Source organism: Astatotilapia calliptera, chromosome 12, assembly GCF_964374335.1.
Source record: "Astatotilapia calliptera chromosome 12, fAstCal68.1, whole genome shotgun sequence".
NCBI classification, from domain to species: Eukaryota; Metazoa; Chordata; class Actinopteri; order Cichliformes; family Cichlidae; genus Astatotilapia; species Astatotilapia calliptera.
This window is the reverse complement of record NC_137433.1, coordinates 848,003-904,320: the sequence shown is the minus strand read 5'-3', so window position 1 is coordinate 904,320 and position 56,318 is coordinate 848,003. Positions and strand designations below refer to the sequence as shown.

Sequence of the window (56,318 nt, the reverse complement as noted above, 5' to 3'; positions counted from 1 at the left end):
TTACACCCTTTTTGCGCTGATTCAGAAGCTGCAGGTTTTATTTCTCTCCAAACGGTATTGACTGAACCAGCAGCAAAAGAAGATCCAAACTACAGATAAACATCGTCATGAATTCACTCTGACTTTTGCTGTTTTGCTTCCACCAGGATAAAATCACACTTTGTGCACAGCTCTCTCTCTCTCTCTCTCTCTCTCTCTCTCTCTGTACTTCAAGAACAGTTTCTTAAAAATCTGTTTTCTGCATTATTCGCTTGCTTGTTACGCACCAGTCTACCGTTGTTTACAGGCTGTCGGACGCTGTTTTTTTTTCCTTTTACTTACGTCCGAAAAGAAAGCCTCATTTCTGCTGTTCAATACTGAACAAATTTAAAGTTTTTAAAATTATGCAAAATTGCAAAACTCTCAGCTGTGTCTCTAAAACCTCTGTAACTCTGCTCTTCTTCACCTCAGCAACATCAGGTAATGTTCAGATGTTGATTAATGGTTTTCTTTCGTTTCTTTCCAGGCCAGGAAAGTCACCTTCATGTTTTTCTGTGTTTTATCCTCAGTTACTTTGACACAAAGGCCTCTGCTGTGATGCTCACACCTTTGAAAGTCTGGAAAGTGTCAGCTTCCTTTTTATAGATATATAAATATGGAAATGTACTGATGCATGATCTGAATTATAATATTTCTGACTGTCTGAGGCAAAATTTCCCCGAATCGAATCGAATCGTGGATCAAATTGATTCGGGACCTTGTGAATCGGAATCGAATCGATTCTAGAAGTCAGTGACGATACCCAGCCCTACTAGAAAAACCATCAAATATTTACAAGAAGCCTACGTGTCAAGATCAGGAAATACTGAACAAAACACGCAAAACAAAACTAGAATTAAATGAAATCATTAATAAAAAAAACAGTTCTTAGTACAAAGACTTCACTTGCAGAATTTTGAACATGGTAATAAATCCGGTCGATTTCTGGCTAACCAGCTAAAAATAAAGAAAGAAAAAACAAGTATATGTGCTGTTAAAGATTTATCTGGGAACACAATATATGACCCTGAAAGAATAAGCAACACACTGTATATCCCTCAAGCTATCGTCCAATATCCCTTATTAATGTAGACCTCAAAATAATCTGCAAAGTTCTCTCAAAGAGATTAAAGAAGATACCTCCTGATGAAACTGGTTTCATAAAAGGCAGACACTCATCAAAAAACAGACGTAGATTACTTAATTTAATAGACTACTCATGCAGTAAAAACCACAATATTGTCTCTAGATGCAGAAAAAGCGTTTGACAGAGTTAACTGAAAATTTGTATTTGCAACTTTACACAAATTTGGTTTTGGATCCTCTTTCATTAATTGGTTAAAAATATAACAACAGCTCGTGTCAGAACAAACGACCAGACATCCTCCAGCTTCTGTCTCCTGAGGGGCTCCAGGCAGGGATGCCCACTCTCCCCTTCACTGTTTGCAGTTTTTATCCAACCACTAGCAGCAGCAGTTAGACAGGCTGCAGTAATGAAAGGCATCAGATGCAAGAATGTAGAACATAAAGTCAGTCTCTGTGCAGATAATGTGTTGCTTTTTCTCCAAAACTCACAAACCAATCTCTCTGAGATAATTGTATTAATAAATTGTTTTTCAAGAGTTTCAGATTATTCAATAAACTGGTTAAAATCTGCAGTTCTTCTGATTAATTTCTCCTTCCATAATTCTTCTTCTACCCCACTGCAATCTGGAAATATTAAATATTAATTATTTAATGTCTCTCCTAAGCTTGCAGATTTAACTAAATTAAACCACATCCCACTTTTAGAGAAAGAAAAAGACGATCTGGCCACATGGAAATCTCTACCCAAAGGACCAAGGACAAAGGACTAGATCTGCCTAACTTTCAACAACACTTCTTAGCCCACAGGCTTCATCTCAGGATGGTTTAAACACACCCTCTTAGATGAGCCCTGGGCAGATGTAAAACTTTGCACTAATCCAGAGATTTCAGACCATTTATCAGCTCAAACATCAAACGACATGATGCTTTAAAAGCATCAACATCAGCTCTTCTCTGACAGCATGGTGGGAGTTTGTAACAATGACGGAGTCTTCATGCAAACGCCTATCTGGAACAACCCTGACATACTACAGAACAATGATATGGTTACAGCAGGGCCTTGGGGTGCAGGGGAGGCACCATGCCCTGCTGTGTTTTAAACACACTTTAAAACAGCACACAGCAACAACACATATGAGTGGGCTGAGAGGTCTTCACACCTTACTTATCACACTTTATTAGTTACTGAAACTTATACTTATCTCGGTTGTTGCTGTGGTCTCCCTGCTGTGTTGTTCTCTTTTTGTGTGTTTCTTCTTTTTTCTTCCAGCAGCTGATCCAGTGGATAAACTGTTTATGCTGAGTCTGAGTCTGCAGGGGGTCCCAATGACATCATGCCTCGTCCCTGTACCGAAGACGCCACGTCCCGGTGGCCCCCAGGATTACAGACCTGTGCCCCTGACCTCCCACATCATGAAGACCCTGGAAAAACTCATCCTGGACCAGCTCTGACCCATTGGCAGACCACATCAGGATCCCCTTAAATTCCCTTACCCGCCCCACCTCAGAGCTGAGGACGCCATCATCTATTGCTCAATCGTGCCTACACCCACCTGGACCAGCCGACGAGCACTGTGAGGGTCGTGTTTTTTGACTTTTCCAGTGCTTTTAACACCATCAGGCCGATCCTCCTGGGTGATGAGTTAACAGCGATGCAGGTGGATGCTTCTCCCGTGTCCTGGATTGTTAATTACCTGACAGGAAGACCACATGTACACATCCTGGACAGGGAGGAACGCTGGTTTGAGTGCGGAGTCAAGGAGGCCATTTACGTGAAAAGGGAAAGACCATCTCTGAATGGAGGAGGGGCCTAAGGGTCCATCTGTCACCATCTTACAATGCTGTGATTGCAGCCATTCCCCAACTCTCTGTGAATGGGACTCATGACCATTGATCAGTGGTTGTTGATCAGTGGTCATGAGAATTTGCGTAATTATGATGAAGGAACTGCCCTCCCAGCCCATTGTTCCTTCACGGCTGGTTTCAGTCAAATGCAAATGTGCTGTTTATAAGATTGAAACCTGCAGTCAGCTGAGACTGAAGACGTCACCTGATGATGACGAAACGTTTCTCCCACAAAACGCTACGTCCAGGTGAACAGAATCAGCTTTTGGAGACACAGGAAGTTATTTCATCGAAATGCCATTCTTATATATCTCTGTAATATTCTTGATATTTATAATTGAACTATTTGTATGTATTAGAGCTATTTCTTATATTTTGTAACTATGTAATATATTGTATCATTTAATGTTCAGTCTGTTACAGTTACTGTCTGGAGCAACTGTAACCACGTACTTTCCCAGGGATTAATAAAGCATGCTGATTCAGATACAGGCTGCGTCCACACTAATACATTTTTGTTTGAAAACGCATCGTTTTCTCTCCGTTTTGGCCTCCCGTCCACACTGAGACGGTGTTTTCCCCGAAAACGCAGCGTTTGGAAAACGCTCTCGAAAACGAATACATTTGAAGACGGTGCTTTCGTGTTGCAGTGTGGACAGTGAAAACGGAGACAGACGGAGACGCATGTTAGTCATGTGATGCAGTCATGTGACCAATTAAACAAAGATAGCGGAGGGCATTATACAGCAGTTGTTTTGTCTGACAGCCCTATTAAAGATTAATATCAGTCTGCTCCAGAGAGCTTTTCTTCTAATTCTTTAACTCTCACTCGCTTTTGCAACTTTGTACTTTTGTGTTACTCGCAGCAACAACTCCACCTCATTGTGAGTCCATTTAAAAAACTCAGGAAAGTAAATAAGCGGCAGACAGAAATGAGGCCGGTCGAATCTTCTTGCGTTTCACGCATGCGTAAGACTGGAACATAAGCGTTTTCTGGCCGTTTCAATGTGGACGCACAACTCTGTGAAAACAACTGAAAACACTAGTGTGGACGCGGAGCGCTTTCAGACGAAAATGCAGTTTTCGTATGTATCCAGGCCAGTGTGGACGTAGCCACTGTGATGGTACTATTTCCCCCTGTAGGTGTATATCCCAGCAGTTTGGTCTCAGAGCACAGGCTGAGGCTCAGGCTGTGGGAGACTTCCCATGATGCACTGAGCATTTTTCCCCCACTAACCTCATTTCAGTACCATTGCCTTTATATGCCAGTGCTGCACGTCGTGTCTACTTTTGTCTACTCTCTCCCAGTTAAAAAGGAATTCCTCCAACCCGTCATTGTGAAGTGGGATTGTCTGATCCTTGGAGTTCTCTCTCTGCCAAAGTACACCCACCACCAATGCAGGCACATCGAGTACATATGAAACTCCACACAGAAAAACCAACTGGCTTGAACTAAAGGCCTTCTGTGAGGCAACAGTGTGAAGCAGTGCATCTCTGAACACTGAATTTAAATGTTACAGTAAATCAAATTGGCTGCATTTTCAGTGTCCAGGTGTAAGACCAGCAGAGGGGAGTAAAATCACACACTTCTGTGTGTGAGATACTGTTGCTTCAGTACATCAGTGCTATGACAGCATGTGAAAAACACGGGAAAGCAAGCTTTAGTTGTTTTAATCTATTTATCTTAAAGACATTTATGGCCAGACTAATGAAGCAGACCGCTGAGGTCAGGCTGTGTAACTGTGCAATGGATCACTGGCAAAATGTCATCTATATACTGTATTTTGATGCCTTTAACTAATAGTAAATATAACATAAAACATATAAAACAATTAGAATGTGTATCACATGAAATCATTTCAGGAACATCACGTGAGCAATTAGGACTTGGCCACAACTGATTTTCATGTTCATCCTGAAGGTGTTGGATATTCTTGAATCAGTGCTCTGAGTCAGTGCAGTCATGCTTATCAACGCACAGCCGTGGAAATCTAATTGGCCGTTTTCTTGCACAATGCACACAGCACTCAGTACTGCATCTGTATATTTCTGATGTCAGAAATGATCAACAACAAAAAGAGCAGAGGCACAGCTGAGCCTGCAGGTTCAGCAGGATGTCTGCTCAGACTGCCTTCTCAAAATAAACATGAATCCAGACGTAAAAGATGAGATTGCATGTGTGCTGAGCTGAGCCTAATGACCATAATTTCATAATTTTTCTAGGCAGTGGTCTAATTGGTATAATTTGTACAATAAATAAAGATGTGCAGAATTATTCTTTACATTCTGTATAATGCTTTTCACATCATTTTCCATGTAATGATTTTAAATGTTGCAAAATCTGTGGAAAGCATCAGCACTAACGTCAGCAGACTGCAGTCTGAATGCCAGCAAACAAAAGGTGTCTTTAGACAGCGTCAGCGGGCGGGTCATTAGTGACACGTTAATGAGCCATGATAAGTGCAGAGGTTATAAGCTGAAGCTTTTTGGTTTGCTTTGTTCATTCATTCACAGGAGTCGCTCACTCTGTTCGCTTGGATCTCTCTGCTGTTACTACAGGCCGTGAACTCCATCACTGTGCACACACTTGTTCTACCTGTCTACTATTTTATTTACAATTTATCTGTTTCATACGGCTTCACCACTACAATGGAAAATGGCAAATCATTGTGGGGATGGCTGCAGTCATTCTTCAACACAGACTGAACTCTCTCTGGCAGCTTTCTTGTAATTTCTCCAAGTCGTCTCCAGGAATAGTTTTCGAGGCTTCTTGAAGGACGTTCAAAGCTTTTCTGTCAAGATGATCGCACACTGATTCAATGATTTTGAGATCTGGACCAGGCCAGTCTATTACTGATAATGTTCTGTTGTGTGTTTTCTACCTTGATATGCTGTTACTGCATTGATAGCATCTTTGGGATCACTGTCCAATCAGAGGCTTTGAAACCCAGCCCCAAACCACGACTGAGCCTCCACTGTTTTCCACAGATGACTGTAGACCCTCACTGTGGTAGCTCCATCCTGAGCTCCTCTGAACATACTGATGGCGATTTGGATCCAAAAAGGCTAATCTGGATTCACCACTCCATGCGGCCTTCCAGTGATTTTTTAAAATGTGTTTTTATTTGATTAGCATTCAAATAGATCAATGAATACAGAATTAAGATCTACCACAAAGCAAGAAAGCACGAGGCAAGGCTAATCAAAAGATGCTTATTACGCCAAGCCTTTTAACAAAAGCTCATTTAGCGTGCAGCTCATATACACAGGGCTCGAAGCAAAAGAGTAAAACAAACAAAAATCAAAACAAAAACCTTCCACCTTAGATAATAAATCACATTTCAATAATCAAAGCAAAACAAAAAAGAGTTTCAGTATTATTATGGCTCTATTTTTAAACATGTTTTTAAACAAGGAAAATGAACTAGATCTTTTGAAATCACTGTCATAACTCTTCCACACATTAACCCCTCTGACAGAAACACATCTCTGCTTTATGTTTGTCCTTATCTTGTTTTTTCTTGCTCTGGAGTAATTTGGCACACCTCAGCCTTTCCTCCCTGTATCATTAAGAATGGCTTCTTGACAACCACACTTTGACTGGGACCATTTCTGATGAGGCCTCGGTGACGTTAGATGGATCCACTGGAGGGTCGGATGCATCTCTCAGATCTTTGCTGGGTTTCTTCCTGTTTCTCACAGACATGACTTGTAATATGTCGTTTATACTGTTGTTTACGGTGTTTTTGCCAGAGGCTTGTCGGCAGTGTCAGCATGCACTGCTGAGATTAAAATGATTTCTTTGCCAGTTCACTCCCAAGGTTTAAAAAAATAAAGAACTTAGGGCTTCATTTAAATCGTTTGTATACCATCAACATCACAATTTTAATTTTTGGTCACATTTTTCCACCAGTCTTTCGACTTATTTGCTACTAATGCTGAAAATGTCTATACAGAGATCTTGGTTACTGCAGAGTCCATGCACACCTGCAGTTTGATGGCTTGTGTTGTTGTTAATTAAACCCTGTCTAAATAAATGATCTATAGCTGTGTTACAGATGGTTAGAGCTCGATCAACAAAAAGTAAAGAGCGTCAGCTGCATTAACTGGAGCGCATTAAGTCACGCTACGTTGAAGTGGCTCATTGTGCGCTCGGGAGCGGTGTAGCTTTAAGAAGGAGGTGGGCAGCACTCCGATGACGCATGAATAATCCTGAAAAGACGCTTCTAAACTCCAGGCCGGAGCCAGCGTGTATGATGGCTGTTGACTGAGCTGGAAGAATTTCCGAGCCTGGCACGATCAACTGTTGAGAAAATAGTTTGAACAGGTTCAGGAGCTTGGGAAGCGACTCTAAATGCAGAATAAAACACACCCATTCTGGTAGATTGGCTTCTCCAAAAGACAAATACAGTTATTTACTATTAAGGCATTTACTAACGACAGAGGGCTTTCTGTTTGCAGCTCTATGTGCGCTGCCGAGAGCCAACTTGAGGGAAGGAACATTGGAAGAATATTTCTCTAAAAGTCTTTGGCTGTCTGTCTTGAAGAGGAAGTGCTACCATGCCACATTTGAGAACACTATGTGTCTATTTCTTGGTAGCCCTGAGCCCAGTTATGACAAACACCATGACCGAGGACTTAGATGTTTTGGTATTTTTGCCACAAAATAATTCTTATCTTTTTTCATATGAACGAGTCGCACCGGCGATCCGTTACGCACAAAAGAGGCTGAAGGCAGACGGGGGTCAGTACTCCGGGTTCAACTTCAACATCCAGTTTGAAAACTCCGACTGCCTCTATGATGCTTTCTTCACATTGGCGGACAGGTCTTGCGGACAGAAGCCCGACCTGATCCTGGGTCCTGTGTGCGAGTACGAGGCTGCGGCAGTGGTAAGGCTGGCGTCCCACTGGAACATCCCGGTGATCTCGGCAGGTGCCCTGGCCACAGGTTTCGCGAACAAGAACAAAGAATACTCCCACCTGACTCGCATCGCCCCGCCATACGTGAAAATGGCAGAGACTTTCACGGCGATGTTTGAACACTTCTCCTGGAGGAGCGCTCTGCTGGTCTTCGAGGACGACCGGGAGCAGCGGAACTGCTACTTCACGTTAGAAGGAGTATACCATCTGATGAGTAACTATAACATTGAAAGCTATGTGTTAACTGATGACAAACCCCTGGACACTGACGAGCTGCTGCGAAGCATCAGTGACATGGAAGGTAAAGCAGCTTTCCTTACTCTTTAATTAGACGGTGTCTACAGTGTGCTTAATGACAGCTGAAATAAGTCTTGACTTTAGCTCATCGTCACTGGATTTGGCTGACAGCTAACCATCATTCATAGCTCGGTGTAGACTATATATGGTTTGTGTTCTGTATGAAAGCCAGCGAGTTTCAGTTGATGAAACCAATGAGCCCTACACTGACGTGCCCTTCACAAGCCTGCATTTATCTGACATATCAGTTTGTACATGCACTCATAGTCCTCCTCTACAGCAGATTTCAGTGAATGCAACAATCGTAATGGGCTAAATTAGCCACTGCCAGCAAATGTAAGTACAAGTATATACCTGCACTGTCACACTAGTATTCACAGTCTGTACATTAACAACTATCCAAGTTTCACGTTTCAGCCCATTTCAGCTTCAGCAGTCTGAACTCGGTCAGTGTTGTGGCTCTTTTAATCTCCTCCTCCACAGCAGCCTCTCAGTACACGCAATAAATGGCATTATTACCAAAAGCAGCACGATCTGCTCATGCACAGGGATTAACTGACAGCTCACTGAATCAACTAAATGTTTTATCAGACACAATAAGCAACCTGAAGCTGTGAGAGATGTTTTCTCTTATTCACTGTTCTGTCCTGTTCTCTTACTACACTATTCACATAACAAAAGGCAGTGCTTCAGAAATGATACTAGACAATACAATGAAAAGCATTTTCACTTTTTTGCACATTTCTCAAACTTCCATGTTTCAGATCATCAAACAAATTTAATATTAGACAAATTTAAAATGCAGTTTTTAAATGATGATTTAAAAAACCCACCTGGTCCTGTGTATTAAAAAAAGTAATTGCCCCAATAGGGCTGTGCGATATGACCAAAATCTCATATCCCGCTGTAAAACATCTATCGTCCGATAACGATATAAATCACAAAAATGTAACATTTTCTGTAAATTCTGTGAATCTCGGGCAGCTGAAGTGTTTCCAGCTGGGCGTCGTGTATCTGGATCTCGAGTATCTATCATACCGATGCATGAAACGACACATTTTAGACATAAGTTGTAACTGCTGCGTGAGTATTTATTACACGGCGTGCTGCGGGGAGAAGCCTGTTCTAACGTTTGAGTCTAAGGTTTATTTTTTAGCACCTGGTGGCTCTTTTTTGCTTCTCATCCGTAAACTCTCTGCATATTCTTTCACGTGATTCAGTTTATTTTGAAAAGTCTCAACAGGATCTTGAGCTTTATTGTGAAAGGTTTATGTGGAAAACAAGCGGACAGGCGATGGTGTTACTGTCGTTGTTGCTAACGACAACGCATAAAAACAGGCGCTTGTCCATCGTAGTGTGGTTATATTAAATATAAGAGAAAGAGAGAACTTTAAGAAACTAATAATAACAACAGCGACATCAGAACCATGAACAAATATTGCAGTAAACAGTTTATTTTGCGACACCACGAAACAAACGATAGGGTAAAATGAAACGATAGACGTTTTTATATCGTCATCCGATATATATCGTTATATCAAACAGCCCTAAGCCCCAATTTGATAAATCATGAGTCATGTGATCAACCACATCATTTTTTAAGACCTGGGTTTGGGGCGACCGTGGCTCAGGGGGTTGGGAAGCGCATCTGTAACCGGAAGGTCGCAGGTTCGATTTTCGGGCTCTCTGTCCTGGTTGTTGTGTCCGTGGGCAAGACAATTTACCCTACCGCCTACTGGTGTTGGCCAGAGGGGCCGATGGCGCGATATGGCAGCCTCGCTTCTGTCAGTCTGCCCCAGGGCAGCTGTGGCTACAACTGTAGCTGCCTCCACCAGTGTGTGAATGTGAGAGTGAATGAATAGTGGAATTGTAAAGCGCTTTGGGTGCCTTGAAAAACGCTATATAAATCCAATCCATTATTATTATTAATTTCCTTAGCCACACCCCTTTAATGTCAAAGCCTGTGATTCAACAATAAGAAAGAGACAGCGAAACGGCATCGACGGGCGATTTCCAGGAGAAACGCCGGCTCATCTCACGATGATGTTTGATTATTTTTGGAGGAAATAGTCTGTGGACATCACTGCTGATGTAAAACTAAGACAGCATTTCATAACAGGAACATCACACCAACAGTCCAACATGGTGGTGGTGGTGTGATGGTCGGGGGTTGCTTTCATGCTTCAGGATCTGGATGTAATTAGTGGAACCATGAATTCTAGGACAATGTCAGTTTGCTCACTCATGTCCTGCAGCAGCACACACAGAGTGTCTTCCTCTGAATAGTTTTTAAGAAACAGGTTTTTTAGTGGCCTATTCAAAGTCCATCTGATATGTTTAATCTTACAGTGAAATCATTATTAAAAACCAACAATGTTATCTTATTAAAATTTGTTTCATCTGAATCATGTGTGATAAATATGCAACAAACTAAGGAATCAGAAAGAGGTCGAATACTTTTGCATGGCACTATCTACAGTAAATAATGTAACATCTATAATAATGTATCCAATCATAATCCCAGATTTTTAAAGATCTCTGGTGTTTTTAGAAAATTAAGATGAATACAGAAGGAAGCTGTCCTGTAACTGAGAGAAACCCTGTCAGATATAGCTCTGCTGCTTCTGCAGTGATTCCTCACAGCTCTGAAAACATGTGCGATTTTTCAGCCTGTTCCTTTTCAGATCCAAGCAAACATCCCTCGTGTAGCACAAGCTATCGGTGGTGATAGGCATGTGTGTGTTTGTTTGTCCTCACCCCGCCCACTGCCTCCACTGCTTAGACAGACTTACATAACATCCTGCATGCTGTCTGCATGGTCCATCATCTCGTGTCTAATGGTTTTGTTGCTTCTCACTTGACAATCTGGACTCCTTCTTCTCTCCAGGAACATTTCCAACTCACCTTGAACCACACCAGCCAACTAGCATCGTGTATGCTGTCATTTCTACACGATTGCTCTGTTTGCTGCTGTATCACTGTGTTTCACTGCTCATCACTGTGTCACACAGCTTCTTCTCTGCGAGTGTGTCCAGAGGTGTTTTTGCATGGAGCCATTAAAAACTGCCAATGGAAAGTAAAGTAAGCCAAAACCATTTAAACCAGTGGGATTACTGTTGGTAAATAAAGCATGGTAATGAAGCGCAGCAAATCATAGGGCCACCCAGTAATCAATCCAGGGACTCACTCAACACATTTGAACCCATGTGATATGTGCTTAAAGCGCGAGGCTAAAATACTGATAAGCAGGTTGTTGGCACCGCTGCTGTGGTCATGACAGCCCTGAGGAGGTGGAACCATATCAGAGTAGCTGCGCCGGTGTCATACAGAGTTGCCTGTGATAAACTTTAAATGGTGACGAGAGGCTAAGGGTACTTGATAGCAAGACATGAGTTTGAGATATTTTATGGGATTCAACAGCCGAGCAGTGGGCAGAGCTGAACGCTCCTCCATGTTTCATGTGTGGCTACACAAAAAGCAGGCTTTTCTAAGAAATGTAAATCTTTCCTAACTAGCTTCCAGTGAGAGGCATCATGTCTGATGATGCTGTGACAGCTCTCAGCTTTTCCCCGTGCTGGCACTCAGTTGCTACTCTCATCTGTTATGATGTCATAGTCATGTTTGTAGGAAATGATCAGTTTTTACACAAAACTCTGTATGGAGAGTTCAGAAGAACAGAAATGCCCACAAACATGGACTGTTGCATATTATACAACTTGTTCAAGATGAACAACTACTTCAGTGTAAAACAACTGCCAACATGATCTTATAAATGGTGTTGTTGGCCTGTCACAGTGCAGCGTTACAGCCTGCAAAGCAACTATTGTACTGCGAAATATCACCAGGGCTCAGGATGGGCCCAAACAAACCAGAGTGGTGTCCTGGCACCAACAGGAATAGGTCAACTTGATAATAATTACATATTATTCGTTATTTTTCGCTGTATGGTGTTGCTTTCACCTGACAGCACAGAGGTGCTTGATCAGCAATAAGAAAATGATGACGTCTGTGGTAAATAGTGAGTTATTACTGCTAAAACACTAATAATGTCCAAATATCTTGTATAAACAGTAGGGATGAGACTCAGTTTTGCAGAGCTGAGTCGCAGTAGTTCAGTTCGGGTTAACAGTTAGTCTGCTTATCAGTGTGACATGCACTCGAGCTACAATCAGCTGGTTTCAGTCTGTTGCAGTCTACAGCATGGATATGGACGTTATTTTACTACATAAAAGGACGAGAACGCGACGGTAAAGTGCAAGCTGCATCTATCTGCACAGACGCCATGCTAATGCTAAGCTAGCCAAGTGATGTTAGAGTGGGCGAATGCTGACCCTACCCCAGCAGCCAGAGCCTGAACTTCAACAGGTGACAAACAGGTGAGCAGTTGGACTGCAGCCTCTGTTTCGACCTGTTCTTCTTTCTAAGTTAGAGTCACTGTGGTGATAAAGTTTGTTCTGATTTTCATCTTTGCTTTGTGTTTGTTCATACCTAAATACTGAGAGAAAAATCATGTGTGTGTCCTCATTAGGGCAGGGCTTGTAACAGCCACTATGGTGTGGTGTCCCTTTAAGACACCCAAGTCGAGGATTGATGGTGTCATCAGTGTGTGCCACTGGTCTCTCTCTCTCGCTCCGGGATTATGAGGACACGTGCCTTCACGCTTGTGCTTAACGAGGGACAGATTTATGTTTTCTTCTCCAGACCTTTTTTTGTTTTATTTGCAACGCTTGGGTTGTATGAATGCTGGGCGTTATGTTGTTGAGCCGCAGCCGTTCAGCCGGGCTTTTATATGGTTGTCGAAGAACGCGTATTAAAGAACCACCGTGGATTATCGATACCAGCGTGAGTGTGTGTTCTTCCGATTAGCCTGCTAGGTGTTTTGCCGCCTCCGCTCCACCACGCAACACAACTCAACGTTACAGGCTGTTGTGTAGGACTGTAGCCTTGGATTTAAATGTGTTTCAGGTCATCTTATGGAGAAATGCAACACTATTATAACAAGTAGCATAATGAATTATTTTCTCCTGGTAGTAATTAAGTAACACACTGCGTTACTTTGAAGAACAGTGTTGTGTAATGTGTGTAACACATGACGACCCCAGCACTGATCACAACAGACAGGGGAGATACAACAAACACAGACATTTGACCACATTGTATCCAATTAATGTGCACAAATGTAGCATCATTAATATGCTGCTTAGTAGTGACTCTCAGAGTGAAGCCAATGACAATCTTTAATAGGATCATTCAGTAATAGAAACTCCTTAATAATAATAATGTTGTCATGGTCCGTGGTCCTGTGTCTGTGGAATGCATGATGCTCGGGTAGCCACACCCCCGGGCTGGGCCATCACTGGCGCACCTGCTCTCCATCACGGTGACTACACGAAAATCTACTTAACCCGGCGCTGACGGATGTTCCACGCCAGTCCGTTAGTCACCCCCACAGTGGTTTCTACTCGGCGTCTGCCACCTGCCTGTCCTCCGGCTCAACTGGATCACTCGGTGCATCATCTGGCCTATTCGCTATCCCCACGGACTTCCTGCTCACGGACTGCCACACTTCCCTCCCACGGTCCCGTTCTATCCCTCCCATGGTCCCGATCCCGGCTTCCTCGTGTCATTGTTTCCCTGGGTTTTTAGTTTCTTGTTTTGCTCCCTAGTTTTCCCGGGTCGCCTTTCATTATTACAATAACGTGTCTTTTCTGTTAGCGCGGTGTCTGCGTCTGGATCCTTTTTGTGCACGCGCGCCGCGGCGCATGACAAATGTAGTATTGGTTGCCATTTTCTAATAGCAGAGCAGGCAGAATATTAACAGGAACTAAAAAGAGAGCTCATATTTCTCCCATATGAGCTCTCTTTACTGACTTACTCTCAAATTAAATTTAAAATCCTTCTCCATCCAGTATCAAGTCCTGAATGATCAGGTCAGTTATGTCTTAAAGACCTCATACTGTCCTGCATTTCTCGCAGTTTCCAAAAATAAAATGGGATTCAAAGCCTTTAGGTGTCCAGGAGATAGTCATCTACTTTAAAAATCGAGCTTCAGTCTTTCCTTTTGAGTGATGGTGACTTTGAGCTTAGTTATTCTGATATAAGCTCCGGCTGCTGGGGGACTTCCCATCATTACTGAAAAGCATTTTGTGAAAACACCACGTCCAGTTTTGGGATATCCTTACCTGGATGATCGATGCATTAAGACCTCAGCTAGTACAGACTTTTGTGTGTGCTTTGTGCTGTTAGTGGTTAGACTCTCTGTGCTTATCTCTCTGCTTTCTCGTTTGATGCTGCAACTTTTCAAATGTCAAATACCTGCCCTCACTGAGGCTTGTTTTGACAGAGAGCTCCGGTTAAAAGGTGCTCTTTCTCCCAGTGCAAAGTTCTTACTCAAAGGGATTTGCCGAGTCATTAGCTTCTTATCTGTAGTACTGGTAAATGGTAAATGGCTGGTTCTGAGCACTCAAAACACTTTATACAACATATCTCTTTCACACATTCATGAGGTTTTTCTATGGTTAAGGGTTTACTTTCCAACATCCCTCTCTGGATGGACTGGAGAGAAACTTGGGGATAGGATCTTGCTCAAAGACATTGGGTATCAGAATCAGAATCAGAATACTTTATTGATCCCTGGGGGAAATTGCTGACTGTAGCAGCCAGGGATTAAATCACCAATGTTCTAATTCAGCGGTCCCCAACCTTTTTTGCGCCACGGACCAGTTTATGCCCGACAATATTTTCACGGACACGTGAGGTGTCGCGGATAAATATAACAAAATAAAACTAGTACCGGTACTGAAAAAAAGAAGATTTATTCATAGCACACGTGAAAAGACCCAGGAAAACAGAGTAAACGATAAAAACGATAACAAAATAACGCCGAAAACCGATAAAAACCCTGAAAACCAGACATTTCACACCTGAGCCTCAACTCTCACGGCCCGGTACCAAACGACTAACGGACCGGTACCGGTCCGAGGCCCGGGGGTTGGGGACCGCTGTTCTAATTTATAGATGATCTGTTCTACCTCCTAAGCTACAACCACCTCACATCCATGTCTCTACTTGGAAAAGCCACAGAATCAGATTCTTGTGTTGTGGTATTTTGAGTTTTGTGTTCTTTTACTATATTTATAAAGACCCATATTTATAAAGGTCGGTTTATCCTTTAATAACCTTTAATCTGCTTTTGTTGTGAATTTACCTTAACTTTTAATGGAGAACAGCATAAACATACCAACGCTTGATGTGCTTTTCAGAACAGACCGTTCTTATTTTGATAGCATCAGAATACAGTCTGCATATATTCCAACAGTACGGCTCAGCAGTAAGAGTCAAGGTGTAAAGCTGTCTCACAGGTAATCCCATTTTATTATTCATGAAAGCCAATTAGTACATTTTGATGAAATCACTCAAAATAGAGTTAGTGTTATTTTCAGATGTTACCTGTCCCCCACATCAGGTAATAAGATGACAGGTGCTTCCATTAGCTAGAAGACTTCCGTTAGATGACCGAAGAAATATTGTCTGGTCTCAAATTCTGTTGCAACATATGAAAGCATGCATCCATGCTGCCTTGGCTCAGCTGGTGGAGGTAGCTCATGACCTCAGCCCGTTCTCACTCACGACACGTAATATACCGACAATTTGTCACGTCCCGAGGCATTCAATGGGAACGCGAAAGGTGACCTTCCACGTTCCTATGCTACCTGCCGGATTGTGGATGAAATGGATTAGGATGACACTCCCGCGGTAACACATGTTCCAGCCGTATATTCCACACCTAACCATAACCTCAGGCTCTTGTAGAATGTATGAGATTCAGGCTGTAGATATTGATATTTCACAATATCTTGTGATGTGCTTGCACTAAGGTTGGGTGATTGGGCGAATATATCGACGATAGGCCGCCCTATCGTTGATAGTTTTTACAAGAGCCATTTATTTATTTATTTGTCCATGAGTAAGTTTGTGGTTGAAGCTAACAGAAGCAGTCAACAGAAGTAAATAAACGCACTGTTTTAACAGCCTCCTCCTCAGAGTGTGCCCAAATGCAGAGATTCATTTACTCAGACTCATAACAGAAAGAAAGAACAGCAGCAGCCTATGTTCAGAAAAAAAGCATTATATATAAATAAAAACCACAATAATGGAAACAAAGAGAAACTGTCAGGGTCCCTGTGTCTACCCTGGGGTCGGCACCCCTGGGCACACGTGCCACAGTCGGCACACGAAGGGTTAACAAATGGCACGACCACAGCTGGACTGGCCATCGGGATACCGGGCATTTGCTCGGTGGGCCGATGGTGATTTTTCGATTTTATGGGCTGATGATTTTTTTTGTAATGGAATAAACAATGAGAGGTGGTGGATTGGCCAGATGCTGGCCGGTGTGTAAAAAAAACTCTTCCACAGAGGCCAGCTGGTGGATGAGAGAAAGGGGAGGCAGGAGGAGGAGAGACGCGAGGCGGCCGCCGGTCCGAGTGTCAGGTGAACTGAACTTCAGGTAAGAAGTTATGACCTGCAGTCTATCTGGGTCAGATATGAACCAAGTTTAGGTGGAGTTTATTTTCGTTGTGCTGACTTTTTCGTACTGCGTGCTAGCTAGCATGATGGAGTTTCTACAGATGGGTGGTGCTATGAAGTTACTGATAGTGAACTTTATTCATAATGTTAGTTAGTAGAGTTGGTTTACCTTTTAGGTGACATGAAAGAGTTGAAGTTATAAACTGTTTCTGAGAGACAAATAACACCAGGATCCTTTTCTGTGTAGCTGACAGCTGGTAACTGTGCAGGGGCGGATCAAGCAAAGTTTTGCCAGGGGGGCAGGTAGGGCATTAACAGGGAGAGGGGGGCACAAAGATATACTTTCTTATTCTCATTTAAAATGTCTCGCTGTTATTAAATATTTATGTGATGTTTTGTCCCAGTCCAGCCCTGCGCACGACATGCAGTGAGTTAATCTGAGAAGGAGCATTAGAAAATAAATGGCCACGCCAGCGGTGCACATCGCAAATCAGCTCGCATAGACACATTAGTTGTGCTGCTTCTTAATGACGGTATCTTAGCTAACAACCCCAACTACCAGATTCAACTTGTAATTGGGTTAAAATAACTTAGCTACTGGTGAGAGAGACGTTGTTAGCTTTCTACATTCCGACACTTCAAAAGCTTCAGGAGCTTTCCGCTCGGCGCAGCATCAGCACCGCGGAGATACACGGATACATCCGTAGACTCGAGACAGAATTCACTATGTGTTTTTGGGACTTTCAGGTGTTTGGACCAATGTTTTCTTTTCTGATCAAACCAGAAGCTTTAATGAGCAGCTGGATTTGTCTCGCATTAACTGTCTGAGTTAATATGACATCAAAATGCAGCTGATTGAAATAAAAACCTCGACTCTGTGGTGTCAAAGTTTGCAGAACTACAGATGCAGCTGGAATCCACAGCTGTGTGTGTTCATGGAGCTGCATGTTCACCTGCTGGACGTCACTATCTGACAAGTTTAACTGTCTTCAGAACATTGCAGAGGCCTTATTGACAGTATTTGGCTCTACATGTCTGTGTGAGCAGATTGTCTCTCACACGACTCCTCAGGTAGCCTCTGAATGCTGGACACTGGGAGACCTGTGTCTCTGAGTGGGAGAGGAGAGATCACATGGTCTCCCACTCAGAGATAACAAACATGCCATATTGGCCCAGTTTATTTTTCTTATCATTGTTGTGAGGAGACCATAAATAGCATTTGTATTTTCTGTTGTACAGTTCATTTGCTGTTATGGTTAAAAAGTCTTTTTTGTTTCCAAATAGCTGATAGCTATTCGCTGACAGCTGCCAACATCTGCGGACAAATATGATTCTATAAAGTGGTTCTATATAGTGCGTAACTGTTAATATAGAGCATTATTAAATGTATTGCTAATGCAACCATATGGCACACTGACCTCTGAGGAGATTTTAGATGCGCTCGTCATCAGAAAGGTTGCCGACCCCTGGTCTACCTGGTTGGCTCATCGTGGCTACATGTGTGTTTGTTTAGATTTTGTTCCTGCTCTCTCCCTCCCTCTCTTTCCTCCGCCTGGGTGGAGCTCACCTGTGGGCTCCTGCCTTTGGCTCACGCACCTGGTCGCAATCACACACCTGTGGCTCATCACCCGACAGTGTTCCAGTCCCTTTATAAGATGGCAGCACCGTGCTTCTCGTCGCTGGACCGTTGCCGACTCTCGTCAGTGTAAACCCAGCTCAGCTTACTCTCGTGTTTTCTTAGCGATCTACCCGTAGTGATCCTTCCGTGTCTCTGTGAATAGACTTCCCTGGACCAACCCCTGTGTTACCTGAGCGAAGTTCAGGTAACACAGTGAAGTGAGTGAAGTTTGGAGTGAGCTTTTGTGTTTTCTGTGGAGTGTGAAGAGGAGCGTGAGGCGTGGAGCGTGGACGGAGTGTGGAGTTAGGAGTGTGTGTGGACTTCCAGCGTCTTGTCCCCCGTTCGTGTGCGGATCCCCGGAGCCCGTCTTTCCCCAGTTTGTAAATAGATCACCTGGTGTTGCTGTAAATAAAGACTCTTGTGTTCTCTATTCAGAGCCTGCGCGTGAGTCTGTTCAGTCCCGCTGTGACAGAAACTGGCTTCTTTTTTCCACTAACGTGTTTACAGGTCGTTCCAGTGTTTGTATGACACACTCGACCAAACAACAAATAAATAAAAAATCAAAATGTCTCTTGCAGCGATCATAAAAAGAAATCTCTGACGTAAAGCTACGTTTTTTGTGCGATTCGGCGTGTCTCAAATAAATAAATAAATACATACATACATAATCCAAAAAGTATCTATATTAATACTGAAACAAACAAGAAAAGAAGGTAAAATATTCCCCCTAAACAAAATTCTGTGACAGGCAAACGAGCATGTTTACTTCATCAGGTTTCAGCAGCGTGCACAGGTGGTTAACAATATTAGCAGCGGTGATGAAGACGTGTTCTGAAGGTGTGTTTGTGGCTGGTGTACACAGCCTGTGCCATGTGTGACATCAACGTTTTTCATGTACTTTCCATCAAACAAGTGGATCGTCTTCTCCGTCTACAACCTCCTCGCTGAGGTAACAGTCCATTTCTATCTGCGCCTTCTCCTCCAGTGTGCAATTTGGCAATTAGTTCGTCCATGTTTGGACTTTTTCTATGTTCTAAACGCGCAAATCAGTCCGTGCATGATTACATTGCTCCGCCCATCAAAAAGTCTGCGCATGTGCAACTGATGATTTTCTGTTGGAACATGTTTACGTATCGCCCAAAGTTAGCTTGCACTTCATGCAACATGAAGTGCAAGCTAACTTTTTTAAACATTTTTAAACTGCAACAGTTTAAAAATGATCCATCCATCCAGGAAGCAATACCTGCTCTACAGGTGTTGCTTCCTATAGCCTTACGTTTGCCTTACCCTATACCTGATGAAGCCTCAATAGACTGAAAATTTGTAAACCAATAAATGTGGCAAGCAAACCTGTCTGCAGGAGTTTCATTTATGTGAAACTGGTTAGGAGAGCACATATTACAGTTTTTTTCAATCGCTAACAAGCGCCTACCCATACTTCAGATACTTTTCTAAACTCTTAACACAGACCCACACCTACAAAACACAATTGGCCAAATGGATAATTTCCTTCTCAAAAATACACTTTGTTAAATATATACTAACTCCTCATTTCAAAATTAGAACACATCTTTCTCTGCACACACTAACTGTACAAAAACACTATGAATCTGACTCAAAATGAAATTAGTCTGTCAAAGAATAACACTTGTTTTCACTTCACAAGGTACATGCAGTCAATCAAAGTACACCAGGTTTCAAAATACTGGCTATTATTGACATTACAAAAACTGCATAGACTTTTATGTTTCAGTTTTACAGGTATTTGCATGCGAAACATGCAATCCACCATTTTGACACCAGAAATGTCTTGGTTGGTAACTGTATGTCCACATGTACAGTAATGTTCACATTCAAAAGCATTCCAGTAAAAAGCAAACAAGTGTTTGTTTCTTTACTGTTTACCACAGGAGGTACAGTAGAAACACGGTATGATAGGACAGAGAAAGTTTTACAGTATTGCTTACAGTGAACAAAATATCCATGAAACACACAAGAGCATTCTGAACAAAAAAACAACAGCAAAAAGCCAAGATAAAAAGGGGGGGAGGGGGGCTAAAAAAAGGCAAAAAATTTGCATCTAATCTCTGCGATCTTCAGGGTTAGGCCACATGTTTTCATCAACATCACATCTGATGTTATCCAAGTCGATGCACCTGGGATAGAACCGCCTGGTATGTCGGATCCACCCTTGGCAATCGTCAACTGTGATGTCCCTGGAGCCAGCATCCATGGCTTCAAGGAGGGACATCTGGTCATGTGGCTGATGGTCATAAACCTTCCACGTCCATGCAGAAAAAAACTCCTCTATGGGGTTGAGGAAAGGTGAATAGGGTGGAAGGAAGAGACTTACCAGTCTTGGGTGGACTTCAAACCATGTTGTTATTGCTTGCGAGTGATGGAAAGCCACATTGTCCCAGGTAATTACAAAGGTCCTCATGTTTTCACCCTCCGGACCCTGCTCTGGAACCAGGCGCTGGTGGAGATCATTGAGAAAGGCAAGCAAGCGCTCTGTATTATAGGGTCCAACCTGACATCTGTGAAGGAGTAATCCTGCATTTGCAATTGCTGCACACATGGTAATGTTTGCCCCTCTCTGTCCTGGCACATCAACTGTGGCCCTTTTTCCAATTACATTTCGTCCACGTCGACGCCTTTTGGCCAGATTGAATCCTGCCTCATCGATGTATATGAATTCATGAGGGGCCTGGTTGGCCTCCAATTCCATAACTCTCTGAAACAAAGTTTATGTAAGTCATGTTATTACTGTATACCATACTGTACTGTAACCTAGTATTGTGTAGGTTACCTACTTGCAAAGTGCAAAGCTTATAGAACTGGACATTGGATTGAATATACACTATACCTGGACATATTGTCGTTGTAGCTCCTTGACCCTCTCACTGTTCCTCTCAAAGGGAACAGTGTAGAGCTGCTTCATCCGCACTCTATGTTTGGACAATGTCCGCGTAGTGGTTGTGAGGCTGATTCTATCGATATTGTCAAATATCTCATGGTCCGCCACAATTCTAGTTTGAATTTCACGCAGTTTTATTGCATTATTTGCAGTAACCATTTCTACAATGGCAAGCTCCTGATCATTACTGAGGAGCTTTCCTCTTCCCCCAGAGGGTGGAAGATGTTGTATTCTTTAGAAAGACAAAAAATTCAACATATGCATTACTGTATGACAATATTGACATGTCAAGTGAGAATAGAAACAATCCATGTAAAATGCAATACTTACCTGTTGGTTTGTTGAAAGATGCGTATAATGGAGGCAACCGTTGACCGCCTCAAATTGGGCTGCACTCTTTCACCAGCCTCTCTTAGTGAAAGACCATGGTTGATTACATGGTCAATGATAGTGGCACGGATTTCATCACTGACTACTGTTCTTGCAGCCCTTGGAATGCCACCACCACGCATTCTCACACCTCTACCTTGCCCTCTCCTTGGGCCTGCTCTTCTCCCTGGGCCCCTTGCTCTTACTCTTCCTCGACCAGACATTACAGTGTTTGTCTTTTTTTTGTTTCCAAAAACATCACTCCTCAAGGTCTTGCCTTATAAACCCCACTGAGTCTAAGCCAGAATGGAAGAAGCTGTGGTTGGCCCAATTTACCCAACATAAATCAGCTGTGTGTCAATTATTCAATTGTTTGTTTATTATCAGCTGAGATATGTTTTTGATATTGATATTGTTTTTGTACTGATATCATTGCAGAGGCAGAGGTTTTTATACTGTATCTAAGGTTTGGGATATTGTTTTTGCGATTGTGGGATGTTGTGTGTTAACATTCGTAGATACTACAAAAACAGTCCATAATTCTGTTGGGAGGTATAGCTTGTCTGTTAAGAAAATGTAAGCATTGTGGAAATGTGTTCACTGACTGCATATTGGGTGAACACGACATGAAATGTGTGAATGGTATGGCCACAACAGACCGATGCTGTGCTAATTGTGTTTAGAGTTTTGCAAATGTGACAACTGTTTGGACAAACGCTTGTTAGCGACTGGAAAAAACTGTAACCAATAACATTAATTATCAGTGTTAAATTATGTGATTAACATATGCTAATGTTATCCTAAATGCTAAACGCTGCCTCCTCTCTGGGTGTCTCCTGTTGTTCTTGTTGCTAATAGGAATTACGCCATGGTTAGATATTTTATCACGTGAGACTGAACAGGTGTTTTCTAAAACAAAGCTTGCAAACCTGGTTCTACATTGTTTCTTGTGTTTTTCTAAAAATGTTAACTATGTATTTTTATCCATCTACACAGTAAGGAAATAATGTTTCTTTACTGTTAGAGTAAAAAGGTTTATACACTGTTACAGCTTAACTACAGTCTCAGCTCATCAGTCCAAGCTCATCAGTTCCTCTAGGAATGGTGGTGAGAAGTACAAAAACTGAAACACTACCATGACATTAATACTCCTCCTGGGCACCATCTGCTCCTCTTTACATGTTCAGGTTACCGTAGGCAACTAATAATATGTCATCAGCCATCAGTTTCTCTCCACCAGGTCTGGAAAAAGCAGTGCCTGTGTGTTTGTAATTGCATTATGGATAGAGCTGTGGCTGTGGTATACAACACTAGATTCAGACCCACTTCAGGTAAACGTTGACATATGCAGTTTCCTTCATACTCTTCCAGCTTTCTCAGATGTGTTGCCATTGAAAAATAAGACACAGATGAGATTTTCATCAAATGTAAAAGTTTAAAGATTTGATATGTTTCCTCTGTTTGACTGAGAGCCACATGTTGGGTTATTACTTTAGACCGTGTCCCAAATTCCCAGAGCTGATATTGTACAATAAAACCTTAAGTCAAGCTGGGTGTCATGTTTCTATGTTGAATGAAGCGTGAAGCACAGATTTGAAGAGTAATATTATTTTTCTAAAGGCTTCATTTATGCTTTTAAACCATGAATATTAAAGGCAGTGAATCACATGTTTATCAGCTTCAGTTTCAGGCTGTCGTCAGCTTTGCCCGTTATAATCTGACGATCCAGCTTCTCAGATTTGATTGGTTTTTTGAGGTGATGTCATTTGGAATTTGATCCTTTAGTTTGATTTTCCTGATAACTGAAAAAATTTATTGTTTCATACTCAGTTTGAAATGCAAATAAAATTACAATGTAAGATGTAGGGTTAGGGTCAGGGGTTAGTTTTAGCTTAGTTTTAGTATATAAAGGCAAATGGCTTAGCCCTCTCATGCTCAAATTAAACCTTTTGTTGCTAATGCACAACCAAGTCCTCCAGTGGTACTTCTGAGTAAAAAAAACTCATAAAATATGTATGTGGGGTAATCAGGTTGTTAGTTTTTAACTGTTGTAAATTGGCAACACCTGCCTTGAGAGGGTTAATCAAGAATTGAGCTGCGGTTGTTCGAAGTCCTCGATAGGGACTGGCGGCAGCTCCCGGGCCTGGCAGATCCCCCCGTGTACTAATGAGAGAACACGGGGGGATCAACGCGAACGAACAGCTTGTAGAACTGGGCCGGGGGTGCGGGTCATATATAGAAAATACACGGAAGGGCCGTGTTTGGAGGCGTGATCCGCCCCTGAAATTTTCATAATTTATCTCCAATAATTCAAAACTATGTGCTTCTCCCAACATATGCAAACAAAAAACCCAAACTATTTGTTATAGATGATTTTGTAACATCACATCATAAAGATTCTAACACAAACTGAAAATAAAGCACCTTTCTTGTGATTGGTTCATTTCCACTGTTAGTCCATGTGAGACCTGCACTCTGATCCTGAATCTGTATGAAGGACAGAACTCCTCCAGGGCTCCGGTAGGACTCGAGATCCACTTTGACTCTGCGACCACAAGTGACTTGATAATCAGGCTGCAAGGTTCAGACAGTGATATGTACCCCAGGACTATAATAATAAGGAGAAACAGTTAGTCAGGAAATAAATATTGATTTCTGTATCTTAAGGACTCTGTTTAACTGACCTACATATACATATTTAATTTCCACCCTCCTTTCTTTTCCTTATCCCGTTCACCTGTCTGACAAGCACATCCAACATCACTGCTTGTTGTTTTATGGAAATGGCATTGCAATTTGCCTCTGCCCATTTTCACTATGTTATATTTCGAAAGCTAACAGGCGAAACAGGGCATCTGAAATACAGTGTGGGCACTCAGTAAGTGCTCCATGTGCTGGCCCATTCCTGAGTTCATTTGTAACGAGCATCAGCGCTCCAGCAAAAAGGAAAATCCAGAAGTTTTGAAATATTGCTGGCTGCAAGCGCTGCCCCGTGGAATGGCTTGCAGAGCATATACAGGGCCAGTAGTGTGTAGAGCCCAGTGTAATTAAAGGGTGCTACAGTGCTGGCAGTACTGAGGTGAAGTTTGTCCCACTGACTCAAGGGATATTTCAGGAGGTGTGTTTAAGTGACAGAGTTGTGAGGAATGTTCCAGCGAGACTCTGAATCTTCCTTATTAGACGGGGCGCTGGGGTTACTGTTTTTCAATTGCAAGCCTTGTTTGTGCAGCCATGTGTTTGTTGGTTTATTTATTTTTAATCACTGGGACACCAGAGGGGAAAAAAACCCTTTTATACAACCCAGCAAAATCCTTCGTTACATTTGACTTTTTCCTCCTCGGCTCACTTCACTCATTTTGATCATTAAATATTTAAAGTAAACAGAAAAGGCTCTGCGGTCTACAGAGCAGTGAGGAGTCTCTTTACTAACATGGATTTCTTAAATTCTTCAGATGATTATCTTTAAATTCCTGCAATTAATATGCAAATCAGGGTGCTTTATATGAACTCTATTAATTTGATTAATTTTTTTTCCTAGTTTTCGAGGACTTTGCATTGTTGAATTGAATAATAATAATAAAAATTTTACAATTACAATTTGAAAAGTGGTCAGTTTTTACTTCAAAGGCATTCGAGAAACACCGACTCCCAGCGTGTTGGAGTGTGAAGACCAGTCAAATGTAAAATAATTTAATTTTATATTAAATCAGTATTCCACAAGTGTGACTAAAGTGTGCACACTTGCTCACAAAGTGCTGTTGCTGTTTCACTCATAGTTTAGTGACTTTTTCTGCACTTTAACTTTAACTCCAGAGTTCTTTTTGGAGCTTGAACAAATGCACTGGACAGCGTGGACAGATGAGAAGAAGCTGCATCTGTATTTGTTCATCTATTCGCTGAGATTAAGTTACACATGAAAGTGCATCCAAAGAGAACCAGCATCTCCTGAGCATGTCTCAGTTCAGTTTGTACAGCACCAAATCACAACAGGATCAAGACATTTTATATTTGAAGTTAAAGATGCTACAATAATGTCTCCACACTGTATGTGTGTAAAGCTTTCTTCTTTTGAGAAAAATACAAATCCAGCACTGATCCTGACTTGCAGTGAATCAAACTGTAAAAAACGTAGTGTGGTCCATTTCTAGCACTGACATATACGACTCCCATTTCAGCACCAGTCTACCAAAGCATGTGCTTACCCGTGCCACGGACATCACAGCTTTTCCAAAGAGCAAAAGGGAAAAAGACACAGTTGTGTTGTGTTTAAACTTAAACGTCCTCTAATCAGCTTGTTATGGTTTACTGCTTACACACATGTCTCTTTTTTCTCAGGGCATATTAGTGTGTCAGGCCACCAAGCAGCTGGTACTTCTTATAACAAGTGAAACAATGTAGGACTCATATAAACTCTGCATTGTAATGGTCTGCACAATGCAACTACTTTGGTTGTGAAAGAAGGATCGCTGGCTCCTCCGAGACAAGATGCTGAAGTTGCCTTCAAGAGATAAGTTGCCTCCAGTGCAGCTGTTTTAGTTTTAGACTAAAGTCCTGGTATGAAAGCGTGTGAGACTGGACGAATAAGACTTTTACTAGAAAGTGCTTTGGAGAAAAGCACCAGTACCAGTTTCAATTTTATAGAAGTCCACTACTCAACAGAACTTGAAACATCCAATAATAATTATAATAATAATCCAATAATGTTGATCAAATGACAATGAGTGGCAGTGGATACAGTTACATACAGTAAAAGCAAGTGAGGTGTGTCCCTAAGTGCAGGAGTCTTGGAGTGTTGTTCCTGAGAAAGACACAGTGAACAGTGAACCTGCACCTAGCTTTGACTGTGTTTCATCGGTACACAGCTTCTTAATGCTCCGAGTGCTCAGCAAGAGTAGAAAAGCACTATTTAAATGTGTAGTTGATGTGTTGCGTGTTTTCCTGGTTGTTCTACAGTCCAAGCCCCTGGCAGTGATTGAGGTAGTAAACCAACACATTATATTAAGTATATAAAGGTTACGAAATATAGGTTTCATCTATGTAGTGTATTAACTCCATCTTAGAAACAGGAGCTTGTACATCTGGAGACAACTTGGTTGTTTGTGTTGATATGAGTCAGCTGTGCAGTTCAGTATCTGATCAACATACCTCTTGAGCACCTTCCTCTTTAGGATGTGTTCTCAGGCATGCTCAGCTGGTACCATGCTGGCCCCTGTCCACATCTCCATATGAACACCAAATACTGAGAAATGGAAGAAGCTGGGCTGCTGTAATGAATCTTTTCCTTACAGTTCATTAGTGTGTACCTAAATGCTTAGTCTGTTGTGCAGCGACATCAAGCAGCCCAGCAGGATCAGTAAGTTCTTAATCTTGAAGATCGAATCACATTTTGAAATGAAATATGAGTCATGATGCACTCTGTACAGACAGCTTGATTAAGTTAAAAGCTTATCTGCTCCATCAGATGTGAGGACGGTGTCTGACTAACATGACTGATTAAACTGAAAATATACAGTTTAAGTAACAGCACTGATTGTGCCAATGTGGCCCAAAAGCAGCACACTGCATGGAGTCCATCAGCTGATTAGCTTTAGCCAGCTGTCTCTGACGGCAGCTGGTCCAGTATCTGCTCCATCTGCAGGCTCTAATCAGAGTGACGTGCATCCAGGATTACACACCACACATCCACTGGTTACATTTTGTGTTGGAAATAGTCCACAGAGCGCTCTGTGTATACGTGCACATCAGGCCTGATGCTTACAGTAATAATTATCAGCAGCTGTGCTGGAGATAGGCTTGTAGTAAATTTCTTACTGTTTTCACTTTGATGGTTCTTTTCATCATTTGAAGCTATGTGAGGTATGTGTGTTAGAATTTGATTAACATGATATGCTCCTCAAAAAAGAATTACATCTGGGACATGTGGTGTTCGATGCTATTGTGGAGCACTAACCTGCACATCGAGAAAGATTGTAACTGGCTACACAGTAAATTACATGCATTAAATATCTGATGTGCTTGGAATGAAAATCTGTCAGGAACTACGATTATTTGATGACTGTGTGAAAAATGTATACAAGTGTGGCAAAACCACACCACCCACCCGACTGTGAATCCGACTGAATTGTTATTATTTTCACTATTATTTGTGGAGCTTATCTTTTAACGTAAATTACACTAAAGCTTACCTAAATTAATTTTCCCTTTTCATAACTTATTGTGTCCAAATAAACTGATGAGCCTATTAAATGACTTTTTGTCTCTGTCTGATTTTCTCTGCAGTGGTGATTATGTGCATGGGAGCAGAAAAAATAAGAGAGATCATGCTGGCTGCACACAAACGACAGATGACAACTGGCAAATGCATATTCTTTAATGTTGAACTCTTTAATGCCTCTTCTTATGGTAAGTTAACATCCATTACCTTAAATGTGTCTAACATACATATTTAAGGTAAATAATTATTAGAAAGCACTGGCATTGTCTGTCAAGGTTTGTTAAAGTGTGTACCAGTTAAGTAAGGTGGTTGGTGCCTGCGTGGTGGTAATCGCCAAACCAGGTGGACAAAGGTGAAGGGAGCCATTGGGCCGAAGGAGGAGTCCTATCGGGCTTGGTTAGCCTGTGGGACTTCAGAGGCAGGTACTGACAGGCCAAGAGGAACACAGCTCGGGCAATGACTGAACCAAAAACTCAGGTGTGGGAAGAGTTTGGAGAGGCAATGGAAAAAGACTTGTGGACTGCCTTGAAGAGTTTCTGGCAAACTCAGGCGACTCAGGAGGGGTACAAGTGCTGGTGGAGCACTGCTGACTTCAACTGGACGTTGTAAAGCTGTCTTGGTTGACACACCTCTACGATGGCGATCAGGAGTGGTACCTTTGGACTGGCAGACCAGGGTGGTGGTTCCCATCTTTTAGAAGACGGACTGGAGGGTGTGCTGAAACTATACGTTGATCACACTCTTCAGCCTCTCCGGGAAAGTCTATGTCACGGTGCTGGAAAGGAGATTACGTCTGTTAGTCGAACCTCGGATACAGGAGAAACAATGCAGTTTTCTTTCCCGTCAGAGAATACTGGTCCAGCTCTTTATCCTCTCGTGGATACGTGAGGGAATGAGAATCAGCACCTCCAATCTGAGGCCATGGTCCTCAGACGGAAAATGATGGAGTGCCCACTCAAGTCAAGTCAAGTGGCTTTATTGTCAGTAAAACCATGTGTACACAGTGAAGCGTTCCTCCGAAGCCATGGTGCTACATACAACAGACAATCAACACAGGACTACATAAAGACGGAGCATTGTGCAAAAAGTAACTTGATGTGTAAATGTGTGTGTGATAAAAAGCACAAAAACAACATCATTTAGTCCGAAGTGGTCGTTGCGTTCATGAGGCTCCGGGTCAGGGACGAGTTACCTCTCCCTTAGAGATAGGGTGAGGAGCCGCTGCTACTCCACATCAAAAAGAACTAGTTGAGGTGGTTTGGAAATTTGACAAGGATGCCTCCTGGGTGCCTTCTGTTTGAGGTGGTCCAGGCATGTCTCACAGGAGGAAGCCCTGTGGGGGATCCAAGACAGGCTGGAGAGATTGTATCTCTTGGCTGGCCTGGGAATGCCTTGTTGTTCCCTCGGACGAGCTGGAGGTGGCCAGGAAGAGGGAGGTCTGGGCTTCTCTGCTTAGGCCGCTGACCAAGCGACCCAGCCTTGGATTAGTGGAAGAAAATGGATAGATGGATGGATATTAGTGACATTACCCATTTAATTCATTCAAATTAGAATAATTGCAGACTACTTTAGTTCACTTTAATTCAATTTTATTGATCTAGCACAAGTTCTCTTCTTTGTGAGGCATCAGTAGATGTGAAACGATTAAAGAAAGACTCAGTAGTTCTTAGTTCTACTTCACAGGTTTAATTTGATGGGGTTTGTGTGTAAATGTATGCTCTATGTAACAAGCAAAGCATTACATTTGTAAATTATTTGGTAAATGTAGTTTTTTTTTGTCCCTGGAAACTTAAATTCTAGGCAATGGCTCATGGAAGAGAGGTGATGAATACGACAACGATGCAAGGCAAGCCTACGCTGCTCTGAACACTGTGACTCTTCTGAGAACTGTCAAGCCTGAGTTTGAGAACTTCTCCATAGAAATGAAAATGCCTTTTGAAAAAGTAGGGCTTCATGACTGCAACGACTGTGAAAATGTAAGTATGTCTATCAATATCAGACTAAAATAAAGAAGTGTACGGCATAAGAAAACTGAGCGTAAATGCTGATATGTTTGCCTCATGGTTTAGGTAGTGATTTTGGAGGGTCAAGTGAACAGAACTAAAAAAATATGTGTGATAACTGGAACCTTACAGGACTTTTCCAGGGTTAGAATAATATATGACTAGTGTTAAAAATAGCAGTTTAGCATATTAGCTCACACTAAAACTGCTGTTAAGATTATTCCAATTCAGTTTGATTTATATAGTGTCAAACCACAACAATAAAACCCGTCTAGGTAAAGATCCTACAATAATACAGATAACCCCAACAATTAGACGACCCCCTCAGAGCAAGTACAACGTCAAACTGGTGAGTAAAACCCCAAGCATTATTTCCATATATGTCAGAGGTTTTAGGGAAGTTCAAATTGGGAAAAAGTAAAAAAAACAACAAATTGTGCCAAAAATGACAACAAAAAAAAAAGCCACATGAAGAATATACAACATGAACAGTACAGACAGGCTGCAGTGGACTCTCACTTCAACCTTTGTATGTTATAACTTTGTTCTTTTCTGCAGCTGATTGTCGGGCCATCAGCAACACTGGAGACTGGAACACAGAGATGAGACAGACTGGACACAAAAGAGGAACTAAAATAAAGCAGCAAAAATCAAGAACTATAAATAACAAACACATGCAGTAAAAATAACATATTTAGGAATTAGAACCTTCATTATCTAATAACTTTCTAAGACATAAGTCCAGAATAAAACTAAAGATACTTGGACAAAGACCAAGGACCATGATATCATGGGAGTCTGTGGGAATTAACTCACTTATGGAGCCTGTCAGAATCCCAGTTTTAGCCCCAGGGGCAGCAAGATTTCATACAATGGTGTGTACCACTTCTTTCAGAGACTAGCAGAAGCAAATGTGTTTTACATCGCAGTGCTATTTAAACTACAGAAAATTCCTAAAATGGGATACTTTGTAGAGGTTCTAAAAGTAGATTAAGACTACATAATAAAACCACCAAGAGAAATAATTGGATGTTTTCAGTGGGAAAAACGTTTCAACACTCATGCAGGTGACTTCTTTAGTCTCAGCTGACTGCAGGTTTCCAACCTTATAAACAGGACATTTGCACAACGAATGAAACTAGTCCACTGTTCATTCAGTGGGCTGGTTTCAGTCACTGGAGAAGTCACTTGGATGAGTGATGGAACGTTTTTCCCACTGAAAACAGATGCAGATGAACAGAATCAACTTTTTGGGATGTACTTACCTGGATGATTGTGCACGCATCAAGAAACTTACACTTAGTCTCTTTGTCTGGCTGTATCTCAGAAGGTAGATTCTGATCAGAAGGTTCGTGGTTCGATCCCTGGCTCCCCCTAGTCTGCATGTCAACTATCCTTGGGCAAGACATTAAGTTTCTCTCCGATGTGTCCATCGGAGTATGAATGTTAGTTTAGTAAGCACTTAAAATCAAAGAAGAAAGTGCTGTGTGAATGTTGTGTGTTGTATTAAGCTTTGAGTACTGTGGGAGAGAAGCTCTATATAAGAATCAGTCCATTTACCATTTGCATATTGAGTAAATTGATAATATATTCTGTCAGTTCTTCAAAAGATAAATGTATGCAAAGCATCGTGACATCTGTCCTAAAAAGCCATCGTGATTATGTGAACAGCACAGTCACTTCATGAATTTGTTTCATGTCAGGTCAACATGTTTGTGGAGGGGTTCCATGATGCCCTGTTACTGTATACCATCGCCTTGCATGAAGCCATGAAAAATGGGTACAGCAAGAAGAATGGAACAGAGATCACCTCACGTATGTGGAACAGAACGTTCGAAGGTAAACACACGAGATGGTGTTATGTGACCATCATTTAGTCTGATGTTATTTTGTATATGATCAAATATAAACTTGCAGACTTCATATTTGCTTAACTCTAAAGCAACATCTGCACATCGACAAAACAAGAGCAATGAAGAATGAACTTTTAAATGCCACTGATGCAAAGGAGTAAAAAAACATCAGGCTGACGTGGAATTAACACTGACATTAATATACCATTGTACAGAAAATACAGTGACTGATGACTCTGCAGGTACTGTGCAAAATGATAATGATCGCTCTGAAATCATTTGCTCTCTAGAAAACTAACAAATCTGAGAAGCAGTTTTTGAACCAACTTTATGTTAGACTACTTTTAATTAACTGCTTTAGCCCACTTACAAAAAAAATCTTGTTCATGACCTGCAGCATGTTAACACTATTGGAAGGAAAAATAACTTGAACTCCAATTTTGAAAACACAACCTTCTTTTTTATTTTTTTTGCTCTGACTTGTATTATGAGTCTGTGGTCTGGGAGAGAGTCTGTAACTCTCTGTCTGCAAAATACAGTAAATAATGACCAATGTTGGGCAATTAATTATATAGTTACTTCTTCAAAAAAGTAACTGAGTTTTGCAAACAGAGTTTTTTGCAGCTTTTACCTAAAAATGCAGCCAAAGCGTTTTTTAAACAAACATTTCAAACTATTTACAGAACAATCAGCTGTTCTGCATCAAATCTGATGCCACACAAATTATTTGTGCCGCTCCAAAAAATAATTTCTGTCCACTATGAGATGAAGGAGAACAACAGCCTGATACCTGCAGGCCTGACAGCAGCAGATGTATCACTGCTGTAACACCTGTAACACTCAGCAGTCGCCTCATTGTTCTGACACACAGGCTGGGGGAGGGGTTTGGTGTTGTCTTTGCTCACAGGCTTTCGAGCGTTTTCCTTATAAAACGCCGTTTTTACCGTTTCTTCCTGCAGTAAATATAAACAACGACAGTATTCAGGAAGAAAATCAAACATTGCAGATATTTTTATCATAACTCTGGTTTTACGTGGTCGATCAACACGATTTAAAAACTGGTATAAAGTCCACACTTTGTCCGTCAGTTGTTCGTCTGTCCTGCTCACATCTCCAATGGTTGTACACGTTGTCATTAACGTGGCTTCACTCCACATCAGCCGCTTTGCTAAAACACCGGTGTCGGCACATAAGGACGCTGTCATAGCCTGTCAGCCACGTTGATTAGAATGTGAATCGCATCATTGGCTGGACTGTGGGATAAGGTGGCATCGTTCTGATCCCATACGGGAGCAGCCAGTCACTGACTAACATGCAGAACAGAATTGTTAAAGTTTTAATCTTAATTTCAGTTCAGGTTAGATTTTTTTTTGTGCGCAACACAGAGACGTGCCAGCAGAGGGAACATTGGTTGTCAGTCCACATAGTATTTTCCCAAACGTGTTGGGGATCATCAGGATACTTGTTGGTGAGATGAGCCTTTGTGTTGTTTTTGGTTTCTCCTTGGAACTCTCCCATGGATGCCATTTTTGCTCTGCGTCTTGTTGAATAATGAACTCTGACCTTAAGTGAGGCAATGAAGGCCTGCAGTTCCTTAGATGTTGTTCTAGGTTCTTTTGTGACCTCCTGGAGGAGATGTCGATGCACTTTTGGAATAATTTTGGTAGGTTAGTCACTCCTGGGAAGATTATTTAAAATCTTTGTTTAGTACTACAATTTATTTTGTGATCTGAAAGATGTAAACGTGACAAATATGCCAAAAAGGAAAACAAAACAAAAACCTTTTCATGCACTATGAGGTAGTGAGGTATCTTTCCCTCTACATTTCTGGGATTGTAGTCAAATAATGCTGCTTCATAATGGGTTGCAGGAATTGCTGGCCAAGTGTCTATAGATGCCAATGGTGATAGAAATGGAGATTTCTCTTTGATGACCATGATAAATGTTGAAGCAGGAACCTATGAGGTAAGAAGAAGCTCTAAGATCTCTAACAGGCTTCGTATTGGGAATGTGTTGTGCAGCTTAATAACAACAACAATCTGACTCATTTACAGGTGGTGGCCAATTACTTTGGTGTAAATGGGACTTTTCAGCTGTTGCCAGCATTCAACACTGAGCATTTCACTCTGAAAGGAGGGGATAAAGACCACCCTGAGAAAACCGATAAATCAGACACACCCTGTAAATGTATGTTAATGACACGTGTGACATTGATGAACAATATTTTGGTGCAGTGTTTGTTTTCACTAATGAGTGCTCGTCCAAACAGGTGGACTAGGAGTGTCAGCTTTGACTGGAGTCATAGTCGGAGCTGTTCTGGGGGCTGTGATCCTCGTAGCGTTCTACTTTTTCAGGTAAAAAACTATGTAGTCAGCTCTTCTGGACAGTGGCATGTTCTGGTGTAATTTTGCCTTGGATAAAAACTATGTACACTTCAGGAATTATATCTCAAATGAAACCTTACTGACTCAAAACTGGTTTACTTACTGAAATTAAGAAGAAATGAAAACTTCAGAGTTAATCAGCAGTCACATCATCAAACATTCAAGTGAAGGACTTTCATATTAGATTTTCCTGATTTATTTTGCATGTTATAGCGTTTTAACTTTAGCCCCTGCTTTCAGAGGTCTCCATGACTTTGCTGAGTATGATTTAATGGTGAAAGAGAGGAATTAAAGTAAAAATTGTAGAGGAAAAACAAACATATTGAAAGACATCGTTTTCTACTTTATTTTGAATCCTTCTTGTGCAGAAAAAACTACAGAATTACCATTGAGCGTCGCACACACGGCGAAGAATGTGACTCTGGGAAGCATCGTCAGCTACGAGAAGACTCCATTAGGTCAAACTTCTCAGCAGCATAATGAGAGGCTGACACAGTCCATGGAGAATCACACATGTGACCAAAGACTTTGCAGTGGCTGTCAGTAGACCCACAGTGTTAATCATGAGACACTCGTTTTTGTGTCCTTTGATGTTTTGACTTATAACTCAGGACAGCTGTAACAGTCACAAAGCACCACTCACTTGGATTTTCCCCACACAAAGGTAAATGATTGTATTGGTGTTTCATGATATTTGGCCACAATGTTCTTTGAGGTTTTTCTAGGCATCTGTTATTATTATTATTATTATTATTATTATTATTATTATTATTATTATTATTATTATTATTATTATTATTATTATTATTATTATTCACACCATTCTAACTAATAACTGTGAATAATTCAAAACAGACGGCATATTTAACACTATATTGGCATGCACTACTAGCAGAGTTGTTGAGATCTATTTTTACCTTGCAGTTTTAAAAACAGTGTATACATGTAGTAAACCTAAATGTCATCTTAACACTTTAAGGATATAACAGAGCTACAGGGGTATAGACTCGATCTATATCAATAGGTGATAAGCTACTGATCTTAAGCTACAGATACTGTAAGGTTTTCAGTCCATTACAACATTGCTGCAGTCTGGTAGCCTCCATACAAATCATGCTCCATCAGTTTTCTAATCATGCTGATTTCTAATGATTGTTTTCTTTTAAATAATTTTATTTGAAAAATTCCTCATATAATTAATTCACCACCTGAAAAGATACTAAAGATATTTTTACTGATAATGTGTACTTTACGTTGCATTTTTATTACTGGTTCTTTATGAAACTTTAATATAGCAGTAAACAATATTTTCTGTGTAAAGATGTGTATAAAAGCATAATTGCAGAGAATCACTTCACACTTCCTGTCTGTGTCTTGCAATACAAGCGTCTCATACATGACATTTCACGAGTCCTTACCTTTGAAACACTGTTCTGGTTCATAAAGAGACACGTGAAAGTGAAAGTGAGATGACAGAGTACACTCAGCCCCAAAACCCAAAGTAGTAAAAACAATACTTTATTCATATTTACTTACTTTCAGCATCCCTGCTGTTCTCCTCTGTGCTCTCTTTCATTCTGTGTGTCTACATCGCCTTTGAGGCTGTAAATAAATTGCAAAGAGAAGAGAAAGGCGACCTGATATTTTTGACACTTGTCTCACTTTCAATGAACTGATGTCCGTAAACACAAATCTGGACAGGAGCCCAACAGCACATGATCACCAAGGCCAAGTTTTTTGCCAAACAAGAATAAGTTATTAGAAGTAAGTTATTGTTATTAAGGGCGTATTGTTGAGACATTCATTAATTAGTTAGTGGTTTATTTATATTAGTACAGTCGTGGTTTTTAGTAACATAAATAAGCTCTTTTCTACAGGCTGTTTAATAAAGAGATCTATAGATAAGGTTGCTAGCTTACTTGTTGAGGTTGTACGCAGGGGAAAATCATTTCAGCAAGAACTGATTTATTGTTTATCATTTCGTTAAAAAAGCAAACAAAAACAATTTTATTCTTAAGCACTGGGTTATTTTTTTTAATCTGTGTGTAATATTATTATAATGACTCCTGGCATGTTGTTGTTTAGGATGACTGAACATTGAACGCGGTGTGTTTAATTTATTTCTTGTAAATTATAACATCTATTATGTTACATATTTCTCTCAATTTTGAATTTATAATAAGTTTGTATTTTCTTGTTATGATTATTTCTAAAGCATACTTTTACTACAATAATAGTTCAGTTGTACCCTACAAATACTTCTCACGTATCACTTATAATACAAATATAGGGAATTCTTTATAAGCCAGTGTTAATGTTGATATTATTTTAATTAGAGTATACGTTGTGATAGGAATACAGTTTATCCTACGTCATTAAACTTTTGGTTTGTCTGAAATGTCATCAACATTGTTTTGTTTAATAACATGCAAATAATGAATAATGAGAATAAAAAGTGATATTGAATTCTTTATGAGCATTCAAAGGCCAAATAATACAAGACAATGATGGAGCAGGTTTATCACATTTCATAGTAAATTTAAAGTTATAAAACTATTTGATATCATACCGACTGACAATATGTTTCTTTGACAAAGAAGAGGACAAGAAGTGACTTACTGTTGTTTAGTGAAACGAGATAAGCAGCAAACGGAAGTAAATTCCAGTGATGTAACAGAACTTATCATTAGGCAGGTTTTATGGCAAATGCATATGAACACATGGGAAATAATATTCTATGGGACCTACAACATACAATGCAAAAAGAAAGAAATTGAACGTTTTCTGCTAAAAGGTGATTAAAAAACAAGTTGAGTGCTTTGTGTTTAATGATATTTTTAAGAGATCTTATTTCTTTTCCTTTTCTTTCCCTCTACTTTTTGATTCAGTTTAGACCAGTGTTTCCCAACCTTTTGGAGACACGACACATATTTCACATTAGGAAAATCACACAGCACACCAGCAAACAAAAATGTCACAAAAAGCATGTTGATAATTTTTCCCCGCACACCAGGTTCAGCAGAGTTGGCTCAGTTTGTCCGCAGTATATCTTTTTTGCCTTCTTTTGACCACTACTCATGCTAGGGCCTTCATCCTGTTTGGAATAGTGGTGCGTCGGTCGCGAACGAAACGGCTCTTAGAGCCAACTTTTTGAAGTGAACGACGTGAGCCGTGGGTTTTTTTTTCTCTTTCTCTCACACTTTTTTTCCACTCCACTCCGCACGTCAGCCTTGTGCTTAGCACTGGGAAAGCACAAGGCTCGCAGTAGCACAGGAACAGAGCGGGAGACAGAGAGAGAGAAAGAGAGCCGGGGACAACAACGTCACATTAGAAAGGTATAGTAATCATCCACAACTATTTTCAGATGCGGATGATAAAGGATTCAGAAAGTTTATTCATGCAGGTCCATATGACAGAGAATGTGCATCTTCTTTTTGTTTTATATTTTTTCATATTTATATTTAATTGTGTTGTGGTTTGTAGTGTTTTGTGTTGTTTCACTTTAAATTTGTTTTCAAAGGAAAAAGCTGAAAATGTAAATAGTTAAAAGTTGAAATGTAAATAGTTGGTTTTTGTATTATATGATTTATTTATTACATTTTATGTGGAGTGAATAAATAAAAGTATATTTACGGTGGCCCCTAGAGACAAAGCACATACAAACTCCAAAACACGTAAAAACTTCAAAACACGTAAAAACTCAGAAGCACATAAAAACTCAAAACACATACAAAACACAACAGAAGTCCTCCAGGATGCTAGGGGGCAGTGTTGAGCTTTTGTTACCTAGTGGCTACACAAGCCAGAAAGTACCAACGACCAGATTTGGTGTGTGGTAGTAACAGGTAAACATTTTTTTTAATTATTTGAATATATATGAGTGCCTGTGTATAAATACACAAACAATACACGCATGCTTTCGATTGTGTAATTTAATGATCTAGGTAGCTCTGTTGTGGAAGTTCAGTTAACGCTAGAAATGTGTTTTGGAGTTTGTACGTGCTTTGTCTCTAGGGGCCACCGCATATTTTTATATATAAACATATATAAATACATTAGTAATTCCTTTCGTGCATAATGTTATATTATTGTTAATAATTAATTAATTAAAGCAACAAAATAACTTGAAGAGCCGGTTCGGAGCCGAAAGAGCCAGCTCTTTTTAATGAGCCGAACCAAAAGAGCCGGTTCTCCAAAAAGAGCCGGAAATCCCATCACTAGTTTGGAATTTTCTCCAGGACCCAGGTCAGATTGACTACTTGTTCTTTTCAAATATCTACTGCTAATAAGCACTGCGTTGTCTCACTCACAGGATGACTTTTATGCAATTTCTTCTTTGTCTTCTGTTTTACTGGCAGTTGGCAACCTATTTAATTGGAGCAAGAAGTTGTACTTCCCTCTAGTGGAAGAGAATGTAATTGTTCTGCCTGTTCGCTTGGAGCAGGGTTGTCCAACTCCAGGCCTCGCGGGACGGTGTCCTGCAGGTTTTAGATGTGTTCTTGATCCAACACAGCTAATTTAAATGGCTAAGTGACCTCCTCAACATTTCCTGAAGTTCTCCAGAGACCTGGTAATGAACTAATCATTTGATTCAGGGGTGTTTTACATCACTGTAAAAGAGCAACTCTGCAGCAGAGACATTGAGCTGTTAGCCGTTAGCATGCGTCCGTACTACCTGCCCCGGGAGTTCTCGCATGTTATCGCGATAACAGCGTATGTCCCCCCCTCGGCCAACGCGGATGCAGCCTGTGACTCTCTCCACTCTGTGGTCAGCAGACTGCAAACACAATCACCGAGAGCCCTTCTCATAATATCAGGGGACTTCAATCATGCCTCACTGGACTCCACACTGCCCACCTTCACCCAGTATGTGACCTGCTCAACCAGAGACAATAAAACACTGGACTTACTGTATGCCAATGCAGAAGAGGCATACAGTTCATCACCTCTCCCTCCCCTGGGCAGATCTGATCACAACCTGGTGCACCTTGTCCCTGTGTATGAGCCCTTAGTGCGCAGGGTGCCACCAGCCACCCGCACAGTACAGAGATGGTCAGAGGAGAGCGAGGAGGCTCTTAAGGATTGTTTTGAGTCGACTGTGTGGGAGGTGATTTGTGATGACCACGGTGAGGACATCGACAGCCTTACTACATGCATTACTGACTATATAAACTTCTGTGTGGATAACACTGTACCTACCAGGACTGTACGGTGTTTCTCCAACAACAAACCTTGGATTACCCCAGAAATTAAAACCGTCCTCAAGCAGAAGGGGAGGGCCTTCAAATCCAGAGACAAAGAGGAGTTGAAAAGGGTGCAGACAGAGCTGAGGGGACTGATAAGGAATGGGAAGGAGAGCTACAGGCAGAAGATGGAGAACCAGCTTCAACAAAACAACGTTGGTGAAGTCTGGAGAGGCCTCAGAACCATCTCGGGCCACAAACAGCAGAACTCTCTGCCTGGGAGGGATGTGAGATGGGCAAATGAACTGAATCATTTCTTCAACAGATTTGATTCAGCCATGAGGCAGTCTGCAACATCGGCTGCAGACTCACCCACCCCCACTGCTGCTGCTCCACCTCAGACACTTCACACCTCCTCTATTCACCCTGCTCACTCCCCCCCACCCCCAACAACAGCATCCAATACACACTCAACACAAGGCTCCAGCCTGTCTCTCTCAACCACCCAGGTTAGGAGGGAACTGAGGAGGATTAATGGCAAGAAGGCAGCGGGTCCAGATGGCATCAGCTCGAGGGTCGTCAGGTCCTGCGCGGACCAACTGTGTAGGGTGATGGAGCACCTCTTCAACCTGAGCCTGAGGTTGGGAAGAGTCCCACAGCTCTGGAAAACCTCCTGTGTTGTACCAGTGCCAAAGACTTCACGCCCCAAGGACCTCAACAGCTACAGGCCGGTGGCTCTGACATCCCACCTGATGAAGACCCTGGAGCGGTTGGTCCTGGCTCAGCTTCGGCGCCTAACAAGCTCATCACTGGACCCACTTCAGTTTGCCTACCAGCCTGGCATTGGAGCGGATGATGCCGTCATTCACCTCCTACATCGTTCCCTCGCTCACCTGGAGACCGCTGGAAGCACTGTGAGAATCATGTTCTTTGATTTCTCCAGTGCCTTCAACACCATTCTTCCCTCGGTTCTAAAGGACAAGCTGGTGAACTCTGGAGTGGACCATCACCTCACTACCTGGATCCTGGACTACCTCACCGACCGACCACAGTATGTGAGGACTCAGGGCTGTGTGTCGGACAGGGTCGTCTGCAGTACGGGGGCCCCACAGGGAACGGTTCTGGCTCCGTTCCTCTTCACCATCTACACTGCAGACTTCTCCCACAATTCCACCCAGTGCTTCCTGCAGAAGTTCTCTGATGACTCTGCAATAGTCGGCCTCATCACTGATGGGGACGACAAGGAGTACAGAGGACTGACCCAAGACTTTGTGGACTGGTGCCAGCTGAACTACCTCCAGATCAACGCCAGTGAAACCAAGGAACTGGTGGTAGACTTCCGCAGGCACAATCATTCTCCACTGCAACCACTGAACATCCAAGGTATGGACATTGAGGCTGTGGACAGCTACAGGTACCTTGGTGTTCATCTGAACAATAGACTGGACTGGACTCATAACTCAGACGCCCTCTACAGGAAAGGGCAGAGCAGGCTGTACCTGCTGCGGAGACTCAGGTCGTTTGGAGTGGAGGGCCCACTCCTGAAGAAATTCTATGACTCTGTTGTGGCTTCTGCTATCTTTTATGGCGTGGTCTGCTGGGGCGGCAGCATCTCTGCTGGGGACAGGAAGAGACTGAACAGGGTGATCCGAAGGGCCAGCTCTGTTCTAGGATGCCCTCTGGACCCAGTGGAGGTGGTGAGTGACAGGAGAACGGCGGCTAAGCTGTCATCCCTGTTGAACAACGTCTCCCACCCCATGCAGCAGACTGTGACAGCACTGAGCAGCTCCTTCAGTGGGAGACTGCGGCACCCACGGTGTGGGACGGAGAGATTTCGCAGGTCTTTCCTCCCCACTGCTGTCAGACTCCATAATAAAGACTTTAACTGATCAAGCACACACATCCACACATGTGCAATAATACTAAGTGCAATAATCCTTTCTGTCATCGTTGTATTTTTACTCAGTTGTATATAGTATTTGTATTTGTATTCTATTTTTATCTTATTGTATATTTATTTTATTTTATTCTACTGTATATAGTATTTTATTTTATTCTATTCTGTACAGCTGTGTACTGTATTTATTCTTATTGTATTCTAATTTTTGCCTCATAACTTTTGCACTGTCCACTTCCTGCTGTGACAAAACAAATTTCCCACGTGTGGGACTAATAAAGGTTATCTTATCTTATCTTATCTTATCTTGACCCAGGGTGAGATCTAAAATATGGTAGAGTACCAATCAGGTGAAACCAGATAATCTTTCTCACGGCACACATATGTGCCATGGCACAGTGGATGGAAAACACTGGTCTAGACAACAAACACTTATTTGGGTTTCAGAAAAGATGGTAGTTTAGGTCTTAGACAATTTGAAAACCTCCGTCTCTCTTCCACAGCATGTCTTTATCCTGTCTTCCTTCTCTCACCCCAACCGGTCGCAGCAGATGGCCCCGCCCCTCCCTGAGCCTGGTTCTGCCGGAGGTTTCTTCCTGTTAAAAGGGAGTTTTTCCTTCCCACTGTTGCCAAAGTGCTGCTCATAGGGGGTCATATGATTGTTGGGTTTTTCTCTGTATCTATGAAGCGCCTTGAGGCGACTTTTGTTGTGATTTGGCGCTATATAAATAAAATTGAATTGAATTGAATTGTTCCGTCGCCCCTAGCTGAGCCTGCTATTCAGCCCGCAGCTCTGCCACCCATTCGGCCACCATCCTCACCCATTGATTCTATACAGGGAGAAAGTCTCACTCCAACCACAGGTGTTTCTCGTGAACTGGCAGTTTTTTAAACAGTTATTCCCTCCAGGGCCTCCCCAGAGGCTGGGTTTCAGCCCTTAGGTGATTCTGGATCCCTGGGCAGGGCCAGTGCCCTGCTGGTTTTGTGTCTGCCTCTGCTGGAAGGTACCAGGGACCACGCAGGAGGATCCGAGGGGCCCGTTCAGCAGCCTGTCTCCGTTGGAGGGACCAAAGGGCCTCCTGCAGCTTTCATCTGTCTCCGCTGGAGGGTCTGAGGGACTGCTTCAGCCTTCTGCCTCCGCTGGAGGGTCTGAGGGAGTGCAACCACCTGCGATTTCTGCACCGTTGCCTGATGCGCCCTCGTCTACCTCGTCGGTCCTGCCTTATCCGGTCCTTCCTTGTCTGGTCCTGCCTCGTGTGGTCCTGCCATGTCTGATTCTGTGGCTGCCACACGACTGCCTCATTCCGACTCAGCCTGCATAACCTCGTGCACGTCTGGTTTGGTGTTCAGATAGCTGCTCTGCTCTGTGTTGGTACAGGGCATTGGAGATGATAACAGTGGGTGGATTATATTCTTAAACTTAGTTACAGCACTTTCAGAAAGACATCTACTTTGATAAAGTCTACTCTCCACCGCTGTGTAATCAATTATTGTAAATGTAAATGTTATCAGGAAATGATCAGACAGGAGAGGGTTTTCAGGAAACACTGTTAAATGTTCAGTTTCTATGCCATATGTTAAAACAAGATCTAGAGTGTGATTAAAGTGGTGGGTGGGTTCTTTTACATTTTGAGAGAAACCAATTGAGTCTAATAACAGATTAAATGCCATGTTGAGGCTGTCATTCTTAGCATCTACATGGATGTTAAAATCACCCACAATAATTATTTTATCTGAGCTCAGAACTAAATTAGATATAAAGTCTGAGAAATCAGACAGAAACTCTGTGTAAGGCCCAGGTGGACGATAGATGATAACAAGTAAGACTGGTTTCTGAGTTTCACAGCTCTCCTAACAAAAAAAATGGTCTGTATTTGTATAGCCCTTTACTAGTCCCTAAGGACCCCAAAGCGCTTTACACACCCACACATTCACACACTGGTGATGGCAGCTACATTGTAGCCACAGCCACCCTGGGGCGCACTTACAGAGGCGCCGGACACTGGCGCCACCGAGCCCTCTGACCACCACCAGTAGGCAACGGGTGAAGTGTCTTGCCCAAGGACACAACGACGGAGCCGGGGCTCGAACCAGCAACCTTCCGATTACAAGGCGAACGCCCAACTCTTGAGCCACAATCGTCCCAACTAGACCAGGTTTCCTCCAGAAGGTTTGCCAATTAGCAAAAATTAGACAGCCAGCAATTTATGGAGAACATGCGGCTAAACATGTCACTCCTGGTCTGATTGGGGAGGGGACCAGAGAAAACTACAGAGTCCCACATTGTTTTGGCAAAGGTACACACCGATTCAATATTGATTTTAGTGACCTCCGATTAGCGTAACCGGGTGTCATTACTGCCAGCGTAAAATTATAATTTTACTGAATTTACATTTGGTGGGGATAGGTTAATTGTGAGTGCGAATAGTTGTCTGTGTCTCTATGTGTTAGCCCTACGACAAACAGTCTCCAATTCAGTAATCCTCCAGAGCTGCAAATATGCTAATTTTGTTACAAGTATCATTACTGCTAAAGGAGGCCGAGGAGTAACTAAACATCTGACACAATGAGCAGGAAAGTGCAGAAGGGACAGGTGAAGAGGCCATGCTGCTAGCGAGTCAGCTATGAGCTAAGCTAGGCTAGCGAAACAGTAAAGACACAATGAGTGAATACACAGAAAAGCACATGAAGATTACTCTATGACACAAGAAGTTATCTATAAGTTTTTAATAAATTGCTACGTAGATAAGCTACACAAAAACACCACTGTGTGTTGTAACAGGAAGTGATACTTTACGGCAGAAAGAGCGACCACCAAGTGACAGCGCCACCCAATGACGGAGGTCAGAAGATAATTCTTTGAGTTGAGATTAAGGCAACAGTAACTCAAATATCCACTTATTACAACCAAGCAGAAGGACCATCTCCGTACGCACAATAACCATGAAACCTTTAAACAGATGGGCTACGGCAGCAGAAGACACCTTTGGGTGCCACCATTATTAGCTAAGAATTGAAAACTGAGGCTATAATTTAGATGTTTGGACAAAGATATTGCATGGTCTGATAAGTCTTAAAATTTGCTGCAGCTTCAGATGGTAGATGGTCAGAATTTGGCACAAATTGTACTTTTCTCCTTTAATTGAGCACTTGGTTTTGACAAGAGAAGATCCATCCACAGAAGATCCATGGCTGCATGGATCTTCTGCAGCCAAAGAATGTATTTCTTTACATTCTTCTGCAAGAATGTAAAGAAATAAAAAAGAAATGTGTCTCCAGCCGGTCTGTGTCTGAATAAGAGGAATGGTATTAAGTGTTAAGATTGGTGCACCCAGAACCATAATTAATATGCAATTTTGCTGATAGTTAATTATGCTTAATTGGTTAATGCTGAACAGAATGTAATCTGGTGTAAATTCAATCAATATACTGAATAATATAATAGTGTAGACTTCTCACTTGGTGTCTGTGTGTGTCTGTGTGTGTGTGTGTGTGTGTGTGTGTGTGTGTGTGTGTGTGTGTGTGTGTGTGTGTGTGTGTGTGTGTGTGTGTGTGTGTGTGTGTGTGTGTGTGAGAGAGAGACATGATCTCAAAGAATGTCAGATTTTTTAAACATGATTTAATTAAATAAATTGTATTGTGTATGTTGTGACTGACAAACAGAGCCAGGAAGAGAAAATGTGAGAGAAAGTATTCCGCTGTATTTGAATTAAAAATGGATCATGTTAAAATCTCCTTGTGAGAATGACCTACACATAGATTCATTTCAAGTAAAGTTGCATAAACTAAATGAAACATGTATGACAAATCATATAGAACATAAAGAAAGAAAATGTGATAAACTGATTTTAAAGTATAAACTGTGTTTTAAATCATGTATGTGGAGAAGCCAGATAGCTAGAGAGAGGATGGTAAGGCTTGATTGGATGTCAAAATAGGTGAGACCAGATGTCATCACAGAAGATGTGACGTCCAGAAGAAGAGGAGGTAGAAAGAATGACCAGGTGTAAAATATAAATCAGTTTTCCCTTTGTCTTCTGCGAGATGAGCAGATTGGATCTAAGGAGTTCACAGGTGCAACGACAGAGGAATCAACCGCTGCCCAAACTGTGAACTTGCTAACTGGTTTTGTATTTTTTGGCTTTTTCTCCGCTCACATGTGCCGTCGTGGATTATAGATTTCCAAAGTTTTCCGTGTTGGATTCTTATCTTCAGCATGGCTCATGGGGATAGATGCATCTTCAGCTGTGGGTCTGCCTGTTCTCTCTCCAACCTTTCTCTTCCCAAAGATCAGGACAAAATCAGAATTAAATTAATTAAGTTAAGTAACTGACCCTTGGGGCCGACTGTCCAGGCCACTGAACTAAATAATGTCATATTCCAAGACCACTGATCTAGAGGAGAGCTGCTGTTAACGGATATGGCTGATGGAGACTGAGCCTGCAAGGCTACTCAGGGCTTCCTGTTTCTTATCAGCTCCATCTGAGCTCTGCACTGCCTACTGGGTAAGACCCATAGGATCAGAGAATAGGGTTAGTTAAACAGAGAGACTTCCTGTACAGCTGGTCCCACAGATAAACACTTTATCCACATTTGTCTCATTCACCCATTCAAACACACACTCTTGTCTACATCTAAGTGCTTTCTATCTAATCGTCAGACACACACACACACACACACACTCTCTCTCTCTCTCTCTCTCTCTCTAATGAATCTTGCTCAGGGATGCTTTGGCATGCAGACAGAAACAGCCGAGCATGCAATCACCAACAGCCACCGTCAGACTTGAACAGTGCATAAAAGCGTGCATCCCCTGTGCCTTATACATCTGGTTCAGGCTTCTGGTGGTGTAATAGTGTGTGGAATATTTTCTTGGCTTTCTTTGGGCCCTTGGTACTATTAGAGTATCATCAGCCAACTTGAGTGTTATTGCCGACCATGTCCATCTTTTATGGCCACACATCTTTTAGTAAGTAAAATTTATTTATATAGCACTTTTTTAAGCCAGGAATCTATTACATAATGCTTTACAGGGAGTTTAAAAATACATCAGACAGAAACAACATATTACACAAGAACATTACCCAAATGCCTGTCTGAATAGATGAGCTTTCAGCTGTTTTTCAAAAGAAGCCACAGAGTCAATGGTGCATAGAGGGGGAGGTAAACTGTTCTCAGACAGGTCCGTGGAATTGCAGACGATCAGTGGATCTAAGCATCTGGTATGGCCTCTCCTCCTCAGGCCATAAAAGTAAGAGTGAGGATTTCAAACTGATATCTGTACCTAACGGACGGAGTGATATGTGGGAATTCATGACTGTGAGTTAAGAGTCTTGCCACATTTTCGACAGCTTGAAGGTGATTTAAAGAAGCCTTTGAGGAGGAGGAGATGAAGGCATTCGATTGTTCAGATTGGCTGGATGGCCAGCTCTAGCAAGAGTCCTGGTGATTTTTGCACATGATGGAAGCCACTGTGATTATTGGGACCTTCTGTACCCTTATTCCCCAGGTAAATCAATATAACTGTTTTCTACAAAAAGGGTTTCCTTCATATCAAAGCTTGTAATATTCTGTGTAAACATCCATCACACAGCAAGTGTTCAAATGCAGGTGTAACCCAGAGTAATTTCCTGCACTTATTTCCTGCCATTGAACGCATCACAAATGCATGACTCCAACCACATGACTTTGCTCAGCCAATCGGATGGCATGTAGGTCATAGTAAGCCTGTCCCGGCTTCCTCCCGTGACATGCGTGGAGGCAAGCCAGGTGACAGAGCTGTTGCAGATGCTGATTACTGTGAGCCAGAGCCATAATGTTGTTGTGCACTGAACAGAACGGAATTGGCCAGGTGAACCTTGTTGGGGTATGAAAAAGGATGGCGAGCCAATGAACGGCTAGGAGCAGGACACATTCTGCAATTGACGCTTCCACCGGTTGGGTAGGAAGCTATCAAAGACAACGCTCTGTCCCCATTTTCCAAATACACTGATTTCCGCAATCATACACACCATTCCCTTCATTTATGGACAATAGCGCTTGGACATCTCTCATGGACATTCAGATTAAACTCATGGACTTCAGTGTGGATCAGTGGATTTGATATTAACATGTGGTGTTTATGGGGGAACTGTTTTTTGAGAACCTGTGTTGCTTGGTATAAGCCAGACAAATCTGTTTAGTTGTCTTTGTGTACCCTCACTGGGTTTTTGATTAATTGGATAGCTGCAGGAGGAGTGATTATTTAAGTTTTTCTTTTCTTGTTATTCTTTTTTGGGGTTTGGTTAAATACATGGTACCTGCAAAACCATTTTGTGTTGTGTGTATTTATTAATTACTGCCCATCAGCTCCAGTGGCGTCCCTAAATCTTCTGATTAATAATAACCATAAAATTACACTCAATCCCTAGCCTGTATTAATTCATTAGCGCTACATCAGTGTTACACAGAGGTCGTCACAGTCTCACAGACTTGGCTAGATGAGTGTATTTCCACTAGTGAAGTATACATCCCTGACTACGGCCTCAATATAAGGAGGAACATTTAGAACTGCTTACAACAGCAGAAAATTACATTTCAGTGATCATAATATGTGCTGTACAAATTAGATCAATATGAAATTAGGATATTAATATGTTCACCGACCTGATGAGAGCTCAAGACTTGCATGAAGCGATTAATAAAAAGGATGTAAATTTAGCATGGCAGAACTTCTTTGAAAATCTGTTGAAAGTCTTGGATGTTGTTGCAGAAAAGACTCAAACAAGGTGCAGAATCATGTTTTTCTAGTGATTTGTTAAAACTCATCAGTAAAAGACACCGTGCTTGGGTAAGGTTTTGTCACAATACGGCTGTGTGCAGGCAAGAGTAGGACCCAAACGCAAACTCACAGAGTCAAAAGGTAAACTCAAAAAACACAGCTTTATTGCTGGCGTGAAGTGGGACACGAAAAACAATACAAAATAAACTAAACTGGGAAAACTAAAGCACAAGGAGCCACAGGGAAAAATCACACAGCTATGAGGGAGGACGCAACACTGACAAAGAGAAACATGGGGCTTAAATACACTGAGGGATAACGAGGGGGAATGAGCCACAGGAGGAGAGCACAGCTGAGAGTAAGCAGGACGAGGCAAGGGAAGCAAAACTAGAAACATTAACATAGAACAGACTGTGAAAGTAAAACAGGAAACACACTGACGGAACTCAAGACATGTGAACTTACAGTTTTTTACAGACGCTAGGACACATGTCTCAATACTTAGGTCACTTTTGCAAAACTCTTCACACAATCCTCCTAACTGACCGTCAGCTTGGCAAAGCAGTTCATTTCACATTCAAAATGCACTACAACTACCAAAACACTTCATTCAGGTCTCAAATAACCTCATTCTTCCAGAACACTAGCAAAGGTTGACAGCCGACAAACACACTTTGTCACCCACAAAACAATGACCTAAAAAACACTAACAACATGTAGCATTACAGTGTTTTCTTGTGTAAAACAAGGACACATCTCTGTTTATAATTTCAATATATGTTACTGGAATGAATCAGACATCATGCAGAATTCGTTAATATTTGTTTATGTATTTTTTATGTTTTTGCACTAAGTAATCCCAAAATACAAGAATTTGTATACACACCATCCACTGATACACATACAATAGTAATGCTAATCTACTCGGTCTTCTCCATTTGGCCACAGGTTCTCATCCACATCACATCTTATGTCATCTAGGGTAATACACCTAGGAAAGAATCTTCTGGCTGCCAGAATTGAAGGAGTTGAAAAATTGAAGGAGTAACACCTGTGTAGATGTTCATCTACAATGAGAATCAGCTGTGGCTGGTTAAACTGCATTTTTAGATTTAAAATATGTTTCAATAAAATATTGCTGTTGCATTTTGCTGTCTTTTCAAGTTTTGCATTGTGTTATTGTTTTGGCCATAAGTTTAACAGTTTTGAAAACAGTATGTAAGCACATGCAAAATGTCCTGTACGTACAAAGATTTTTGGCAGTTGTTGTGTCTGAGTGAGAAGATAATTCATGAAATTTGAGAGATGTAGTCATTGAATGCATTTTGTGCCAAAACAATGATAACTGGTCCTCAGTTTAGCCCACATAGACTTCTGTTGTGCTCACTGTGTGAGGAGTTTTGCAAACGTGACCTAAGTATTGAGAAATGTGTCCTAGCGTCTGTAAAAAACTGTAAATTAAAGTGCTGCTGTTCATGGATTTTTCTGTGTAGAGTTAGTTATTTATTTATCTAGAGCACGTGGTGCTTGGACTTTACAGTGAAAGATAAAACCCTCAGTTGACATTATGCAGTTGCATGTGAGGCTGAAAAACATTGGCACTGAGGCGGGATGTTTGGCTTGATAACTGACGTGTGATTAGTATCAGTGTTGTAAACATCCCCAAAGAAGCAATTCAGCATTGGCCTCAACAAAGAAGACTAATTTTGCCCATTTCCTTATCATCCTATTATGATGTTGATTCAGACATTTTCCATCTAGCCATCATCTGCCCACTTGGATGACGTCAAAAACCTTTAATCAGATAAAATTCTCACACTCTACATGGCCAAGTTGATGATTTGCAGCGGAATGCGTTCCCTCTCAGCTCTGGAAGAAATAGTTTCCTTCCTTCTTTACTTTATGCTTCCTTTCCCATTAGTCCTGTACAAACCCTCATGCATGTTTGAGTTTTTTCTGTTTTGTGTGTGTGTGTGTGTGTGTGTGTGTGTGTGTGTGTGTGTGTGTGTGTGTGTGTGTGTGTGTGTGTGTGTTGAGACCACCGTGTTTCTGAGTTTAAAAAAAACAAAACACCCATACTTCTATGAGGTTTCACAGATTTGTTTTGAATGGATTATAATGAATATTTTTGTGAATCAGTAAAAACAAAACTTTATATTTGTATATATTATATTTATTTGTATATAAAATGTTGCTCCCTTTGCAACAGCAAAGAGAAGCCTCCAGTAAGCGTCTCTAGGCTTATACTCCCAGTGCAGAGACCAACATTCCCAGTGAACACAGAGCACCTGGTAGTGGTCTAACATTCACAGCTCCAAACTCAGCTGGAACTTCAATAAACTGCATAAAAATGCTGAGCTCACTGCTGCAGTATTGGTCAGTGTTAAAGAATTAGATGACCACCAACCACCTCTAAGAGTGGAACAACATGGAAGCTCCACTCAGGAATTATAGCAGCTAAGTATAGATGTAAGCCGATTCTTGTTTTTAGTCGTTTGTAAACAGAGATGTCTGCCCAACACGGTCACTTTCGGTAAAAACACAGTCAATATAATTTGGTTTTGTATCTTCCAGCCCTAGACAAGTTGCACTATAATGCAGTTCTGCAGTGTATTGCTGACCGGTCCAGGATGTGCAATGTCTTTTGCCCTGGGACAACTACAATGGGTTCCAGCTTCCCTTAATATCCCTGAACTGAATAAGCTGTTAGCCTGTTAGCCCAAACCCTAAGCCATCGCAAAGTTAAATTTTTAGGAGAAAATTAATGCAATATATAGCAGCAATTCACAGCAACAGTTGGCTCATGGCACTTTTATATTGTGAGACTCACCAATATTAAAATCAGACAAGCCCTTATGAGCAATCATTTGGCAACAGTGGGAAGCAAAACCTCTCTTTTAACAGGAAGACCTCTCTGACAAAATCAGACTCAGGGAGGAGCAGCAACTGACTGTGAGGGCAAAGACAAGAGAGCACAGGGAGAGAGGAAACGAGGCAAACTGTGGGACAATGAGACAGAATGCTAAAATGACTGCGAGTCAAACACAGCAGTGGTGTATAAACACATGAAAAACAGATGAAGGAAAAACACACTGCATCATGGGAAGCCCACTAAGAAAGTAACCTTGTATTTACTCAGTGTTCACACTGAACGACCCGTCCTGGTCAAAAATGACTCCCGGGTTAATCAGTGTTATCGCTGAAACCAAGGTAACGACATCAAACGTAAGAATCCAATTGGACACTATGTTTCCAATATTTTAGGTTAGAGGACAATAACCTCAGTTTTGTCTGAATTTAGAATGAAATTAGATGTCAAGATTCAGCGAGCTGATCAGTATTATCTGGCTTCATTGATTAATAAATCAATCAATCTGAGTATCATCTACATAGCAATGAAATTGTTATGATACTGCATAAGGGAAGCATGTATAATGTAAACAGTACTACTGTCATGGTCCTGGGCCATGTTGGCCCAATATTCTTAGTTTTCTTGTATTTTTGTATTTTGTTCCTTATTTAGGCCATGCTTCCTGGGTTGATCTGTTACGTTGTTCCTTATGTGTTTTCCCCTTGTGACTTTTATCCCCTGTGTGCCCCTCTATGTATCTGTGAGCCCTCGTCTCCCCTCCTTGTGTTTCATTCCATGTTTCCCCAGCCTACTATGCCCGTGCTCTCTCTCTCCTCCTGTCTGAACCTCTGTACTTCCTGTTTTACTTTGCCCGTCTCCCATCAGTGTTGCGTTCACTCCTGCCATGTCTTGTTATGATTATCAGTGTCACCTGTGTTCCCTGTGTGCTCCCACTTCCCTCGTTAACCCTCTGTGTATTTATGTCTGCGTCTCCCTCAGTTCTGTGTCGCGTTCTCCCTCATGCTGCGTGGATTTCCCTGTGTCTCTCTCCGGGTGTTAATTTACTTTTCCCAGTTTAGTTTTGTATTTCCTACGTTCTGCCTCTCCAGCATTAAAGCTGTGATTTTTGAGTTCATCCCCGTGTCTGTGAGTTTTTGCATTTTGGGTCCTCCTCCTGCCTGCCACACAGCGATCCATGACAACTACACACTGTGGAAAAAGACTCCCCATTTACTGTACACGCAACCACACTGGACTCTATCAGATATGTTACAAACCACTGCAGCACAGTTCCTTTAATACCAAAAGTGTGTTCTAATCTCTGTAGTAAAATATTGTGGTAAACCTACGCATACGGATCAGTATTTAAGGTTTGACTCTCACCATCCACTGGAGCATAAACTGGGTGTCATCAGGACGCTACAACACAGACCGAACACCATCCCCACAGACACAGCAGCCAGGGAAACAGAAGAATATCACATCAAGAAGTGTCACGGCTGGGCAGCAGTCGTGTGGTTGAATGAATGCGGATCCAGGATGCAGATGGCAGTGGAGTAACACAGAGGATGAACACAGACGACATGACGAGGAACAGAGGCAAACACACACTATATCCAGACCAGGACCAAAATGGAGGCCCCAGAGTCCCAAACAAAATGTTCACAAACCACAGAGGGGAGCAGATCCGAAACATAGTTCAGGGCCAATAGCACAGAAGGCCAAGATGAGACAGTTCAAGGGGGCCGGCCATGAAGAAAGCAGTGGCGGCGTGCAAACAGTTCAGGAGGCCGTCCACGCGGAAGGTGGTGGCGGCAACAGAAGTCCGGAGACCGTCCACGCGGAAGGTGGTGGCGGCGACAATCCCGTTCAGGAGGGTGGCGATGATGATCAGCCAGCGGCCTAGAAAATGGCCGGTGATGTTGAGGCGCCAAACGCAGGCTGGATGGCGGCATGCCAGCAGCAGTACCAGGCGAGGAGGAGGATGAGGCTGAAGCTGCATCTGAGGCCGAAGCCACTGCTGAAGCTAGTGAAAGAAAGGATGACTGAGCTTGTGGCTGGTGGGCAGCTAACTGAGCTTGTGGCTGGTGGGCAGCTAACTGAGCTTGTGGCTGCTGGGCAGCTAACAGAGCTGGTGGCTGCTGGGAAGCTAACTGAGATTGTGGACAACATCCACCTCTCCAACACCACCTTAACCGAGTCCAGCCCCATCCGTACAACATTACTGGTCTTACGGATTAGTTTATTGAGTCTGTTGGCATCTGCAAACCTCAGCCCGGTCCCCCAGCATGCAACAGCATAGAGGATCGCACTGGCCACAACAGACTCGTAGAAAATCCTGAGCGTTGTCCGGCAGATGTGGAAGGACCTCAGTGGCCTCAAAAAATAGAGGCGACTCTGGCCCTTCCTGTAAAGTGCTGTGGTGTTTTTAGCCCAGTCCAGTTTATTATCTATGTATACTCTGAGGTATTTATAGTCCTCCACAACGTCCACACTGACCCCTGGATTGAAACAAGGGTCTAAGTGTTTCCTGGTCTTCCTGAAGTCCACGATCAGTTCCTTGGTCTTTGCCACGTTGAGCTGCAGATGATTCTGCTCACACCACGTGACAAAGGAGTCGACCAGAGCCCGGTACTCTGTTTCATCATCCCTGCTGATGCATCCAACCACCGCAGAGTCATCAGAAAACTTCTGAAGATGGAGGTCTCTGTGCAGTGGACAAGTCTGTGGTGTAGAGGGTGAAGAGGAAGGGGGAGAGGACAGTCCTTTGTGGATAAATGATATTCTTGATTTTCCAAATAAGAACTTTGCTTTAAAGTTTGAAAACTCATCTTCCTTTACAATGCCACATATTGATGTGATTCCTTTTTCTATCCAGTTCTTAAAAGTAGAGTCTATTTGATTTGGTAAATTCCAAATCATATGCACACCATTTCAATATTTTAATTCCTTCTCCAGCTTATTTTCTTTTATCACCATTTTCCAAACCCTTACTGTGGCTTTTATACCCGTGGATTCCTTATTTTAACCATGAAGTCCTGTAGATCTGTATCTGCCAGATAGAGCTTATGCTCAAACATGGGATGTGAGTCCATCTTTGACTCTTTGATATAAATGGTTGTAGTTTTTATCAAATAGTCTTATTAGTATTTTTATATCTTTAATAAGTGTTACCCCCAGGTATTTAATTATTTCAGTGGGTATGCTTGTTTGAGTTTTTTGGATAGTCTATAATTATAGGGAAGGGTTTCAGTTTTGCTTAGGTTCAGTTTGTATCCTGTTATCGGGCCAACGTTTTTAAGTTTATTACCTCTGGCAAGGACAAGCAGGAGTATAAAAGTACATCATCAGCATAACATGCTTGTTTGTGTTCTACATCGCTAATTGTAATACTTGTGATTTTTCTGTTTTGCCTCATGCGTTGAACTAGCAGCTCCAGGAATATTAAGGAGAGGAGACCAACCACTGCCTTGTCTCACTCCTCTCTCCAGTCTTAGATGTTGAGTTACAGTGGGGCAAAAAAGTATTTAGTCAGCCACCGATTGTGCAAGTTCCCCCACTTAAAATGATGACAGAGGTCAGTAATTTGCACCAGAGGTACACTTCAACTGTGAGAGACAGAATGTGAAAAAAAAAATCCATGAATCCACATGGTAGGATTTGCAAAGAATTTATTCGTAAATCAGGGTGGAAAATAAGTATTTGGTCAATAACAAAAATACAACTCAATACTTTGTAACATAACCTTTGTTGGCAATAACAGAGGTCAAACGTTTACTATAGGTCTTTACCAGGTTTGCACACACAGTAGCTGGTATTTTGGCCCATTCCTCCATGCAGATCTTCTCGAGAGCAGTGATGTTTTGGGGCTGTCGCCGAGCAACACGGACTTTCAACTCCCGCCACAGATTTTCTATGGGGTTGAGGTCTGGAGACTGGCTAGGCCACTCCAGGACTTTCAAATGCTTCTTACGGAGCCACTCCTTTGTTGCCCGGGCGGTGTGTTTTGGATCATTGTCATGTTGGAAGACCCAGCCTCGTTTCATCTTCAAAGTTCTCACTGATGGAAGGAGGTTTTGGCTCAAAATCTCACGATACATGGCCCCATTCATTCTGTCCTTAACACGGATCAGTCGTCCTGTCCCCTTGGCAGAAAAACAGCCCCATAGCATGATGTTTCCACCCCCATGCTTCACAGTAGGTATGGTGTTCTTGGGATGCAACTCAGTATTCTTCTTCCTCCAAACACGACGAGTTGAGTTTATACCAAAAAGTTCTACTTTGGTTTCATCTGACCACATGACATTCTCCCAATCCTCTGCTGTATCATCCATGTGCTCTCTGGCAAACTTCAGACGGGCCTGGACATGCACTGGCTTCAGCAGCGGAACACGTCTGGCACTGCGGGATTTGATTCCCTGCCGTTGTAGTGTGTTACTGATGGTGACCTTTGTTACTTTGGTCCCAGCTCTCTGCAGGTCATTCACCAGGTCCCCCCGTGTGGTTCTGGGATCTTTGCTCACCGTTCTCATGATCATTTTGACCCCACGGGATGAGATCTTGCGTGGAGCCCCAGATCGAGGGAGATTATCAGTGGTCTTGTATGTCTTCCATTTTCTGATGATTGCTCCCACAGTTGATTTTTTTCACACCAAGCTGCTTGCCTATTGTAGATTCACTCTTCCCAGTCTGGTGCAGGTCTACAATACTTTTCCTGGTGTCCTTCGAAAGCTCTTTGGTCTTGGCCATGGCAGAGTTTGGAGTCTGACTGTTTGAGGCTGTGGACAGGTGTCTTTTATACAGATGATGAGTTCAAACAGGTGCCATTCATACAGGTAACGAGTGGGGGACAGAAAAGCTTCTTACAGAAGACGTTACAGGTCTGTGAGAGCCAGAGATTTTCCTTGTTTGAGGTGACCAAATACTTATTTTCCACCCAGATTTAAGAATAAATTCTTTACAAATCCTACCATGTGGATTCATGGATTTTTTTTTCACATTCTGTCTCTCACAGTTGAAGTGTACCTCTGGTGCAAATTACTGACCTCTGTCATCATTTTAAGTGGGGGAACTTGCACAATCGGTGGCTGACTAAATACTTTTTTGCCCCACTGTATGTAACCATTATTTTCAGCCTTGCAGTTGGATTGCCATATAATGCCTTTACACTGTTTATCACCAGATCATTAAAACCAAATTTATGCAGTACTCTGTATAGGTACTGCCAACTAACTGAGTCAAATGCCTTTCTGGCGTCAAGACTCAGGATCACAGCCTGCTCTGTATGGTGTTGCATGTTCTTTACGAATAACATTTTTACCATTACAGAAAAAATTACCAATAATCATCTCACAGATGTAATATTATCTACAGCTACTCTTAGTACCATTGATGTTAAGTTAGTCTTTTTCTCCAATTGATCTTTCTGAGTTAACTTCAATAATTACTTCCTCCAAACCATCAATGTGTCTTTTAGACCCCATTCCTACAAAACTGCTCAAAGAAGTCCTGCCATTAATTAATGCTTCAATCTTAAATATGATCAGCCTATCTCTAATAATCAGCTATGTGCCA

At 42.0% G+C, this 56,318-nt stretch overlaps 1 protein-coding gene across 2 annotated transcripts; it reads left to right on the top strand.

Moving 5' to 3' along the window:
- The first annotated feature begins 7,196 nt into the window (after positions 1-7,196).
- Positions 7,197-36,882, top strand: npr3 (natriuretic peptide receptor 3). 2 transcript variants are annotated; one of them, XM_026188285.2, is made up of 9 exons: positions 7,203-7,329; positions 7,411-8,170; positions 27,879-28,001; positions 29,614-29,789; positions 31,520-31,655; positions 33,540-33,634; positions 33,724-33,856; positions 33,939-34,023; positions 34,422-36,882. In XM_026188285.2, exons 2-9 carry the CDS (start codon positions 7,510-7,512, stop codon positions 34,531-34,533), a joined length of 1,521 nt encoding a protein of 506 aa, XP_026044070.1. In that variant the 5' UTR covers positions 7,203-7,329; positions 7,411-7,509; the 3' UTR covers positions 34,534-36,882. The 2 variants fall into 2 exon arrangements, with proteins under 2 accessions (XP_080164860.1, XP_026044070.1); XM_080308734.1 differs by having other exon boundaries at positions 7,197-8,170.
- The last annotated feature ends 19,436 nt before the right edge of the window (positions 36,883-56,318 follow it).

Coding starts and splice junctions, on each gene's coding strand:
- npr3 (XM_080308734.1), top strand. CDS start 7,510: ATGCCACATTTGAGAACACTATGTGTCTATTTCTTGGTAGCCCTGAGC. Junction 29,790..31,519: donor ACTGCAACGACTGTGAAAAT/GTAAGTATGTCT, acceptor GTTTCATGTCAG/GTCAACATGTTTGTGGAGGG. Junction 34,024..34,421: donor GTAGCGTTCTACTTTTTCAG/GTAAAAAACTAT, acceptor CTTCTTGTGCAG/AAAAAACTACAGAATTACCA.